The sequence below is a fragment of the Populus euphratica genome, unplaced genomic scaffold (assembly GCF_000495115.2).
Source record: "Populus euphratica unplaced genomic scaffold, PopEup_1.0 scaffold163.1, whole genome shotgun sequence".
NCBI classification, from domain to species: domain Eukaryota; kingdom Viridiplantae; phylum Streptophyta; class Magnoliopsida; order Malpighiales; family Salicaceae; genus Populus; species Populus euphratica.
Window position 1 is genome coordinate 430,255 of NW_011499948.1, and position 72,089 is coordinate 502,343.

The window sequence follows — 72,089 nt, forward strand, 5'->3', positions numbered from 1 at the left end:
ATCAATGGAAGGAAATGTATGTTTTAAGCACTTCTTTATAGCATTGACTTGTTTTTCTGGGATTTTTTTATATATAAGTTTGTTCCTTCGTGTTCTAAGGACCACACAAGACTAGTTAGACAATCACTTAGTGGAGGCAACAAAATGAATGTGGACTTGTGATCAGAAGGTTTTTTTTTTGTTTTTTTGTTTTTTTTTTTTAAGACAGTGATGCATGTAGATGGAAAGGGACGTGTTTGTAGGGAGTGTTTTTGGAACTGAAAATAGCATCTTCCAAAATAGATAGCTAGGTCAAGTAGGGCATGAACGAAGAAGATGAAGGGAATTGAGACTGTAGCTGTAGCCTTTAGTGGAGGAGAATAGAGACGCAAGGCAAGAGTTGAGGCTGTTTTGACCAATTGCGATGCTCTTGAGAAGTGGCGTGAAGGTCATCGCAAGTTAAATTCATCAGAACTCCACCATTTAAAAATAAAAAAAAAAGTATTTTCTAAATTCATTGTAAACATTCCTTTCACACATGGATCAATATATTTATTAAAAAAAATAATGAAGTCAAGGGAAATTAAAAGAATTAAAAAAGGAATTAATTAGCATTGTGAATTTTTTTAAATTAATTATTGCATACAGTTTTCCTTAATCAAAAGTGTGACGCCAGACCATAACCTACTAATTAGGTGTAAGCATATATTTATAAATTTATTTATAAGACAAGCACATGTACTAACTTTTATAAAATAATATAAATTATATTTATAAATTTATTTAATAATTTAAGTTTTTAGCTTATTTTTTAATATGGTATTAAAGCATTGATAAATAAGTAGTCACGAGTTCGAACCTCACCATCTTTATTTATTGGATAAAAATTAAGTATAAAATAAAGTGGATTTATGCAAGTTTGAAGTTCAAAAAACTTTTATTTATAAAAATATATTAAAAAATAATATAAATTATATCTTAAAATTTCACATAATAATTTAAATTTTTGAATTGACATAGTATATTAATATGAATAATTTTCTAATATCCGAAATAATAATATATGATTAACTCAAGCTTTTTCGATAAATTGCAATTTGCATGATTGGCTATCACATTTCTTATGAACATGACGTGGGGAAATTATTGGTATGTGGAAGCAATCAGAGCAGAGGTTCGGTTTTAGGTACTGAAGGAAGGAATAAATCCTTATTCTACTCTATCAAGGACAAATCAGATAGAATATTTAAGTGATTTTTTTAATAAACAAAATTAAAGAGATAATGCATGTTTATTCTCAGAAGAAAAGAACAAAAAGAAAAGGGCCAATATTCAATATTACTTTTTCATCACGCTATATTTTACAATAAGCTTTTTATACTCTACTGGTTACGTTATTCAACACGTATATGTAAAGCATTGCAAGACAGGGAGGATACATTATTGGTCCCCATAGGTTCTATATATGTAATGCCAATAATGCAAGGGACCTAACTTGATATTATTATTTATTTCTTTTTTTTTTTTTAAATTGATTTTCATACATCATACCAATTCATTTTCTAATCAACTTTTAGATGAACTATCTGTCGCTAAAATAAATAAATAAAAATGTATATTTCTCGCAGTCTTTTCCTTAATTTAGACTATGATAATAATGTGAAAAGCAAATTTACTTAGTCTAAATCAAACATAAAAAAATCATGTGTGTATATGGATTCAAGTTAATGAATCGATCCATCAATATCTTTTATATATATGAATAATACATCTTAATAATATCTCCAAATAAATTTCTTAAAAGATTTTAACAATTAGATTTGTTTATATTTGATACAGTGAAAAAACAAAGGTTTTGTAGTGAATATTTATAATGATTTATATTGATATTAAAAGTGAGTTGTTATTATAAGTCAACTTAAAATGTGACCTTTTGATTTGGATTAAAAACCATGCTGAATTATTTTTAATTTAAAATAGAATCGAACCAAATAAATTAATCGAATCAATTAATTGGTTTGGTTTTACATTTTAAAAAACTAAGTAGATTTAATTTAATTCATAGGTATTTTTATTTTATTTTTTTTAAATAAAAGCAAAACAAATATTCAGCCAAACCTTTTAGTTGAATTATTTCTTATTCGCTGTGATTTAATGAGCTTTTAATATAAGTGAATTTTTTTGGCTTTATTCTATTAGGTTTTGTTTGATTTTTTTATTTTAAAAAGATTTTTTTTATTTTGATTTATAAAACCAAAACTGTAAGTGCTTACTTCCTCACAATGCACAATTACAATAGTATTGAAAAATAGCAAATTATTTTATTTTAATAGAATTTAAATTAGTAGTTTTTAAGATTGTTTAGAAATATAGTTGCGGTTATTTTTCAAAGTATTTTTCATGTTAAAATATATTAAAATAATATTTTTTTTTATTTTTTAAAATCAGTATCAAAACAGTACAAAACATAAAAAAAAATTAAATTTGTTTGGAACATAATTTATACCATATTCTCTCGTAATTATGTAAAAATAAGTTGTTTAACTCCTCACATAACAAGATTAGATATTTAGATATCTTATATATCAGATTCCTTATTTAATCTTTAATTAACATTAACTTTTTATATTTATTTATACAATTTATTTGATTAAACTTCCGCATTAACTTTTATATTTAACAATTAAAATTTTTTTCTTATAGCGGCTACATGTTTGTTTTTTAAGGTAAAGAAATAACTTCTGATATTATAGCGGGCTTGATAGTATAGCGGGGTAAATGACTAACAGCTATTATATGATGCCATCTCAGGGGTGCAAAGGCAGGGCCTAAAACACAAAATACATGTGGTAATGTCAATAGAGTCATCTCCAATTAATAGTGTTTCAAGTTTAAAAAAATTCTTTTAAAAAAATTTAAATTTTATTTTATTTTTTATTTTAAATTAATTTTTTTTAAAAAAAATTATTTTAATGTGTTAATATTAAAAATATTTTTTAAAAATAATATTATTTTAATATATTTTTAAATGAAAAATAATCATTATACCCCCATGATACTACTCTACTTATCTAAACTATCCAAGCATGCTTTAGTGGTTATCCAAGTGGAAGTCTATCTATTTGTTTTACATTTTAAAAACACCTTTCAAATAATTTAAAAAATTTTCCCAATTATTTTTTTATTTTAATATATTAATGTCAAAAATAAATTTTTAAAAATAAAAAATTATTATTTCAGTATATTTCCAAATAAAAAATACTTTAAAACAAAAGCCCAAAAAAGTGGGCAGCATCGCTTTTCCTCTCCCTCATGTAGCTACGATTCCATTCAGAAACAAGACAATCACTCCCAAACTCTAAAACACATTACATTGAAATGATGATCTAACCACGGTGTTGTAGTGACTGGCACTGTAAAATGGTGGAGGTAGCGACACGCTTTAACAAGAGCCATTCGCAAGAATTATCTAAGCCAAAGATCTATAGAGAATTCACTGACCAAGAATTTCCTTCCCCCATCTCCTCCTTGTAGCATTACTTAAAATCCAAAGCAGCCTCCTGTGATAAGATCCAAACAAAACTGGAGGTCTTCGTGGTTTGCTAAAATACTTCCCTACCCTAATCTTATTCTATTCTGACAGTTTAAGAACCAATGCTTAAGATGACACACATTGTCGTGTACTTTATTTGCAATCGCTGTCATTTTCATCAGTAGCACTGCTCTCGCTCTAAATAGTTAATTCATGCGTATTGATACGCTACAATTAGCTACTGAGTTCAGAATAGTTGCATATACAAATAAGTAAAGGGAACTCCACAATGCCTGCAAATTACCTTTCATTTCATTAACTCCCACTAGATTCCCTTTTCCTAAATAGACATGGTGATTCATAAGTACCAAGGTAAAAGGGTAAATAGTTATCAACAAAATGACCAAAAAGAGAGGTGCCATCTCACTAGTTTATGCATTACAAGCACATATACTGACAGTGATTATTAGGCATGCTACTTAGAAACTATATCTTCCTCAAGTCGCTGATAAATATGTGCTCTCTGAACTTCATAGCCTACCTGCACAGAAAATCTGGTGTCCCTATCCTCCACCAGACAGCAGAATCCAGTCTCAGTCCTAAAAAAAATGGCCAGTTTCCATCTCTCATATTCATATAATGTCTGAGAAGCCAATGCCTATGAGTCTAACTTACACCTTGAGTGAAGTAATTGCCAAAAGTTTATTAAGCTTAACACCCTCGACATATCTATCCAACTTTATGCACATTGGGACTTGAAGTACTCAGCAGCAGATTCTACCTCCACGCTACTCGTGCTTAAAAGAAGATGCATGACTCGTTGCCACTTTTTAATTCTCATTACCAGGAAATAATGTCATTCCCTTAATAGTTTATGTCAATGATAGTATCGGAGGGGGGGAGCAAGTCAGGTGGGGTGAGGGTCTTAACTGCTCTGAAGCAGAAAGTAATTTCAAGAATCCTCAAAATTGAATTGCCCCAACACTAGTAAATTACCATTAATTACAGATGCTGTTTTAGCGGACATTCTAAGAATATAGACATTCATACTGTTATTTTCTTTCCAAATAAAATATTCTTCTTAATAATTCCAAGCAAATCAAAAGGGGTATTACTGGCAGTCAACTTGAAGAGCAAGTCATCTTTCAGGAACCATTCAAACCAACCAGCAACACTCTACCTAATACCTTTAAGACTAGACTGGCCATCAATGATGAATAATCTAACCCTCGTCAGACTTTTTAACTGACCTCATGAATGCCTTTTGCTTCTATGGCTCCATATTAACCCACCAAGTTGACTCCATATCCGGCATGTCTACAAAAAGACTTGCTACCCCATAATGTTAATCCATGGTCTGGAAAAAAGTACTGAGATTCCAGCTAGATACTTTGGATCTTGCAATCTGTTAGTAGCAATTTAATAGGTTATTTACTTTTTGAAATTGGTAACATGTACAATTTCGAAGGTCTTTGGGGAATGCATCTTCTAGGTTATAATCCTGGCTCAAATTTAAAAGGAAAAGGGAGCACTTACGGTTAAGATTACAACATCCTGCAAGCATTTCATATAGAAAACCCATTGCATGTATCCAATTACACAAAGTAACATGCATGCCTAGGTCATGCATAGATATCAGAAAGCCTTGTTAGCACATCCAAGTACATAAAAACCAAGGATGTAACTGAAACCATCAAATTGCTGTTCAACAGCCAATTCTGCTGGTGCTTGAACCATATTAACTATTTTCAGTAATGAAATCTAATCCACTGTGTTGCAGGCAATACAAAGACTATTGAAAGCTTTTGCAAACAGGCAGTGTGGTGATTTCAGTAATCAGCAAACCAAACACTAATTAACTAAAGGCGAGCTTTCAATAGCAAAAGAAACCCATGTTTACCTCACCTAATCCCTAACTCCCTTTCCAGCTGACTTCCATAGCCTAGACCTTCCTAAAAGCATATCCAATATCATCCATGCACCACATAATAAATCTATCATTTTCGTTACTCAACTCTAGCAATGTCATGGCTAGTGACCATCAGCTTATCTAAATTCCAAAACCTTCAGCTCTAATTGACACCCTGGGACAGTCAATACATATACAGATTTATGTGCATAATTATCAATCTCTCCAAAATTGCATAAACCAGTACTTAAAATGCATAAAATTTAACTAAATGAACAAAAAATCACGGATCCAATCAAGGAATCAAAAAATGACCTTCAACACTCCAAATCTAAACGAGAAAAAACTCAAATTAAATAAAAACTCAAATCAACAGATATTATTAAACAAAACATAATAATTCATAAAAAAAATATCAAATTAACTTCAAATCATTAAGCATGAGTAATTAACACAAAAGGACTGACTTGATTAAACATAACAAACTTCTCATTATTTCTTATTATTCCCTTTACCTCCGCCCGAGGATTCCCCTCCCGCTGCCTGTGCTGCCTTCTTGGCCGTCTTTTCTTGCAGCGCTTTCGCGTCTCTGCAAAATCAAATCCAAAAGGAAAACTTCCAAATTTAACAAAAAAAAATCAAAATTAAATTCGAAAAAAACTGAAGAAGAAAAAAGAGCCGACACCTTTCACGACGCTGTTCAGGAGTCAAACCATCGTCTTTAACTTTGCCTTTGTTACCGTTACGAGCTTGAGCTCTCTCACGATCTTTCTCTCTTTGATTTCCGCGTGAAAAATGAATTAAAGGAAACAAAAAAAAAATTGCAGAAATTAAAAGGTTAAATAAAAATTGGGAGATCTAGAATTAGCAAAGAAAAAATAGAAAAGTATATGAGCCATTGTTGTAGCTGCTGCTGAGCACAGGCAGAGAGACTCTGTTTTGCGATTTGTTGGAGAGGGAGAGAGAGGGGGAGGCTTGTAAATGGAGAGGGAGAGAGAGGGGGAGGCTTGTAACTCAAAGCTAATAGAGTGGTTTTTGCCTTTTCTTTTTCCTGAGGCCTGAGAGCTGTACATCAAGAAAAAGTCAAAACTTTTTCTTTTTTATTTTGAAGTCTTTTTTTAATGGAGTGGTTTAGGACTTGAGTGTAACGGCTGGCACGACCGAAATCGTTGAACGATATATTTTGGTTTTTTCAATGTAAAATAAATTTTAAAGTGAGGTAGATATTTTTATAAAGACAAAATATTTAAGATTTTTATTATTATTAATAAACTCAAGTAATTTAATAAAATGAAAAAATAAATATAAAAACAATAAATAACAAAAAAATTGAAAAATATAGTCCATTCAAGTTAACACATTAAATGAATAACTTGATTATGATATCACAGTAACCGCAGTGAAAGAAAAAACACTAAATTTAATATTAAAATAATTTTACTGATAAAAAGATTATTATGAGATGTTTTAAAATTTTTATGACAGAAAAAAGTAGATTAGGGATTTGTTTTTTCAAAATGTTTTTTTAATTGATTTAGGAGTGTTTTGAATTTATAAAATAATATATTAAGGTTTTAAAAATATTTATTACATGTTTTAAATAAAATTATTTTTCTAAGCAAAACAATATCGGCTTGATATTTCAGCCGCTTCTTTGATGGCTTCAATCAAGACAGGTAAATGATTTATCTATAATAAGTTCTTTATTATTATTTTTAAAACCGACAACAAGCCATCTATCCTTTTAAAAAAAAAAATATTAAAAACCAGATATGCATGCCTGACTTTGCAGCCCCACTCATGCTCGCCTTTCTTTTTGTTGGCCCCATCCCTTCGGCCTAGATATGCTACTTCATATGTTTTATTCCATTTAAAAAAAAAAGATTCATTGAAATTCACACACACACACACACACTATATATATATATATATATATATAGAATATATATATATATATATAAAAGACTTAACATGATATTTAAATAATTTTTTAATTTGTTTCATGATTCTGAAATGATATTATAGGTTATTATAGGATTGTTAACATTTTTATCAATTACTATATGCGTAATATGCAAATATAAGAAATAAAAGATTGTTCACGGTTATTCAATGGAGAAAAAATTTCTTTTCCTTAAGTTGTTTAATGGATTTTTTACATTATTTTATTGTATGTTTTTTTCAATCACATGCAAGATATTGAGATACTGTAATAATAGTTTTTTAAAAAAGATAACTTTCAAGATTATAAAAGATTTTTATTTAAAAAGCAATGCTTATAATAAAAAAAAAATCAAACAATCAAGAGATACGTTAATAAAGAAATGGAGTTTAGGTTGAAGAAATATTTTTTTTTTATAATTGTATTCACTGTATTTTGAATAAATATATATTTTTATAATTATTTAATTAAATAAAAAATAAATTTTTAAAAATAAAATTATTAAATTTAATGAAGACTATGACCTAAATCAAAAATTAAACAAGTTAATTAAATTATAGATGCACTTATTAAATCAATTAGACCACCTAGATCAATTATCATTAGATTTACTCGGTTAGTCTAAAAGCCATGCTAATGAATTATCATGTTGATCCAGAGTACTTGGCTAGATTTAATAATATTGCTAAAAAAAAAAAATTTGCGAGCCACTAGCTAGTATATTTTATTATTTGGTTGTATTTATTTTTTAAATTATTTTAAAATATATTAAAAAAATATTTTAAAAAATATTTTTAAAATTGTCACATCAAAATAATTCAAGACACACAAAAAAAAAATTTAAAAAAAAATTTAAAACCGCATTCCAAACTAATTCTTAGTTTACAAAACCATCCCTTGAATTATTAATTAGTTATAAATTGGACTCTAGATAAATAATTTAAAATCTAACCTCTCAGAACTATATTTTTTAAAATCGATTAGTTACATTATATTCGAAAAGTTCTTAGTTCTTTCCATGAATTCTAAAAATTTGCATGTGAGAGGAAGGGAGAGGAATAGAACTCGAGGAAATTGAGTGAAAAACGCAAGAATTATTTTTGTGTGCTTATATTCATGGATGACAAGCATATCCGATTTGATGGAGGTTGACCTCTGTTTATAAATACATTCTACATTATTCAGCTGTGTTATGACAAGGGTTAAATTATTTTTTTAATATAAAAAATATGCAAACATTGTTAATATTTTTTAGTAAAAAAAAATAAAATCATTTTGAGGTTCATTTAATATATCCGATTTATTTGTTTGGTTAAAAAACAATTAATATAAATAATTAAAAGTAATTTAACTTAAAAATAAAATTTAAAATAATATCCCTGTTTAAAAAATATTAAAACAACAATATATTAAATTAACTTAAGTTTATTTGGGTTAATTTGTTAAATTAACAACTTGGATAATAAAACAATAATAACCCGAGATATATAATAAAACATATCATAACAAATTATAAAATATAATTTTTTATCAATTTAATATTAAAAAATAAATAATCTAAATTAATCTAGTTAACTTGTTAAATTTATAAACTAAATTATAAAACTACAATAATTTTTTTAAAATATAAATTAAAACAAATTATTCAACAAATTAAAAAGTAATGGACCAAACTCCTTAATCTATGTTCTTATTTCAGACAACTTCTCCTAGCCAGTAGCCCCCCTACTCTAATCGCAGTTGCATACCTTCCATGGAGGTTCGTACACTATAAAAACAGAGATAGAGAGTTGAAAATCTTCTTATAAAGATATAAAGCTTCCATAGATAGAAGCGGCCAATACATGCAAAATTATATTAATTTATGCATGGAAATTATATTTTAAAAAAATGAAGAACCTTAATAGAGTTTTTCAAAGTTTTCTGTGTTAATTGAGTTCCTAGATTTCTTAAACATTTTGAATTGGGTTTTTTTTGTCAAAATTATTCAAAATGATTTTTTTTAAATTTATAAACATACACATGTGAATGAAATCCAATTTATAAACATACATGTGAATTATTATAAATAAAATCATATTATATTATTTACGTACGCAGCCTATATGATAGTACTCAAGTGTATTGAATTTGTTGGTTTAGTTTATGGATAATATAATAATATAGATTTTGAATATAATTTTATCATTTTTATGAATTTTTTAACTTTTTATCATAAAAAATATAGATATATCATTTTAATATTTTTTTGTTAACTTACTTTAACAATCATAGTTTTTTAAAAATTAAAAAAATTATTCCAGTAAAAAAAATTGTGGTGGCTAAAATAAAAAAAGAGATATATTAATATGAAAATTTATCTTATAAAAAAATTAAAATAATATTATTTTTAAGTTTAATAACAATATCAAAAAAAATTTATAGAGATCTCAATATTTGTTTTTATATTTAAAAAAACTTAGATCCCCGAGCACGAACATACAAAATATCATTAATTTTTTTAAGTAATGATTTATGAAAACAAAAGGCAATATAAGAAGAGAATGATTTAAGTTAGCCGGGGCTCTTATATAAATTGAATTAAGTTGGCCCCATGAGTTTGGAAAAATATTCAGCATACCGCGTGAGCGAGGGATGTGGATCATAAAAGAATCAAATCGGCTATATGAATGGAGGCTATTGAGATGGTGTTTGTTTATGTGATTACTTATGTTTGAAGCAAATTATAAAAAATATATTTTTGGTAAAATATAAAATGTTATTTATTGTCTGTGGGCTCTGGGTGAATTTTACTATATATTGTTTCCTTGCACCCTTCAAGTGAATAGTATAAAGTAAATTAATTAACTTGTATAGTTTATTGTTTATAGTTAGATAGAATTTGGTCCGAATTTAAATATATTGAACCCGATTTAATTAAGTAAAAAAATCTATTTTTTTATTTTTAAATATGTTTTATTAAAAAAATTAGTATTTAATATTATTCAATGATACTATATAAATTAGAAGGAGATTGCATGAATGTGTAATATTTGCAGAATTTGATCATAATCTCAAGTTTATTTTTAGTGATATTTTATCTAATTTTGTTGCACTCTAAGAAACTATAAAATTATAATCCTTGTCGGATTAATTTCATATGTGATAGAATTGTAGATAGTTTAATAGAATAATAAAAAAATATTTTATATAAAGTATTATTTATTTCAAAATAGAATAACAATAGTTAAATTTATAATATTTAAATTAAAATTTATCAATATTAATATATATCTTTTTTAGTTATTTCACAATCTTAATTTGAAAAGCATGATTAATCAAATATATTAAACTATTTTTTATTTACTTTTAATTTTAATTATAATTTTAACTAAATATATATAAATACTAAACTAATCTTAATAAAAATATATTTTATACAATAATTTTTTCTAACTCATAACAACAAAGTAAAGTTTATTATAGTAACAAACACACGAATTAAAAAGCATGAATTTCGTTGTATAAGCGAGGGCTATAGGCTTGAAAGGCCAAGTGCATCGTATGGGCAAAGTGAATAACTGTAAAGATTCCAATTCTATCGAAATCTCATTTAGCACTACAGCTCATAATTTCTTTTTTGAATTCTTCGTATTTAAGAAAATGGAAATTTATGTTAGATCGTCCTAAAGTTCATTTGTTTTCTATATTTAAAAAAAATCTTACTTTTCAAAAAGCATATTATGTATCTCTCTAAATAAGTAAATAAAATATTATTTCAGACTCTTATAAAAGATATATATTCTAACTCGAACTTAAAACTTAGATTTAAAATTCTTTATCATTATACTATATTTTTTAGAGACCTATTAATATAATTAATAACACCTTATATATTAAGTTACTAACATGCAAACTTAAATTAAAAAAAATATTAAATATTATAAGTTCTTCATTAAAATTAATTTAAATGTAATTATAAAATATAATCTAGATTTCAGCACGATTAAACCTAAACAATTTCTTAACTCATATTTAATGAATATAAATAATTAATAAAAAAATTAAAAATATAAAAATATAATAAAAACAACAACCAAATAAATTCATCATGTTGAAGTATTTTTAAAATATATACAATATCCATCCATCATAATAAATGACAATCACCTTAGTTGTTCATGTGGAAGTTTCCACATCTTGATATCATGATAAACTTAAAAAACAAAACATTCTTAAAGCATATATATTGTAAATATAAATATTAATAGAAATTTTTGTTAATAAAACTATTAAATCAAGTTTTTAAAGATATTAATAGAATTCAAAAGGTGAATTCTAAAGATCTCGTACTAAGAAATTACATGCAAGGGAAAAAAAGTACTTGTTTTACTGCTGCTGAGAGCTCTTCAATCAAATATATCCAAGTGAACAACCTCACCATTTGTGATATTGAACATCGAAGGTGACATAGGAAGACAATGAAGTGTGTGTAGTGAAGGATCTTGATGATGAACTAGGTTTGATTATGCGCAAGTTTCTTGATGGAGAATGGCATTGGAGTCTTGAGGATTTGTTTTTTATTAGCTTTCTCATGCGAGATACGTGTAAAATCAATTTATGATCTTGTTAATTTTACTGAATTGGATTATCAGAAGGATATAATTGCAATTCTATTAAACATCAAGGACGCAATTGGCTAAAAATTTGCTTCCGTGAGTTAATTGACAGAGCAAGTAAAACCGAGTGGAATATTTTATTTTAACCCTATTCTTCATTGACCGCTATAATTTAATCAAAAATAAAATGTAGAATTTTCCGCATTTCAAAAGAGTTACTTATAATTTAATCCTTGTTGTTTAATGAAAGTAATTGTTACTAAATTCATTTCTAGCTCAATTCTTTCATTATTTTTTCGTGTTGTTTTGGAATTTATTTTTTTTCTTGAAAAGGAAAAGAGAAGAAGGTAAGATGAGGATATTTGATTTTGAAAGGAAACATTTAAGAAATTGAAAAAAAATATGAAGCGATTATTTAATTATTTTTAATACTATGAGTATTAAAATTTAATTAATTTTGATTAGCTACATGACTAAAGCATGATTAATTTGCTATTTTTTTTTTGCAATCTAACCAAGTATTTTTAAAAGATCTTGAAATTTTTTGTAAAATATTATAAATAATTAAATAAAAAGTATTATAAGTGATATTGAAGTGAAAAACTATAAATTTAACTACTCATTTTTGTAAATTATTTTACTGAACTTTCTTAAATAAAAAGTATTTTGCTAGTAACTTTTCTATAAAATGATTTACAACAAATCAGCACAAGTTGTAAAGCATTTTAGTGTAAAATGAAAAATAAATATTTAATTGTTTATTTAGAAATATAGTTGGTGTTACTTTTCAAAAAAAATTCATGCTAAAATGTATTAAAATAATTATTTTATTTTTAAAAAATATTTTTAAAATCAATATATTAAAATAATTTAAAATATATAAAATAAATTAATTTTTTTAGGAAACCGAGTTCCCAATCGTTCATTACTAGATTGATTTCTACCGAGAGTTAACATTCCGAGGCGAGGCAGCGAGTGACAAGCTAAAATCCAACAGCAGACCCTTTGGCTATCGATCGCTACCGAGCAATTTTCTCGAGATCTCGAATTAATTTACGTATAGAGCAGGACGATGCGCGTCTATAAACATTTAGGCAAAATCTGCCGAAGCTTAAACTCTCCCGCTTTCCTTATAAACTATACAATTTAGAAATTTAATAACAACCATCAAAACCTCTCATGTATAGTTTCAAAATTTGTGGATGAATGTATCCTTAGAGTGTTAGTTTTTTTTTTTAGGTATTTACATATTATATGTTTTTCACTTTTTTCTTTTTTATAGGATATAAAAGATATAGCATTCTATATATATAAAAATCTAAAAGAAAAAACTTATAAATAACAAAATAACAATTTATCCTTTAAATAATATCATTATATTATTTTATGATATTTTCATAAATTTATTCAATCAAATTCCTATTTGATTTTTGTAGGTCTAGATTTGTAATTTCTTGTATTAATTATATTATAGTCCTTAATTTCTACAAATTATTTACAATCAAGCTACATTTAATTAATCATCTCATTTTAATTTTTGATCATGGTTCTTATATATATGACTCATTAGATTCATTAATAAGTTAGCTCAAATATAAATTGTAATCCTAAATAAAATAAAATAAAAATTTAATTTATTATCAATTTAATAATTAATTGATTTATATTTGAAGATTAAGTACAATGTCTAATAACCTATCATAATTTTTTAAATATTAGAAAGTTATAAGTAGTTTGACTTAACCTTTTTATGACTAATTTTTTGGTTTAATTATTATCTCTTTATCATAAATATTTAAGTTTATAAATATAGCATGTAATATGTCTGCATTGTTAAATCGTTTTAGTTTTCTACATTATAGTCATTTATTAATTAAAGATTTTTAAGCTCTTTTTAAGACATATTTCACATTGAGCAAGGATTTCATAACTGATACTATTTAATAACAGACAGAGCATTTTTTATAATTCATATAGGGTGATTAATTCTTTATTGATCACTTTAATATCTTTATATTATTTATGTTATATATAATATTTGTCTTTTTACTATCATTAATTGAAAAAATATGTGGTCATTATCAAAATATAATATTCTATCTACAATATAACTTAATGATTTTAAGTCTAAGAATCATTTACACAACTATCATAAGAATCTTAAGAAATAAACATTTGATAAACACCTGTGTATGAGTTTCAAGTATTACATACCTTAGTTTATGAGAACATCTGTTTTCTTTCATTAAAAAAATAAATATAATATATATCGATCTCAATAATTTTGGTTAATATTCAATATTAATAGAACATTGATTAGGAATATTTAATAACAATATTTTGATACAATAAAAAATTTGTAATTATAACAACTTTATAATTTTTTTATAAATTATTTTTGTTTCAAAACTTTATTCTTATTCTAGATTTATTAATTAAATATTAAATTCATTAATTAAATACAAATAATTATTAAAAATAAAATATATGTTTTTTACATAGATAAAATCAATATTACATCTAACCAACTGATTTGATGACTACATAATATATACTCTAAAGTATATACTTTATATGTATGAAGAGATCAACATATAAAGAGCCTCGTAATACTTTATAAGTGCTCAAAAGTAAAGTTATATCACGTAATGCTTCATAAGTGCCCAATCTCAAAAGCTAAGTTATATAACGATAATGGAAGTCAAATTATTCATTATAAGAGTTTGGGTCCGGACGGCGCATTTAATCTTTTATGGGTGACGACCATCTGTCACTTATAATCTTATTTGTAAACATATCTTAAATTTAGTGGAAGTCATTTAATTATTTACTGGTTTACAGTGCCTCTTCTGTTGGGTCGGTGCAATTGTTTTTACCATAACAAAAAATATTTATGTCACATAAAGTTATTTCATATTGTTAATAAATATCATCTAATACAATGACTAAATTATTTATCCAACTCAAATTTCAAATTTAAAATTAATACATGTGATAAGTTGTCTGATATGACTTAATTAACTTGATTAATCAAAAAACTTTCTAATTGAATGATAATAAAAAAAGAGAAAGAAATTGAAGGGAAAAAATATAAAATTAACATGAAAAAAAACTCCTCAATCCAATTTTTTATCTAGCCTAAATTTAAAATTAAATTATGTGAAAGCTGTCTCAATACAGCTAATCAACTTAGTTAGTTTAAAGTCAAATTGACCAATTTCTAAAAAAAAATATAAAGATAAAATTAAAAGGAAAAAATATGAAATTGATAGGAAAAATCTATTATCTTGATTCTTTGTTTAACTTGAGTTTAAAATTAAATTATAAAATTAAATTATATGAAAGTTGTTTTAATATGATTTAGTCAACTTGATTGGTCCAAAGATAACAAATGATTGTTAAAAAAAATATATGTAAATAAAATTAAAAAAATAACAATAAAATTAAAAAAAATAACAATAAAATTAAAAAAATACTAAATTTAAAAAAAATTCATAATTCATATAAACAATAAAGCTTTGTAAACTTTCTCAAATCTACCTAATAATTTTTTTTTATACAATAATCAATATCAATAATATGATGAATACCAATTGAGTGATTTCTTTTTTAATAATTATTACTTAATAGAGAAAATATAAATATAATAGAAGTTAACATAAATATTCATTACGATTAAAGAATTAAGGAGTGTTTGAAAATGTAATAATTATTATTTTTTAAAATATTTTTAATTTAAAATATATTTAAAATATATATTTTTTATTTTTAAAAATTAATTTTGATATTAACATATCAAACAAATTTAAAAATATTAAAAAAAAAATTAATTTTTTTTTAAAATATAAAAATAAACAGATTCTAAAACTATTAAATTAATTATTAAAAAAAGCTATAGTATAATAGAAATATCTTAAACGTGTATTTAATGGGGTAATGTTGAGAGTTTAAATTATCCTTCCATGTAAAAACAGAAAAGAAATATGCATTTAGTTGAACTATTCTATTTTATCCGGATTTGAAAGGTAAAAAAAATCCAGTGTCTCTCAATTCCCCCCCAAAATATATATCTCTGTTTTTCACTTTCATCCCTCAACTCCTCCTCTCTCTCTCTGAAGCGCCAAGCAGCAGTGAGAGTTTTCCTACCATTTCTAAAGGGTGCTCCAAGCACCAACCCCTTTCTTTTTCTCGTGCTCTGTCTCTCTTCTTTACTATTGAATCCCTATCAATTTTCCTAAAAAACCCCTCTTTTATATAATTTATTATTTGAATCTCTGGCCCTCTTCTCCCTCTACCGGATTTTGAGGTAAATCTCCACTTCTCTATCTGTCTTTCTTTTCCTTTCCGTGTTTTAGCTTTTAAGCTGTATTTGAATATGCTTGATATTATTAGCTGTTGCTTGAAGTGTAGGATTTTACTTGAAAAGATTATTGCTTTGCGCTGTATGATCCAACTCCTCATCTGGGTTCTCTTCGAAATTAGAATTTTATTAGTGGATGGTTTTTGGATGGATGGCTCTCTGTGCTTGTTTTCTTTTCTTTAATGTTCGTAATTGTTATTCAAGTTGTCTGAGGGTACTGATGGATTGGTTTTCTAGAGATGTTTGGTTCAATTTGGGTTGTTGTTGTTGAATGCTGTGGTATTTTTCTTGGTTTGTTTTGGTACTGTTCAATGTTTTTTATTTAATGGGTTACTTTTAGGACCAATGGGGAAAAAGGCTAATAAGAAAAAGGCTCGCCCACCGCAGAAGGAGAAGCGGGTCGCTGGCCATTCTCCCAATATTGTGCCTGAACAAGCAAATCTCAATGTTGAAATTGTTGATGGAGTTACAGCAGTGAAAGAGAGAAAATTGTGTTCTCACTTTGACAAGGGTTTTGATGCGAACAACTTGTCGGACAAAATTAGGTCTTTGGATTCTCTTAGGTGTGAGGATTGTCGAGAAGGTGTTGGTGATAGGAAGGGGGCTAAGGGAAGGGGTAAACAAGCTAAGAAGAAAGGAAGTGGTTCGGTTGATTCAAAATCCCAGTCGAAAGCCGTTTGGGTCTGTTTAGAATGTGGGCATTTAGCCTGTGGAGGGGTTGGTTTGCCAACGACTGCTCAGAGCCATGCAATTCGTCATTCTAAGCAGAATCGTCATCCTTTGGTCTTCCAATGGGAAAACCCTCAACTTCAATGGTGCTTCCCATGTAATACACTAATTCCAGTTGAGAAAACAGAGGGAAATGGTGAGAAAAAAGATTCAGTATTTGAGGTTGTAAAGGCGATCAAGGCGCAATCATTTGAACAGTCATCAGTGGATGCCGTGGATGTTTGGATTGGAAGGGGCAGTATTCTTAGTGAACTTAATGCAGAAGGCACTGAGGCAACTAGTTTAGAGGGAAGAAGCGGTCATGTGGTGAGAGGCTTGGTTAATCTTGGGAACACTTGCTTCTTTAATTCAGTCATGCAGAATCTTCTATCTATGAACAAGTTGCGTGACTACCTAAATGAAGAGGCATCTCTAGGGCCTTTATCAATTGCTTTAAAGAAGCTATTTACTGATCTGCAAGCTGAGGCCAGTTTAAGAAATGTAATCAACCCGAAATCTTTTTTTGGGTCGGTCTGTTCCAAGGCTCCCCAATTTAGGGGTTATCAGCAGCAAGATAGTCATGAATTGCTGTGCTGCTTACTTGACGGGCTTTCTACTGAAGAGTTGATTGTTAGAAAGCGAAGAAATGCTTCCAACGAAGATGGCATTCCTCCAAAACATGGTCCTACGTTTGTGGATTCTGCTTTTGGGGGTCGAATTTCTAGCACTGTTTGTTGTGTAGAATGTGGGCACTCCTCAACCATGCATGAGCCATTTCAAGATCTCTCACTTCCAGTTCCAATGAAGAAACCTCCAATTAAAAAAGTCCAACCTGTCTCTCGAGCAAAGAAAACAAAGCTGCCACCAAAGAGAGTGGGGAAGGTTCAACCAAAGGTTAACAAAAATATGGATTCAGTGCCAGCTCAAAATATATCAAACCCATCAGTCCATGGTGATTCTTCATGCCACACACAGTCTTCTTCAGATAACACTCTAGCACCAGATTCAACTGTTCCATCGACTGTGGTCAATGAAACTAGCATAGCTTCACAGAATTCGATGGCTGGTATTGAATCTGATAGTAAGCAAGCTGTTGAGACAACAATGGAGCAAACAGCAAGTTCATTTGAAGACTTCTGGATGGATTATGTCGGACCAGAAACTGCATCAGATGAGCACGGTCTTACTTCAGAAAATAATGATCTTGCAGCAGGTCAGAAATGCGGGGATAAATTTGACATTCCTAATGATGGCTTAATGGAGACTTGCCAGGCATCTTCAATTGATGGGGAGCCAAATCAAAAACCAGAATCTTCTTCTGTTAATCCTTGGGAAGAGGAGGTTCCATTTCAAGTTCAAAGCTCTGAAGTTCTTCTGCTTCCGTACAGAGAAGAGGGCTTTACTGATGGGGAGATAATGGAGGGAGAAGCTGAGGCTTCCTCATCGTTTGTGGGCTGTGAACAAGATGAAGCGGAATTTGATGGCATTGGTGACTTATTCAATGAGCCTGAGGTTTCAGCAGCTCCTGTTGCAGGGCCCTCTTTACCTAATGAAGTTGCTGGACCAGTTTTTATTGCAGGAATTGGCAGTGAGTCTGATCCTGATGAAGTTGACGATACTGATTCTCCAGTGTCTATAGAGAGTTGTTTGTCTCATTTTGTAAAGCCAGAACTTCTCTCCAATGATAATGCTTGGGAATGTGAGAACTGTTCAAAAATCCTGCAACAGCAAAGGTTGGATGCAAAGAAGAAGCAAGCTAAAATATCTCCAAAAACTTTATTAAATGGAGGTGAGACTCAAATACAAAGTGATTCAGTGAGTTTATACAAGGACATCTCATATGCCTCTGAGGTCAGAAACTTTCAGAATGGAGATGGTATTCCTAATAGCCTTCTCAACTCCACACCTGAAGTCTTTGATTCAGGTAATGATTCCTCAAATAAAAATTTCATACAAGCTGAAATTGTTCAGACAGAGATGGAACCGTTCATTTCTCAAAGTGAAGAAAGGAAATATGAGATGAATGTATCACATAGCTCCGGTTACTATGAATCTTGTAATGGAGAAACTTTGAGTGGTCCACCTGTTGATTCTTGTAGTGGTGATGAGACAAGTGGTACTGGATATACCATGGTTAAAGATGAGCAGACTGGCTCCAACTTCTCTGGAAACTGTGAGTCAGATGTGAATGAGGATGAGGATAAAACTTCAAAAAAACTGAATGTAAAGAGGGATGCAACTAGGAGGTTCCTTATTGAAAAACCCCCGCCTATTCTAACCATTCATTTGAAGAGGTTCAGTCAAGATGCTCGTGGTCGTCTATGTAAATTGAGCGGCCATGTTACCTTCAGAGATGTACTTGATCTTGAACCTTATATGGATCCCAGGTACCTATCATTCAGCACTATCTTTGATTCCACTATAAATGATGTGGCGTCATAGTCCCATTGATTTTTCACCTTGTTGGCTTGGTGCCTTTGCTGTGAAGGCTCTGAAACCCTTTTACCTTAATGGCTATATTTAATAGTTAAGGCAGTTCATGATTCTGCAGGGTTATGGGTCCCTCTCATCACAAGTGATAGTAATGCATGAGAATAGCAAGTCATTTTGCTGCATTTGAGCTATTTATTTATGGAGCGTAACTGCCTCAATGATTTCTGGCCTGATGCTTGCAGTCATATGCATTTTCTCTATCATTTATGAGTTATGGTCTGTCAGAACAACACGTTTGAAGAGATATTTATTACCAAATTGAGCCTTTTACACGGAAAATAAAAAGTAGATAGGTTTTTCAGAGGCTGTGAACTTATAGGACAACTTCCAGGAAAGGAAATTTTAAACCGTCTCGTTAAGAGGAATACAAAATGGACAAATGTTTTATTAGATACAAATAATCAAACAAGAAACTTGTGATGGAATTGTATAGTTTCCCTTGACTGTTGTTCATAAGATGTAACTTGTGAAGCATTTGTGATGTTAATGTAAGCTATAGATAGAGCTATTTTTCTCTTGGGTTCTAACATATGCACTAGCTTTGATGTAATAGCTGCCCTAGATCGTGCTTTCAATGGCTTTAAGTGAATTTCACTATGGATTCTATATGTAAAAACACACGAAAAGATTGAGAAAAATCGGTCATTCACAGAGTTTTTATGCCTGATTTGATTCCTGACTTTAATTTCCTCTACATAAACTTTGTTTTGCAAGGAAAACTGTCATGTAATTAACTGCAGCTGTTACATTGTTGAGCATTTACAGGTCCGTTGACACAGAGAGATATGTATATCGCCTGCTTGGGGTGGTAGAGCATTTAGGAACAATGAGGGGAGGCCACTATATTGCATATGTCAGAGGAGATGAGAGGAACAAAGGCAAGGCTGACAAAGAACAGGGGGGTTCTGTGTGGTATTATGCCAGTGACGCCCATGTGCGTGAGGTTTCCCTGGAAGAAGTTCTGCGTTGCGATGCTTATTTATTATTTTATGAGAAAGTATCAAATTGATTTGTTTTTCATGTGATTCTTTAACTCGGGGTATACATGAAATCCCAAAGGGGAGGGAGAGAAACACGACTTGACAAGAAGAGAGAGTGTACAACAACCAACACCATATATATTTGATACTCCATTTTTTGACATCGAAGGAGCTCTAAGACCCTACATTGTGAAACTACATCACATCATGAGAATATTATTTTCTCTTTTCTTTTGTCCCGTTGTCCTGGGATTCTTAGCTACTTGAACTGGAATGTTTTTCCGGGACATGGGGCGTGCTTCTTGATTCTTTTGATTGGTTGCTGTAATATTTTCAGCTGAGATGTCCTTTCGAGGAGACAATCATGTTACAAGTCTCTCATCTCTAGGAATTCTTTTATGGTTTGGATGCTGTCAAAGTTCTGTAACATTCTTGTGTAGAATGTTGCATGAGCTTTATCGTTCGTCTTTGCAGCGTACCAATGAGGGGGTAACACTATGCTTACGAATTGATATCAATACTATTTATATGATAGTTTGAACAACAAAGTCGCTTTGGCCGAGTGGTTAAGGCGTGTGCCTGCTAAGTACATGGGGTTTCCCCGCGAGAGTTCGAATCTCTCAGGCGACGAAATATTTTTTTGATTTTTAATATTATATAATCATTATAATATTTCTTTAGACAATTATTCGTCACACAGCCTTCCTTTTCTTTTATTTATTAACATTAATAATAATCTCCTATCACCTTTCTTGCACCAAATCGATCTCTAATTCCATTCAAATCAAGTGTTAAATTAACTATTCATATCTCTACTAATATATTCATTAAAAATACTTTTTTCATGTGATTTTTAAAAAAACTATTCTGACCCTGAATGACAAGTTAATAAGCAAAATTTAATTTGTCACTTTTTTGACTTTTTCCATTGATTATTTATTTTAATTTGTTATTAATTCAAAAAACAAAGTAGGCATCACTCTTGACCTTATCCTCTCCCATCATTTTATTTGATAATTAAATTTTATGATTTATTTTATGGTTTTTTTTCTAAAATTTCTTAGTTGACAAAATTTATGTCATTGAGTTGATTCTTAATTTTACAAAGAATATTTTGACTTATAGGCATGCAAGAAATTAAGAATTATGAGAACAAAATTGACTTTGAGGTAGAAAGGCAGATATTTATTAAAAAAAAAAGAGTCTTTTTCAGTCTTTTTTTTTTAAGTTTGATTACTAAATTTTTTTGTTTTTGATTTCATTTTTTTATATTATATTAATTGATGTTCGGCTAGATTCAATATTGTTTTCTCTTGGGTTATCGCAGTATAAAAACACATTATCACATTGTGATGGCTCTTAATTTTGAAAAACAAAAATTTTAGTTTTATTGTTTGCAAGAAATTTAAAATAATAAGATGAAAATTAAAAACTTGGTAAAACAAAAGCCTTCTTTTTTAAAATAAATGGTCTCGAAAACTCTTAGCCTTTATTTTTTTTAGTTTTTATATTTGGTCCCTTGAGTTTGAAAATTATACAATTTATTATAAAATTTTATTCTATTCATATTTTAGCCCTGGAGTTTGAGAGAGGGGAGAAAGTTGCTAAGAAAAACAAAAATGTGAGAGCAAAAGATTCTTTATTTCAGTTTCATCATAAAAATACCTAAATATAGTGTCAAAGTATCTTTCTTAACAAGATAAGTGTCATTCATGTGTTTTTCTAGCATTCATATTGCTTTGAAAAACATATTAGGATTGAAAAAAAAAATGGTTGGATTTTGTGTTTTTAAGCCAATGAGAAGATATTTTTGGTTAGAAAAATTAGTTATATATATATATAATTTCATTTAAATTCATAAATTAATTAATAATATTTTTTTTAGATATTATTGTATTAAATTCCATTTAACTTCTACTTTGTACTCCAATAATTGTTCTTTTTGTATAACTCATTATAATCAATATTTTTTTATTAGATTAATTTATTATAGTCATTTATTTTTGTTATTATATAATTAATAAAAAAATTTAAAAACAATTATTAAATATAACTGATTTAATGAATTAACTTGGAATGAATTGATATATCATCATTTTAATATTAATAAAAAATATCATATTATTTTTTTTAAATCAAGCTATATTTTTAATAATATTTTAGATTGCCTTTACACTTATCAAGTCAAGTCAACTAGTATATATTATGTTAATTTTTATATGATTTAATTTGAAACATGTATTAGGCAATGATTTGTGCCAGAAGATTTCAAGGATGGCTAACAAAGTTGATTTTAATGATATTTTCGCAACAACGCACAAGCATTCTATTATTATTTTTTGATGCACCTACATCAAAATTATTAAAATATTATTTTTTTAAAATTAAAATTTACTTTGCAAACACAAGAGAATTTTATCTAAGAAACAAATATTGTTCTAGTGAAAATTTTCAAACAAACAAGAATAAATTCCCATTAATCAGACAGAGATTTTAGGTAATTTACCAAAGAGATTTTGGTAAATTAAAGATATTAAGGTGAAGAAAAAGAATTTTACCAATAAGTTCAATTGAATTTAAATTGTTGCTATTCTTATATAAAAAAGCTACTGTCATATAATTATGCTATAAAATAAAATAAAATAAAGGACTTCTGATCAAATATATTTATTTGTATTTATTTTTTAACTTCATGATTTAATCTTTAGTTAGTGTCAAAATATCTTTTTAATTTAATGTTATTGACACATATAATACTCAATTTATTTTTTTTAAAATGTGTATAAGATTTTGAGTTAATAATTAATATTTTTCTTGTTATATTAAAACACATTAGTAATTAAATTAAATATGCTATTAACAAAATCATATTCCATCAAAAAAAGAAAAAGGTATTGCCAAAACACGAGGTATTATTACAAAATCATGCATCGTATTGAATCTAGCATTAAATTAAATAAAAAAAAAACTAAAAGACAAGGTGATTCTATTTTTATTGTTTGAATCCATAGTGCCTAGTTTTTCTTTATTTTTATTTTTTTTGTAGTTGTGTCTCTATCTGACCAATTTAATTAGATATATAGCTTGAATTTACGGTAAAAAAATAAAAATAAAAATAAAATTCAAACATAGAGTGAGAGTGAAAAATACAGGGAAACCAAATAAAGTTTTTATTGTTTAAATTCAAAAAGCCTAATTATATACTCTCCCTGTACAGTCAAAGTTGCTTTTCCTGTATTCAGAAGAATCACAAAGCTAGCTTCAAGCAAAAGCGGGTTTATTTTTGTATTTTGAAAATATTTTAAAAAAAATTAATTTTTATTTTTTTGTTTAAAATTACTTTAATGTGTTATTATTGAAATTATTTTTTTAATATTATTTTAATATATTTTTAATAAAAAATACTTCAAAGAAAAAAGAAAAAAGCCTGTATAAACAAGGATAACACTGTGAATTCCTTCACTTTTTTCAACAACATTCAAAACAAAGTGTTCTTGTATAAATAAACTATAAAAAGAAAAAGGAAACAAAATCCTAAAAGAAATAAAGAATTCAGCTCCCCTTCTCCTCTTTCTCTATCTCTCTCTTGCTTTACTCTCTAAACCCCATCACACTCTCTAAACCCCACCACCCTATAACACTCTCCAGTCTCTTCCATGGAAAATCTGCTCCCTAACAAACTATTCTTCGTCTTCTTAGCCATCCACGTTCTTGGGGGTGCACTGTTTTTGGCAGTGGTGGTGGAAGGGAACTGGTGTGTGGCAAGAAGTGATGCAAGCAACCAAGCCTTGCAAACTGCACTCGACTATGCATGCGGTTCTGGTGCCGACTGCACCCCATTACAGCCTAATGGACTATGCTTCTTGCCTAACTCAATCCAGGCTCATGCTTCTTATGCATTCAATAGCTACTTTCAAAGGAAAGGAATGGCTCCTGGCTCTTGTGACTTTTCTGGCACTGCTACTGTTGCAAAAACTGATCCCAGTTAATCTTTTTCCTCTTGATTCTCCCTCTCTAGCTTAGCGTTATTCTTTTGTTGTGTGAGTTGTGTTTTGCACCAAAGGGTGGCTGCTTAAACCGTGCTTTGATTCTTTTGGCTTTATGCTGTAGGTTACGGATCTTGTGTGTATCCATCCTCTCTAAGGTACGCGTGATCTGAATCATATGATCAATCTATCCTTGACCCTTTTTACTGAAAAAAGAGAGGATTTCCTTTAGTTTTATGAAGTTTTTTAGGTGTTTAAGATGGTTCTTAAGCTATTTAAAATAGGGTAAATTGTTTGTATTTTAAGTTCATGAGGCCTGGGTGCTTCTTTAAGGATTCCATAGTGGGGGAGTGACCAGGCAAAGACTAATACACTGCTTAAGCCCACTGAAAACATGGTTAAGAAATGAATTAACATGATAATTAAGCATAGCTTCGTCTTCACGTTAGGGTTTCTTTCTGTTTATTTATTTATTTAGTTAGAACATAAAGATTATGCCCAAAATAGTTTATTGTAGTCTTGTATGCTTTTTTTTTTTGCTCGCTTTCTTGAAGTACTTCCATGTCCTCTTGCAGTATGGTCTCTTGTTTGTAAAGACCATAGTTTTTAAACCCGGTCCGGTGGCTGGCCCGGTCCAAGGCCTGAGTTTCGGGTTTTGACTGGGTCACCGGGTTTTGACTGGGTCGAACGGGTCGGCCGGGTCAATTTTTATTTTTAAAAAAATTCAAAACGACGTCGTTTTAATAAAAAATAAATAAAAGTCAACGGGTTACCACCGGGTTTTTGACCGGGTTTTTCCGGGTCGTCCGGGTCACACAAGGGTCATGGCTTACCTTATTTTTTTATCAACCCGGACCGGTTCCAGCCCCGGGTCGGCCGGGTCCCGGGTCAACCCGCCGGGCCAGGCCGGGTTTAAAAACTATGGTAAAGACTGATGAATGATTTACATGTGTCATTTTGCATGTGGTCAAGATTTGATAAACAATTTAAAGATCCAACGGCTCAAAAACTTGTGCAGTTTTTTCATCGGTTTGTCTTGTCACATTGGGTGTTTATATATGTAAAGGCTGTGTTTGTTTTGTAACTGTTTTTATGTTTGTGGTATAATAAATTCAATAAAATATTTGATAACAAATCAAATTATATTTTGTAATATAGTTCCACAAAAATATTAAATTTAAAATATAGTTACGGGAAACAATTTTTACATGTTTTGTTTATTGAATTTTGTAAAATCCTATTTGTTTTTATGTTTTAAAAGTGTTTTTGAAAATATTTAATTTTATTTTTTACTTCAAATTAATTTTTTTTATTTTCAAATTATTTTAATGCACTAATATTCAAAATAATTTTTTAAAATAAAAAAATATTTTGATGTATTTCCAAGTAAAAAGAATTTTGAAAAAAAACTGCAACTACATTTCTAAACACAACTATTAAATATTTTATATATACTTTTTTATTATACATAAATATCAACCATGATTTTTATCAAAGACATATCTAAATCCAACTAACTACACCTAACTATTTTTTTTTTAATTTGATTTTAAACAACAACCATATAATCTACCTAAAGAACAAACACAATTATAAAAATTGGAAACGCCGTTTTGAGTTTCTTGGGTCACTCATTTTGGAATTTCTTTTTAAAATTTTCACCTTTTTTTAAAAGAAAAAAATAAAATTGGCATAGTTTGAAAAAGAATATGTGAAACAATATAATTTGTGAGCACTGTGAATGATAAATATGATATTTAACTTTCTTGCAAATTTTTTTTAATAAATAGTAAATTGAGCTGCACAAATTATGATGAGTAGAGATTAAAGAGAAAATAAAAAAATAAAATAAAATTTATTTTGAATACACACTAAAACTTTGATTATAATATTATTGATATTATAAATTTTTTTTGGTGAAATGTATTTAATAACATTAAGAAAATTCATCAATATCAATCAAAGTAGGTTATACTTATCACTAACAAATGACTCACTTTTTAACGGTAATTATAGCGTGTTTATTGTGCTTATTATTAATGATGTGTTTATTATTGATAATATTTTTGAAGTTATTGTATTTATTTAATTGATATTTTTATGATATCATGCTCTTATAATTGGGGCTTTGATGTCTAAGTGGTTTTTTTTTTTTTTTTGGTCTCTTCTCATCGTAATTTCATTATAATTTTTGCACCTAAATTCATTATAAATAGTAGTGACAAGCTTAAATGTTGTGTTTATAAAACAGTTATTTCGTTAATTTTTTTTTTGAAATACTAACAAGCAAAAATAACCCTCATTTTGCTTCTACTCCTGCGAGGATACCGCCCCCAGGCTCTGTATTTTTTTTTTTTTTTAACAAGACAACACACCCTTCACTAGTTGTGAAGCGCCGGATCAGATCTTTATACCAACTGTATATAATGGACAGAACCCTAGAGATATGAGCGAGTGAGTCAGACAAATAGGAACACAGTGATTTAGCTGTTAGCTGTCATCGTGCAAAAAGTTTTATCCTCGTGAATCTGCCCCTAGATGCATGATTATATCCAATGGTGGCTTTCTAAGATTAATTCGAAACATGGGCAAAAAGTAAACGTACTTGCTGTTCAAAGTAGCTGTAGTGTTTGAAAAGCAGCCAGATCGTCTATAGCACAAAGCTTTCTTCCTATAATGTCATGCAAAAACCTGAAACCTACATTGCTTGTAAGCTTTGTGAAGAGACATGATGCTAGCACTAATGGGAAAAAGGTGAGCTGTGTGGGTGCGGTGCTAGCCCAGCAAGTCTAGGTTGTGGGAGAATAGGGAGCCTGGTCCTGGGAAATTAATTGCACTGCAAGTGTTCCTCCTCCACAACCCTCCCCTTTCCATGCAAAAAGATGAAGCGTGTAAGAAGTATGGCTACTGCGGCTAGCCAGAATAGAAAGCAGTAGCTGCAGTGAGGAGGCAGGGGTATGCATCTTAGGTTGATATAATTAGAAACAAAATCTTACCATATCTACTGAATGTTCACACTTGGTTAGGGTTTTCTTAGAATGAGAGAGAGAGAGAGAGAGAGTATACTACCATTCTTTGATGACTTGGACCGAGGAAGGAAAGGAGGGTGATTATGGAGAAAATATTCAAAGATGCTTGCAGGCTGTTTATGAGTACTCCAAAGAATCTACTTTTGGAGCCATGTTTTATGGCTTTGTGTTTTGTGCCCTGCGGGACAGCTCTATGCTGACTGATTTCTCTGAATTGTGCTTTGTGCATTATGAATATATACAATTCTGACAACTCAGGTTGATCTTTTTCAAGTGAACAAACTCGACGCTTGGCAGACATTGTTCTCTTGTTTTTAGATCCTCTGACAGATTATCATATGCTTAATCTAGATTTGGCTAATAAAATTAAACCAATTCAGAGAAATACGTATTATAATCATCTTAGTGACTTGATTAGGCATTAGCTTTGATGTGTTTCTTTTTTATTTCAAGAAAGTCGTTCGTGCAATGTTAAGTGGCTAACTGAATAAAATCATTTGAATTTCCAGCACTGCCGGAGGGGCTGGCACCACTTCAAGTACCACACCAAATACTAACCCCAACATACAATCACCGACTTTTGGCGATGGTTCAACCGGGCTGAACCCTGGACTAAACCCCGGAACGCCTCCACTGCTGGACAATTCTGAATCTTCTCTAGGGTTTGTGGCCACAAGAACCTTACAGCCTCTGTGCCTCTTGCTTGTTCTCTCATTTACGTTTCGGCCCATGTAGTCTTTTAAGCCAGAGCTGCAATATCGCTCTGGTGTGAAAGAAATTGCGTGCACAGTTTTGTTAGATGCTTGAGCGCTCATCCTTGCCACCAAGTAGCTTTAGCACTAATCATCTATTCATGCTGTTTTTAGTGTGGAGGGGTTGTTAGTAACCTTTTAATTGGCTTGTAAACATGTATGTACTCATTGCAAGGAGATCTGGGTTGCTAGCTACAAAAACCCTCGTGGCTATTGAAGTCCAACCTTTGCAGGACTGCAAAATCGATTCAATTGTTCAATCTGGATTTGTAAGTTTATAATGTTGTTGGTGGACAAGGATTTGCGGGGGCAGTTCATTATATCTTTCTGAAAATCTGCACTCTCAAGACTCTTCATTGCATCAAATGCAATGAAATTTAAAGATGAAATTCAAGAACTTTGCTACAGTCAGGAAAACATGTGTATTATTCTTCCACAATGAATCATGAATGCTATTCAAATGCCTGCCTCCCTTTCTCCTGCAGTTGTGGCCTTGTAGGGAGGCGTATAAATGTGTGGGCGAAGGCAGGAATGCAGGGTAACAAGCACTACTACAGTTATTGCTCAAAAAGAGTTCTAGTGTTGAAGGGGTGATGGGCTGCTTCCGATGCTCAAATGCCAAGTTTTTGAAAGAACCAAAATTTATAAAAATGGCTAAGGAATAACTAGTTGCACTTAGTTTCTGGCTTCATAAAAAATCCAGAAGGAAGTTTTGTAAGTAATCTGATATTAGCTTTCCAATTTCTATCCATATCAAAACCAAAGCACCCAGCGAACAGCCAAACGCTGAAGTTAACTCAGACACCTAGCTAAGGTGCAATTTCATACAATAGACTGCAGTCTTTGATTTCTGAAGATGATCATTTTACAGTATCTTATTACTTGCATCACTAGAGGAAGGATGCCTTAGCTCCGTTCTATTTTGTTTAGTTATATCACCATACCTCCAGATCCCATACCGCTTGGTGATAAACGCTACAATATATTCAAGCATTGCTTGGCAGCATAAGGTTATATATAAAAAAGCAAGCTCTGTTGCTTAGCCTGGATTTCAAAAGCTGATCGATCGAGTTAGCCGTATGAAGTTACAATTCCAGACATTCTAAAATTTAGAGGTTATAGTGGTTGATGTCAAATGTACTGCCTACACAAGGGAACATTTGCTGTGTATGAAGGTTACACAAGGGAACATGAGCTGTGTATGAAGGGGCAATAGTTGGTTTTGTCAATTACATTCAAGAACCTGAAGACCCAGAAATGTTAAAGAACATGCTTAATTACCTTGGTTAGCCAGGCACCTATAAGGTTCTCTAACTATGTAAAGGATATCCCCAGCAGTTTCATAGTAGTCTCGATTGCGATGCCAACTCCACAAAGCATGAGTCTCATTTTTCACCTGAAAGCCACACACTGCCCGTTAGTTTGTGCTCTAAATTAAACAATTTTAGCAGAACAACATCATACAATATACAGTAAATGAAGCTCCATGAATATAGAAATACAGATTTAAGATATTCAGTGGATTCTTGGGAATCTCTGGCTAAAGCCTACAAACTTGTGAGTTAAAGGCTACTTTTATACAGAGAAACCAAAGAAATGGAGATGGAAACAAAAAAATTGATTGGCCTCGCAAACTACTTAAAACATTGTTAGAATATTGACATATTTACAATTTTTGGTGGATTGAAGGAATTAGGTTGAGAACAACTAATTAGAACTGTCCTGATTTGAAGAGATTTCCAGCTTTCTTTCCCTTTTTTCCTAAATAATATTCTAACCAGTTGATCTCAGTTTGAAAGAACCTATACGTATCATAGGCAGTTGAAAAGGAAGGTCTAATGTTCAGTTCATTATTTCAGGCAGTAACTATAGAAAATAATTATCTATAGAGGTGCTAGGAGAGGGAGGGATATAAGACCTCTAATATCCCATGACCAAAGCTGCTTTCTCTGTAGGCACTATACTCAGGCTGCCTGTTCCAGCAAAAGCTACCTGCAGCAGGGCCTGATGTGAAATTGAATCCACAGAAGCCACCACCTATATCTAAGTCAGCTGTGGTGGATGGCTCTGGACACTCATCAGGGTCGTCAGCATGGGTAACTGCTATGTCTTCTCGACTTCCACCATCACCAATTGTGATATAAACTGGACCACATGGATCCAAAGAGTAGTTATAAACTCGGTTTGACCTCTCGTATGCATGAACCTGCATGTTTTTATGAGATCAAACAATAGACATCACTTCAATTAACTGATTGTAAGAATGGTCATGGGCCACATATGTCAACCATCAATGTTCATAATACAGTAAATTAGATCTCTTCTTGCCTGAAATGGAACTTGTATTCTACAGAAGAAACAATTTCCCTGCTCCAATATTTGATTTTCCTAACACAGATTGTGAAATATTTATAACAGAAGTTCATTGCAGTTACAATATTTTATAGCAACTTGCTGAAAGATGGAATATGCCGAATGCTATCTATCCTTGTGCATCCAACTACTAACTTGCAACTTCATATTACCAAGAAGGAAATGTGTAAAGATGAACAAGGCATTTTGTTTCCAAATCATGGCCTTTGTTATGGGTGAAGTCAATATTTTATGTTCAACTAGAGTTGATTAGGTCTTGCACACAGTGACAAAGAGAAAGAAACACTTGCAAAAGTGCAATCACCAAGTATCAAAAATAATAAGCTAATCATTTAAATGCTGCACAACTGCTATGATATAGAATACTTACATGTCCATTGAATACTATGTCCACACCATGCTCATAGAGCAAGTCCTCCATTTCTACTCTCATACATTCTGCTTCTCTGTATTGTGCCTTGAATGTGCTGTACCAAGGAGGATACCAAACAGCCACCAACCATGGAGTCACATTCCTGTTAACATTATACAGATCTCCTTCCAACCACTTGTATTGATCCGCTGTGAAAGAAAATCTAGAGAATTGTACTATGTGGCAGATAAAAATAATAATAAAAAGGAAAAAAATTCCCATACATGTTAACAAGGAAATGTATTAGGTACACAGAAGTGATCAAATGAACTCATAACAGGAATATCATGTCATTTGTGTTTGTGATGACTTTCATGAGATTGCTTGATTTTTTTATTGAATAGAGCAAATGCTAATGCAAAACCCAGGGGAATAAGAATCAAAAGCAAAAAGAAAATTAGTAAATTGCTGGCTTTACATGATTTATCATAGTAAGTGTAGGGATTTAGTATCACAGAGTGTATCCCTCCTGCATTGAAAGAATAGTACACCGAGGATGATGATCCGCTTTCTTCAGATGGGAATGCAAATCGAGAGCTGTAAGAAACGAAAATCTGATCTTCAGTTTGTGGTTCTATCTCATGCTTCCCTCCAACCAACATGGTTGGAACATTAGCTACTAGAGGTTGCGTAAACCTGCTTTCAGAAATGCATAGTTCAATGAGCAAACCTTTACATGGAAAAGTAGTTAACACAGCATACAGGGGAAAGATGATACCACTGCAAGGTAGTTTGGTTACCTAGTTTCCAATCAGTGAAGCATTTAAGTTTCTCATTTTTACTTTTGTCAAATCAACTGAATCCAAAATAGCGGGGAGGTAAAAAAATGGAAAGTAAACATTAAATTAAGTATGCTCTCAAAAGTTATGTTTGAGTATTAGATAGGCTTGCAAACTGGTAGACAAGTTCGAGCATATAAAAGATTTGAGTTTTGACCTTCCCCAATAATCCCATCGAGGCTGGTATGTTTCATGGATGGGAGATTCATCAAATGAGCAAGGGTAACAATCGGATCCAGTTCCATTAGTGAGATACATGTCAGCATAACTTATACCTCCAACCAAAACAAGAAGATCTGGATGGTTGCTGAGTAAATGACTGAATGTTGTGCTTGTATTGTATGTAAGACCTAGGTCTCCTACCACTGCTACTCGATGAGGGTAATTTGTAGGACTGGAAGGGGGCATGGTCCTAAAATAAAAGACATCACTCATTGCTGATATATAGGGATCTCCACATTGATATTGATATAATGTGCTTGGTTCCAACCCTGTGAAAGACACGGTAGAAAATGCACCTCGATTAAAAGTTGTAGAAAATGCACCTCAATTAAAAGTTTTCATGATTCACCGACCCTAAGCAGACACATACACACCTCTTCCCTACGTTGAACATAAAAGGGACAGATATGGCTTCTAAGTTCATTTTTTAATCTTGCATCAGACTATGCATGGTTAGGCTTCCAAATGCATAGAAAACTTGAACATGACAAGTGTAGTTTTTGCGCAGATGGCAATAATACCTGTCAGACGAACGTGGTGTATGATGCCAGAAGTGTAGTTTTGAAGCCCTTCAAAAGGATAAAGTTGATTGTAAACAAATGAATATCCAACTTCCTCATAACTCATCTGGGACCCTTGAATTCCATATTGTACAACGCTATAAACTGATTCAGGATCCAAAGGTGTTATGTCATCACCAATTTGGGAATCCCCTGCAGCTCAAATTATACAATATCATTAAAAACTTTACAAAAGAGTAGAATAATACTAAAGCTGGAAGTGCATATGTCATTACATTGTCAGCTCCATTAAAGTTTCTTCCTCTTAGTAGAATTCAACTAGAAGAATCATTTTTTTTTCTGTTTTGAATCTGCACTAATACATTCCCCTTTCAGATTTAGTATCATAATACCTTTCTGCTATGATATTCAAGACCTTGGTTTCCAGCTAGAATTAAACTGAAATCATTCTATAAACATCCAATCTTCCCACTTGCTAAAAACAGAGGTTATTCTTCTAATAGCACAAAAAATCCAGCAATTTGAGAAGCAAGACTCTTTATTTTGCTCTTACAAATTACCCCTTAATTTGTTACAATGCCAAAACTCAAGGTCAAACTAGCTTTCCTATATAGTTAGGCCAAAACTATAACTGTGTGTACCTCTTTGCAACATTATCTTATTGCTCTCAAATCACTAGGAAACAAAAAAGCAAAATGAATGGCAAAGAAAAAGAGACCTGTAATCCAAGAGATCCAAACAGAGTCATAGTCAGAAGACAGAGAGACAGAGACTTGTTCAGGTTCAAATCCCTGAACAGTCCTTTGAACTTGAGGGTCAGTATCTGGCAAGTCAATGGCATTGCCATGGTAAGTCTTGTTATCAAAAGGAACCGTTACTGGCTTGAATGGTCCCTCAAGGGTCGTTGGAAAATTACCATTAACAATTATTAATCTCCACAAAAGAAAGAGAAATAGTGGAAATGAGAGTAAACCCATCTGTTGGTTTAGCTTTGTTTGCAATTTTGCAAAGAACTGAAAGGGTTAAAGTTAAGTCACTTTGCTTGAGAGGGCTTGAGAGGACTTGAGAGACTGAGAGATGGAGAGAGATGGACACCGATGGGAAGGGAGGTAAGAAGTGACAAAGACAGACCGCTCTCATAAAGCAGCTCAGCTCATGCGCTGAAAGTGAGTTCACGGGTTCTTAGGTTGCCCAAGTAGTGTTCGGTGAATATAGTTTGCTAAAAATATAATTTTTTTTAATTATTTAATATATATATATATATATATATGCTGCCATTAAAAATAAATTTTAAAAAATAAAAAATATTATTTTGATATATATATATAAAAATTTAAAAATAATTATTATTATAATATTAAACTTACACCGTACGTATAAAAAAAACAATGTCAAGTTGTTGCAAGAGTTTTTTTTTTTTTTTTTAAAAAAGCATAAGTACATAAAAAAAATAAAAATGGGAACTTGTGTTATATCATAATTTTTTTAATTAGAATCAAACTTGAAAAAATGTTGAATTAAAGTTTATCTATAACAAAATTAAAAATATAAAATAAAAATTAAAAAAATAAAAATTAAATTTAAAAAAATGAAAAAATAAATAATTTTAAATTAAAAAACTAAATTAAAAAAAAAAACATGAGCACGGGTGATTGGTTCAACTAGTTTTATTAAATTAGTATTGTTTTGTTTTTTTAATATTTTAGTATTAATATGATTAGATGATATCAAGTTTGACTGGTTAAATAAAATTGTTATTAAGTAGATTTTTCTATATTAATATCTTATATAATTTAAATAAAAATACAACTCTATAAAAGTATTTAATTTTGAGTTTTTTTTTAATCGACCCGCCTTACCAAGTGAAGCAACCTCGAAAAACAACATGTGTTTTGTTGGATGAGAGTTTGTTTTTCCTTCATTTAAGAACAAGGAACTGAGGTCCGTGACCTTAGCTGGTGGTCTGGGAAAAGGATTCATTTTCCACATTATTGAGGAGAGGACTTGAAGACTGACGTCTTGAAGACTTACGTCTCACACGACTTCTTATCCACACCCTCCAATCACTTTTGCCACCCCTGCACGTCATGACCATTAAACATTATGGAGGAGAAAGGAATAAACTTTCACATGACAAGCCTTTTATATGAAAAGTTTTGAATAACGGTAGTTGTTGTTGTTTTTTTAAATATTTTTATTTAAAAATATATTAAAATAATATATATATTTTTAAATTTTTTTTATATTAATATATTAAAATAATATAAAAAAATAAAAAAATATTAATTTAAAATAAATTAAATAATTTAAATTTTTTAAAAAATATTTTTAAAACTGAGGTTAGCAAGCAATATTTTTAAAATGTAAAAATAAATAGAGTTTGGCAAACTAGTGTTTCATTGGTTTTTTTAAATGTAAGAAATAATATTAAGAGAGAAGAATTTTTCAAATGTCTTATTAAACCTAGCTAAATAGTTCAATTTTAAAACCTTGCAATTTAGTTTTTTTTTTTTTTTCTAAATTGAGTTTTTAATTAAATCATAGGGAAGCTAGCATAAATTAAATCGATTAATTTTATGGGTTTAAATGTATTCTTAATGGTTGGTAAAAATATGACCTGATTTTTAAAAAAAAATTAAATTGATAATTTTTTCTGAAACAATATTGAAAGAATGACATATTGGATCAATATCAATCCCCCAATGATTTGTTTCATGAATTCCATTAAGTTTAATAATTTTTTTATAATTTTTTTTAATTACATGATAAAAAATTGAGCATTAACCTAAAAAGAAACATTTATTTAAGATAATGATAACTCTAAAAAAACTAAAAAGAATAAATTATATAGTTTATTTTCAAATTAATCAAATATTGTAGGATAAAATTAAGAAAAATATAAAAAGAATTAAAGGGGAAAAAAACATATCCGACCAGTAAGTAAACTCAACAAAACTATGAATTGGGTAACTCGGGCTAACACACCACACCTATGAACTGAGTTATAGATTCCAATGAGATTATAATTTGTTTTTTTTTAACACCACACCTATGAACTGAGTTATAGATTTCAATGAGATTATAATTTATTTAAAAAAAAAAAAATTTATTTAACTATATAATAATAAAAATAGATAACTATACAAGTGAATACCATCTAAATACTAAGATATTAAAAACTTAATTAGAAAAAAAAAGTTAAACTCGTCAAATTTGAGAATAAGGTCAACTAGCCAAACCAGTGAACATATTTATGGATTTATAAAGTTTAATAACATGACTTTTATATATATATATATATATATATATATATATATATGAAAAAGCAATAAACAAAAAAAAAAGAGTCATGTTCAATAAAAATAAAAAGATATCATACCAAATAATATTTTTTTAAATAAAGATAAAATTAAAAAAGCAAGAAAATAAATTTATATCATGATATTTAATATTGCAATTTAAATTATTTATCTAATTGTATTTAATAAATTTATCTAGTAAAATTCTTTTAAAAATAGAAATCAATACACACATAAAATTTATTGAATAATAATAAAAAAAAGACAGCTATATAAGGTTATACATATTAAAAATATTATAAAAAATAAATATTTTTTATTTCTATAAATAAATTTAATATATAAAAAATAAAAAATGAATCATATTAATCTATTAAAAAATTAAACATATCTAAAATAATTAAAAAATAATTGCTATTCCAAAAAGGATAAAAAAATCATAGATAAGTAAATTACAAACTTAAAAATTATTTTGAAAAATATAAAAAAATTCTAAATTAAAAAAATCAAAACTATACATATAAAAAATAAGGTGAAGCCAAACTCCTGCTTCATGAACAAAAAGCTTGGACGCTGGCCAATAAGGTTAGGCTCAATCATGCATCCCTTAGTTTTTTTTTTTTTTTTATGGTAAATTAATGGATGGATGACATATGGTCTACCTAATACAATTTTTTAAAAAAAAATAGACAGTGTATTGTTTATAATCCAATCCTCAATTAGTGGCTAGAAAATCTCGATAGGTGATTATTCCTTTTAAAAATCTATTTTAATCCATATTTAATTTAAAATATTTAGAAAAACATTCTAATAATTTTGTTAAATCAATTTACAACCTCTAAAAACTCAAAAAATCAATTTAAAATCTAAAATCAACCGAAAATTTAAAATCTTTCTGATCTCAAATCTATTTTATTAGATATTCTCAAGATAAAAAAAAAATTAATTTGAACCCTCCTCATCTTATTTTATGGAATCATTTAGAATAAAATCTATCATTTTTGTAGTTGGAATTATAGTAATGAAAACCTTTTTTACAATTTCCTTTCTTTCTTTTCACTTAAAACACTAAAAAATAATAAAAATAAAGTTTAATATTAAAATTAATTTTTCTAAAATTATAGAGCCTAGTCACCTAATAAATAAAAAAATAAGAAATTAAAATGTACTTTTTAAACAAAATTGAAGGGCATCTGTTTTTAATTTTAGTTTTCTATTTTTTAATTCAATTATTTTTAAAAAAACATGCAATTGGATGTTAATAACAACTTAATTGTGCAAAACAAATTTAAAGATCAAATTTTTTTTTTTTAAATTGCTATTCTAACCTTCAATGATACATGAGACGGTAAATTCGTGGTGATTGGTAAAACTGGTAGAAACAATGGGCAAATAAAGGTGAGGTGTGGTGGCTTGTGTAAACCATAATTGTTTGACCTGACCTGGCTTATGTTATTAAAGATGAACACCTGAATTATTGGAAAAAAAAAGAAGAAGAAGAAAAACCCTCTTAATATTGTTCTTTGATCAGGTTAACTAGATAATTAAAAACATAATCAAGTTAATTTAATTTAATTAAAAACCGGATCAAGCTCCGAACCTCAGGTCAACCTCCCACACGATACCATGACAGGTTTAACAAACTATGGTGTTTACTGCTGCCCATGTTCGACCTCACTAAACCGTCAACTACTTGTGTGTTGTTTTTATAGTATGATGGTGATAGTAAAATTAACACGAGAGATGTGAATTATTGATTTTTTTTTTCCGGCTTATTAAATTTCTTTAGGCAATGTGCCTGGAAAATGTGATAACTTTTCACATCTTTGATTAGAATTCTTCACATAAACACATAAAGATTTTCTGGGTTACAGGCAATGAACAATGATAAAGGTGACTTTCCTGTGTTCTTGTAACATAAATTATAAAATAAATTATTGAATGATAAGGAATATACATGTTTTTGTTACTGTGATACATGTATGTTTTAACTCTGCAGACTCTGGAAATCCATTTAGAAATCAGATCGATCAGTGCACTGATGCTCCTCATTTCGTCTGTCTGCGCCACTGGCTTCTTGATCTCAGCACTTATGGGAAACCTTCTAGTTAAGACGAGAAAAGTAAGTAGACAATCTTCCATGATTCTGGGCATGGAGAATTCTTAGACAAGGCAGATTAAAAGTGCTGTTCCAAAATATATAACAGTGAGTGTTGCAAAGCAACGAGAAAAAAACTAATCTGTTGAAATGTCACAAACACCTGGCTTATTACTGCCCCGATAACTAAGAAATATGAAACTCTTTCCTTTTTTGTTTTTCATATAAAAGTGGAGTCTTGCTAACAATAAAACTTCTATCAGCTGTATGTTGTTAGTCATCGAATGTAATGAAGCTATTCTTAGCCTTTCACATGCTATTACCCTTTCCCCTTCTGGGAAAAAAAATAATAATGCCATAATGCATGAAAGATCAAGTTGCAGTGGATAATACAAGATAACATGTTCTTGTGTATTTCCATAAAAAAGAAATACACAAGCAATAGATGGTGTCTGCTTGCATTTACATATAAAATAGCAGTCTAGATTTTGCCAAGTATTCAGTTATGAGCTTCGTTTTCCAGATTCTCCAAAGCTTAGTTACCTGTGGTTCAGTTGGGCACCTCTCAGGCTGCCTTACTATATAAATCTGATCTCCAGGAGAATTGTACATGTCCTGATTTCGGTGCCATGTCCATAGAGCATGAGTCTCATTTTTGACCTGAAAGTGAATATCACAACCATTTTGGCATTCTTGAGCAACTTTAATCAGAGCAGTCATCTTCCATGATACATACCTCCATACATACATATATTCAGACTAGATTTCTGCTCCTCTCATAGCCCCCAGCACTAATTCTTCTACTTACTGATGCAACTAAATTATTTTATATGTAATGCATGTGGAATATATTCAGACAAGTTTCTAGAGAAGGTGTCAGCTTGTGTTTGTGTATGCTTGTTCTCCATCAACACTACCTGATTCGAAGGATGGCTGTCGAATCCATAGTCGATAGAAGTTCTAAGTGTTCTCAATCCCCTTTTAGATCAGGCAACGAATAAAATAAAACAAAACAAAGCAATTAGTCACGCCTGTGGGCACAGCATGGTCAAAGGAGCCTAGAGAGATACCTCAAAAATCCCATGACCAAAGCTACTTTCTCTGTATGCGCTATAATCTGGCTGCCGGTCCCAGCAGAATTTTCCAGCTGCTGGTCCTGATGTAAAATTGAATGCACAGAAACCGCCCATGTACTCATCTGGTGTAGTGGATGGATCAGGACAGTTACCGGGTTCATCAGCATGTGCAATGGCCATCTTCTCTCGGTTTCCACCATCACCGACGGTGATATGAACAGGACCACAAGGATCCAAAGTGTAGTTGTATACCCGGTTAGACCTCTCGTAGGCATGTACCTGTTTGCAATTGGAATATGAAATTCCTTGGCGCATGAAATTTGTTTTGAAGAAAATGATAAATGCACAAGTCTCCTACTGTTGCTCAAAATTAAGATTCTGCTTAGCAAAAAAGAAGTGCTGTAAGGAAAAATAGATCGCTTAGAGCCAGGACTTTTCACTTACATGGCCATTAAAGATTATGTCAACACCATACTGATAAAGCAAATCTTCCATTGCTGTCCTCATACATTCTGCTTCTCTATAATGCGCTTTGTAGGTGCTGTACCAAGGAGGGTGCCAGGTAGCCACCAACCATGGGGTCACTTTTCTGTCAACCTTGGCAAGATCTTTCTCCAACCACTTGTATTGATGCGCTGGAGAGACTCGGAGAATTAAGTAAATCACATTTCACTGTGCATTTACATGGAAAAAGAAATGCATATTTTCTTTTCCTTGAACATGGAGCAAGCATTAACGATATTTCCTTTTCCTCCATTCCCATGCTTAGAAATAATATCCAATCCTCAATGGCGGTGAGCTAGAGGCTCTATAAGCCAATGTGTTGAGATGATTTAAGGAAATTGAACGACTGGTAAATCAGTGGATATAATTTGACCTGATATGTTTACCTGATTTGTTGTAGGCAATGTAGCCACCCAGCATTATGAAATGTATCCCACCAGCGTTGAAAGAGTAATAGAACGCGGAGGATGATCCACTTTCCTTGGATGGGAACGCAAATCGAGAACTATAAGCAACAAATGTCTGATTTTCAACTTGTTTTTCTATCTCATGGTTTCCTTCTACCACCATTATTGGAATTTTAGATGTCACAGGCTGCATATATCTGATAACAAGCATCCAATGGTCATCACACATCATCCAAATTGCTGATAATATTCACCAGAAAGAAACATTAAACGTGAGAAACACCCATGATGGCACATTTTAAGACCAATTTCCTTTGTCTAGTTCGGCCAAAAACCGAAACTTAGTTTGATTAGTGTATTTTTTTTTTTTATTCTTTTATACAAACTAACTGAATTGAATTGGAACATAAAGCCGCAAACAGTTCATGATGCAGCTTCGCACGAATCAGAGTCATATATCACCCAAGGTCATCATTAATATATCAGCAAATCATGATTCTGAATAGATTAAGTAAGGAATCCCTGGAAAATGATGTTTTTCCAGCAGTCTGAACCAGATAAATGTAGAATTAAGTGTATACACTTTGTTTTTTCAGTACAGACTCTTCGATACTCCAAGCTCCATTCTTGGTTTAGCTAATTTGTTATTCATCCAGTAAACAAGAGCTATCCTGCTAGACAACAAGTATGCTTCCTAATTCATGTTTCTACAAAATGATTGCTTGGTCCTTTTCCACTTTGCAGCACAGAATACTGAAGGGAAAGACTGAACACACAAATCTCAGTACAAAAAGAAAAGTCTTACCTTCCCCAGTAATCCCAGCGAGGCTGATAGGTTTCATGAATGGGAGTTCGAGAAAAAGAGCAGGAGTAGCAATCAGCCCCAGTTCCATTGGTAAGGTACAAGTTAGCATAACAAACATCTCCAACCACTAAAATAAGATCAGGATTGTTTCCAATCATGTGATCAACTGTTGAGGTTGTATTGTACGTAAGACCTAGGTCCCCCACTATTGCTATTCTGCTGGGGTAACTATTGGGGCCAGAAGCCGGCATAGTCTTAAAGTAATATGTACTGCTCATTGCTGGTATTGAAGGATCTCCACATTGATAATGATAAAGTGTGTTGGGTTTTAACCCTGCAGAAAGACATGTAAAGGTAAAATTAAGCCTAAGCTGGATGGCACATTGGGGTAAGGTGGAAAATCACTTTTCGCCCCCATATTCTAAATATCAGAATCTGAGCTTTCCTATTTCCATCAGAATTCATGAAAAGCCCAGATCCTTAATGAACATGACTCTCTTCACTATGCCACCACACATTACAAAGGTGAGTGAATGCTACTTTGCACATTTCTTCCTTACCTCCAACATGAACAGTAACAGAATCTTAACAGGTTCGGATGAAACATTACTTTGGGATGTCTTAATATCTCATGAGTACTAAATGATCATCTCTTTAAGCATTGAGATCATGGACTAATCCTGTCATCATAATTAGCATAGTACATGGCAGCATGATACCTTGTAAAATGACGACAGATAAAGCTGAATGACTCGGTGCTTCAAGCTTAGTTGATTACAAACGGAAAATAAGCACTTAATGAAAAAAGCAAGGAAAACATGAAGCTCTCCTTATCCATTTGTATCTATACAACGCAAATAATGAAGAGAGAACAGTAGTGCTGCAATGAAGTTTGAGGCAGTAGTACCTGTAAGACGGACATGGTGTATGATCCCAGAAGTGTAGTTCTGGAGGCCTACGAAAGGATACAACTGGTTGTAAACAAGGGAATAACCAGTAGCTTTGTGAATAAGTGGAAATCTTAACCTTCCGTATCGAACAACACTAGCAACAGTTTTAGGATTCAATGGTTTTATGCTATCCCCAATTTGAAAATCCCCTGCAAATCAATCCAAAAAACATCAATCAACAAGCTTTAAGATAGCCGAAGAGAAGACCATTTTAAAGTCTAAATATAGATTAACTTCAAATCATTCCATTATATTTTAATGCCTTCCATGTTTACAGAACAAAAAGCTAAAGTTAAAAGGAAGAAAAAATCCCAGTTGCTTATTAGTCATATGAGATCATTTGAATTGGATTTCAAACTGTACACTTGATTTGATTGAAATCATATGGAGACATCGACTAAACTCCTTGAAGCATCAACACCCTACCAATTGACTTCTTCACTAAATAATTCCTAACAAAGACAAAAATACATTACTATGCATGACATCCAAACACATAACGTCAAGCCAAATTAATTACTATTACGACATATGTATCTTCAAAACCTTACCTTCTATTCAAACTAAACCAAAAAGGAAAAAAAAGAAGAAAAAGTCAGAAGCTTAAAGAGAGAGAAAACAAGAACCAAAACAATGAAATGATGGGGAAAAAAAGTACCTGTAATCCAAGAAATCCAAACAGAGTCATGAGTAGTAGAGAGGGACACAGAAATCTGTTCGGGCTCAAAACCTTGAACAACCCTTTGCACTCGAGGGTCTGTATCAGGCAAGTCCACAGCATGTCCTCTAAAAGTTTTATCAAGAGGGACAGTCACTGGCTTAAAGGGTCCATCAAGAGTTGTTGGTATCCCAACAACAATATTATCAGTGCCGACCAAGCTTATTGACAGAACACAAAACGAGATCAGTAGCACTGAAACCAAACCCATGAATTAATTCCAGGGTTCAATAGAAACTTATGTTTTTACCATATGAATGCAAAATTGTGAATAAATGTTACAGAAGAGGCCGGACAAAGGTGGCAAAAGGATTCTAAGCTGAACAGAAGAACATGGAAGCGCCGCCCTTAACCTTGCACATGAATGGTCTCTTTATTTATATATTCGGAGGGGGAGAGAGATTGTTAAGAAGGAAGAGACAGGGTAAGAAGGATCATAAGATGGATTGGAGGGAGAGTAGGCGGGGCGTCATTTGCTTATATATATTTATTATAGGCCTCTGCGCTTTGTAGATATGTAAAAGGTGGCATGCATGTGGACAAGAAGAGAAGCATGGGAAGGGCTTTGTAGCCGTTTGGCACGAGAAGTTACCTTATTTGTTTACTTGGATTCCTGCAAAATCCTCGTTTTGAGCTCCACTAGGTAAGGTAGTTTGTGTCTTTTCAGTTTCTTCCTCTTCTATCTTCCGTGAGAGAACATTATTGGTAGGTTTATTATTTTTAACATTAATATATTAAAACAATTTAAAAATACCAAAACAAAATTAACTTAAAATTAATAAAAAAATTTAAATTTTGAAACATGAAAATAAATAGATTATTTCTATCCTAAAATGATAGTAATTGTACACTTTGGCCTCGATTTTTCATAAGTGATCAATTCATCATCAACTATAAAAGGCAAAAATCCCAATAAAAAACCTAAGCCAGCAGGGAGTTGGGAAAGGGAGATGCCGAAGCACAATGAAGCCATACAAAGTCTACAGAGCTAGCAGAAGCACAACAGGCAAGAAACTTTAATAATAAAGTCACTGCAATTATTGGCATGGATTTAACTTACATAATATATGCTCTTAATCTACTTAGACAGCACCCTTCTTCTAATCCACTCATCTTACGTTTTGTTTTTCATAGTCACATCGATCAAAATACATGGAGTGCATGGTCTCATAGATTAGGGTCCCTCGGAGAAGATAAGTTGGCACTTGTGTAGTTTTTTTATGCTGAAAAGTATTTTCTTTTTAAAAATATATTTTTAATACTAATATATCAAAATAAGTTATAAAATAAAAAAAAATAATTTAAAAAAAAACTCAAGACCAGTAAAAAAACATGGTTGAACCAAAGAAACAAACCGCAAAAACCACTAGAAGCAAAAAAACATAACTATAAATCCTAAGAAATATATTAACTAGTGAGATTTTGAGTTTGTTTTTCATTTATTATAAATTCGAGGTCATTAAAAACTTATATAATTATTAATTTTAAGTTAATAAAATTAGTTAAGATAATAAATATTTATATTAAAAAAATAAAAAAAACAAAACTATTGAAACAGATATGCTAATGCCATATATGAAAGTTGACACTTCTTTGGAGGCTAGAGACAAGTAGCTGAAAACAAAAGAAAGAATGCGAACAGGGTGAAAAAGCCTCTATTTTGGACACAAGAAGAGTATTGGCCGCTCCGCTTGCTAGGCGCCATGGTACCTGACGCAGCACAGCATCACAGATGGACCAGATTATAGGCTTATGTGCACAATTTTCATGGGAGACCAAACAAACAAAAGTATCAGAGTTCATGCCTTTGATCGCATTCTCTACTTCCACACACCCGACTCAAGTTTTGTACGTTTTGATGAGGTTCTGGGTATGATATCAGCACGTTTTTAAGTTTTGTACAAGCTAGATTTATCTTTTTTTTTATTAAAATAATTATTTAAATTAATTTTAGCATATCTTAACTAATTTCATAGGTTTTGAAATTAATAATCATGTAAATTTTTAATGGCTCTAAGATTTGTGAAACTCAAACTAATAACTTTTAAAAAATAAATTTAAAATCAAACTAGTTGATTTATACCCTTCAAAATTATATATCACTATCTTATATCTTATATTAATAAGATTAAAATAATTAATGATTTAAAATTCTATAAAGCCAAATTAAATAAACACAAAGAAAAAATTATCAAGATTGTATTATGCTAGGTGTACATACATATACATAAATTTTGAGTTCATTTATAAATTTACTTAAAAGAGCGAGCATTATTGCAGATTATACAAATGCTATTGCAGATTATACAAATGCTAGCACACTATAACAAAACAATATAGTTGAAAAGAGTCACACTTTTATGAATATTACAAGAAATATAATTAATAATTATAATTTACTATTATCTTTATAAAGTGAAGCTTTAAAGACTACAATGTTAGTTTTAAACAAGATTTCATCTGAGGTTATCTCAAAGACAACCTTTGAGTTATAGAATTGATGAAAACATCCAATTTAAGTTATACACATGTATGAGATAATCTTGTTGAGGTAATAATTTATAATTTTTAATGAAAAAAATTAAACCCAAGAATACTTAGTAGATATTTTATAGATTATGCACTAAAATCTAGGATATAATATTTATTATCCTTCTTATAATACATGAATGGTAGAGGCAATAAATATAAAATTTCTTAAGGATATTAGCAAGAGTGATTTTCCTCTCTCTCTTAGTAATTGCTAAGTAATTGTCTAAGTACTTAATCTTAGTAAATTCAATTGTGATTCAATTGTGATTATACACATTGACATGTCTAAGTATCTTACATGATAGAGTAGCAAGAGAGCTTGATGGTCTCAGCCTCACATTTGGATCATCAAAAAGGCTTCAATTACTAGGAGAGTTGTGTTTAATTAAGCCAAACTTACATTTAAGAGGGTAATTTGTTGGTTGCATATTGGAGTGAAATAATATCAGTTTAAAATGAGAAGAATGAATAATAAATATTGATTGAATAATATCTTATTAGTCATGTCCATGCAAATTAATTATATTTCTTGGATTTTTATTTTTACTTTTAAAAAATAATATCTTATTTATTCTTGAAATTTATGATCTCATATCAACAACATATTTATTTTTTGGAATGGAGTAAATTTATAAAAAAGAAGAGAAAGATATTGATCCCCAAGTCAATTTCTTATTTAGACAACAAATATTAGTTCGAGGATTTAACTTTGTTTTTGTAAAATAATAAGTGTGTCTTGTGTAGAAAAATTTATCATAAATTATTGAACATAAAAAATGTACAATTCATCTCTGCATTTCCTTCTTCTTTTATCATTGTTCCATTATTTAGTACTATTTAGCATTAGTTAAATGCATGATCATCCAATAAATTATTTTTGGATATATTCATTATATGCATTGAACAATCTCCTTTTATCCCTTTTCCTTTAAATTACATTTATATAATAATTGATTTTTTTTTTTGGCATGATTCATAGGAAACCTTAGGTTAAATGCATGTTTTGAAAATAGAAGATTTTTGTAATCCTAAACAATGCGAGAAATTTTTTTTAAAATTTTTCAAAAAGAATGATTCAATTACTCTCCCCCATGCTTAATATTTATTTGACAATGTGAATATATTTATAATATAAAGTAATAATTTTGATTTAAAATTATAGATTATATTAACGCTTGTATTGTTATACAAGCACATATATTATGGTGATAACATGTTGGCCGATGTTTCATTATCATTGTTAAAGGTGTATTTGGGATAGTGATGTAAATTATTTTTTAAAGTGTTTAATATTTAAAAATATATTAAAATATTTTTTATTTTTTAAAATTTATTTTTGATATTAATATATTAAAATAATTTAAAAACATCAAAAAAAATTAATAAAAAAAAATCAAGATTTTTCAAAAGTATAGTTGAATCACACTATCAAATACCCCTTAAAAAGAAACAATAAATAATAAAAATAATTAAGAAATATATATTAAAAATGATTACCAATCCTTACGCCTTCGGCTACCATGAAGGTATATCCGGCGGCAAGGGAACCCACACGGACAATCATGAATGGCTGACTTGAAGATACAGGCTTCTCAAGTTAAGAAGAAGCAATGTCATTTGGTGAAAAAGAAATTAGCGGCGGGCGGCAGTGTACAAATGAGGAAATAAACCATTTAAAATATATTTAAAAATATAATTATAATTATTTTTTTAATTTTTATTTAAATATTTTTATATATTTTTTAAAAAAATGAGATTGTTCATGTTTAGAGTTCATGACCGCTCCTTTTAATAAATACATTTCTTGAGAATCGAATTTTTATAGGAATATAGCAGTGCTTTAACAACTAGACTAATATTTTATTAATAGTTGTAATTATTTTTTAAAATAATTTTTACATAAAATATATTAAAATAATATTTTTTTATTTTTTAAAAAATTATTTTTGATATTAATATATTAAAATGATCTAGAAACATAAAAATTATTAATTTAAAATAAAAAAATCAGATGTCTGGAATTAAAATAAAAATTACTTTTTAAAATATATTTTTTATTTAAAAATATATTAAAATTATTTTTTAATTTTAAAAATTATTATATCAAACTATAGAAAACACTAATTTAATAATTTTCCAAGCACGAATTACTTTTAAAAAATACATAAACTAGAAATCTTAGCCAAGGCTTATCCAAAACCGTTGTGTCCGAGTCCAGACCATCGGGCTGCCTGGCTTATGAACAACTCTACTGTGTTCTATCCTATCCAAACAGCAACTACTGGCATTGTTCATGAGTTGAAAGCTGAATTAAAAAAAAGAAAAAGATAATGGTTTGACTGTTCTCACATCATGTAACGATAATCTTTTCTATGCATCATATGTTGTTATAAATAAAATACTAGTAAATATTGTTAAACATTTAAGTTTGCTAATTCTTATATTTGTCAATTATTCAAAAAAATCACATTAATTCCAAGCTATATCTAACATTATAAATAAAATAATTAATTCTAGTAATAAAATAATATATATTATAATTACATTACTATTACAATTACAAAATATACTAAAACTCGATAATAATCTAAATTTTTTATGACCAAATTAATGATCAATTCATTATAATTTGTTAAGAAAAAAGAAAATCCAACAAAAGAAGCCACAATATAAACACAAGGAGATATCATGCAACTATATTTATATATAAAACAAAACTTGACATGCTTTAATTTGTGAGTAATGAAACAAGATTTTTTTATTATAGATTTTTATAAATAAAAATATCCTAAAAACAAAATAGGTTTAACAAATATATAAGATCCAAAAGACTTGAGTTTCACAATAATAACGTAAATTTAGAAAAATAAAGTACTTAAATTCAACAGTCAGTTAAACCTAAAGTAACATGAGTTTGATAAAAATATCAGATTTAAAAAATTTAAGTTTAACAGTCAGTCAAGTCCAAGAATATGTAGACTTAATAAAGATGTTAGACATAAAATATTTGAGTTTGATAATCAACAAAACTCAAGATTATGTAGATTTGCAAAACATGCTAGGCTAAGAGCATTTGGATTCAATAATTATCAAGTTCTATGATTATATGTGAAATCCTACACGATCTTCTAACTTAAAAGTATTATAAATATAATAAACCGCCATGTTTCCCCTTCTACAATAATTATAAGAGTTATTCATATTCGATATAATAGTTTTTCTATATTTATAGATGCATAAAAGATCTCTTAAAAGGTCCATCATATTTATTATCTAATTAATGATACGTAAATGATGTTTATTCCCTATAAATATTATCAAAAGCAAATGAATTTTCAGTCATTCCATTCTCTACAAAAAGATAGAACTCATAGGATATAAATATACCATGAATTCTTCAAGATAAAAGGTTCACAATTTTTATTCTATAGAATCTATACTACATCTATATTTTTATAGTATATTTTTTCATAATATTATTAAACTCTCTTTTTTTTAAAAAAAATATATTTATTTAAGCATAAAAAAATCCTTATCTCAACCAAAAATGATCTTTTGTAGGTATTAGTCACAAGTTACATTGCCTTATTGAGCATCAAATACAAGCTATTAACCATAGTTATGCAGATTGGATGAAATTATTAAGATCAATCAATTAATTAATTAATTATCCAATCTAAAAATCTTATTTCTAGACCACTTGGTTTTTAGAACATCATCAACAAGGAAGATTTATTATCATAATTACTGTTAAAGAACTATCTCAATAAAAAAATTTAAATTTTTAGAATGAAGATAGTGAAATTCGAATTCGTAATTATTTGAATCATTAAAATTTTAATATCATGTTAAAAAAATTAATCCAATTTAAAAGTTTAAACTATTAAGTGAGGCTTTAAAATATAATTTATATTATTTTCTAACAACTACAAATAAAAAAATGATATTAATCTTATCATAACTTTCCTAATAATTTAGATTGTATATTTGTTGACATAATACTTACCAACATATTTTCTATTTTAAACAATTTTGTGATTTTTGGATGTAAAAAGCAAACTCATGTAAAGAAAATTGCAACTTACATGCAAAAATCTTGTGAACTTCAAACTAATAATACAAAACTATTTCAGAAATTTCATAACAACTCTTGCTTTTTTCCAATATAAAAAACAATTGCAATTTAAATTATTTATCTAATTGTATTTAATAAATTTATCTAGTAAAATTATTTTGAAAATAGAAATCAACACACACATAAAATTTATTGAATAATAACTTTTAAAAATAGAAATCAATACACACATAAAATTTATTGAATAATAATAAAAAAAAGACAGCTATATAAGGTTATACATATTAAAAATATTATAAAAAATAAATATTTTTTATTTCTATAAATAAATTTAATATATAAAAAATAAAAAATGAATCATATTTATCTATTAAAAAATTAAACATATTTAAAATAATTTAAAAATAATTGCTATTTTAAAAAGGATAAAAAAATTATAGATAAGTAAATTACAAACTTAAAAATTATTTTGAAAAATATAAAAAAATTCTAAATTAAAAAAATCAAAACTATACATATAAAAAATAAGGTGAAGCCAAACTCCTGCTTCATGAACAAAAAGCTTGGACGCTGGCCAATAAGGTTAGGCTCAATCATGCATCCCTTAGTTTTTTTTTTTTTTTTATGGTAAATTAATGGATGGACTTTTTTTTTTTCTTTTTTTTTTATGGTAAATTAATGGATGGATGACATATGGTCTACCTAATACAATTTTTTTTTAAAAATAGACAGTGTATTGTTTATAATTCAATCCTCAATTAGTGGCTAGAAAATCTCGATAGGTGATTATTCCTTTTAAAAATCTATTTTAATCCATATTTAATTTAAAATATTTAGAAAAACATTCTAATAATTTTGTTAAATCAATTCACAACCTCTAAAAACTCAAAAAATCAATTTAAAATCTAAAATCAACCGAAAATTTAAAATCTTTCTGATCTCAAATCTATTTTATTAGATATTCTCAAGATAAAAAAAAAATTAATTTGAACCCTCCTCATCTTATTTTATGGAATCATTTAGAATAAAATCTATCATTTTTGTAGTTGGAATTATAGTAATGAAAACCTTTTTTCTCTAAGTCAATATTCGACAATTTCCTTTCTTTCTTTTCACTTAAAACACTAAAAAATAATAAAAATAAAATTTAATATTAAAATTAATTTTTCTAAAATTATAGAGCCTAGTCACCTAATAAATAAAAAAATAAGAAATTAAAATGTACTTTTTAAACAAAATTGAAGGGCATCTGTTTTTAATTTTAGTTTTCTATTTTTTAATTCAATTATTTTTAAAAAAACATGCAATTGGATGTTAATAACAACTTAATTGTGCAAAACAAATTTAAAGATCATTTTTTTTTTTTAAATTGCTATTCTAACCTTCAATGATACATGAGACGGTAAATTCGTGGTGATTGGTAAAACTGGTAGAAACAATGGGCAAATAAAGGTGAGGTGTGGTGGCTTGTGTAAACCATAATTGTATGACCTGACCTGGCTTATGTTATTAAAGATGAACACCTGAATTATTGGAAAAAAAAAGAAGAAGAAGAAAAACCCTCTTAATATTGTTCTTTGACCCTGAATTATTGGAAAAAAAAAGAAAAGAAAAACCCTCTTAATATTGTTCTTTGATCAGGTTAACTAGATAATTAAAAACATAATCAAGTTAATTTAATTTAATTAAAAACCGGATCAAGCTCCGAACCTCAGGTCAACCTCCCACACGATACCATGACAGGTTTAACAAACTATGGTGTTTACTGCTGCCCATGTTCGACCTCACTAAACCGTCAACTACTTGTGTGTTGTTTTTATAGTATGATGGTGATAGTAAAATTAACACGAGAGATGTGAATTATTGATTTTTTTTTTCCGGCTTATTAAATTTCTTTAGGCAATGTGCCTGGAAAATGTGATAACTTTTCACATCTTTGATTAGAATTCTTCACATAAACACATAAAGATTTTCTGGGTTACAGGCAATGAACAATGATAAAGGTGACTTTCCTGTGTTCTTGTAATATAAATTATAAAATAAATTATTGAATGATAAGGAATATACATGTTTTTGTTACTGTGATACATGTATGTTTTAACTCTGCAGACTCTGGAAATCCATTTAGAAATCAGATCGATCAGTGCACTGATGCTCCTCATTTCGTCTGTCTGCGCCACTGGCTTCTTGATCTCAGCACTTATGGGAAACCTTCTAGTTAAGACGAGAAAAGTAAGTAGACAATCTTCCATGATTCTGGGCATGGAGAATTCTTAGACAAGGCAGATTAAAAGTGCTGTTCCAAAATATATAACAGTGAGTGTTGCAAAGCAACGAGAAAAAAACTAATCTGTTGAAATGTCACAAACACCTGGCTTATTACTGCCCCGATAACTAAGAAATATGAAACTCTTTCCTTTTTTGTTTTTCATATAAAAGTGGAGTCTTGCTAACAATAAAACTTCTATCAGCTGTATGTTGTTAGTCATCGAATGTAATGAAGCTATTCTTAGCCTTTCACATGCTATTACCCTTTCCCCTTCTGGGAAAAAAAATAATAATGCCATAATGCATGAAAGATCAAGTTGCAGTGGATAATACAAGATAACATGTTCTTGTGTATTTCCATAAAAAAGAAATACACAAGCAATAGATGGTGTCTGCTTGCATTTACATATAAAATAGCAGTCTAGATTTTGCCAAGTATTCAGTTATGAGCTTCGTTTTCCAGATTCTCCAAAGCTTAGTTACCTGTGGTTCAGTTGGGCACCTCTCAGGCTGCCTTACTATATAAATCTGATCTCCAGGAGAATTGTACATGTCCTGATTTCGGTGCCATGTCCATAGAGCATGAGTCTCATTTTTGACCTGAAAGTGAATATCACAACCATTTTGGCATTCTTGAGCAACTTTAATCAGAGCAGTCATCTTCCATGATACATACCTCCATACATACATATATTCAGACTAGATTTCTGCTCCTCTCATAGCCCCCAGCACTAATTCTTCTACTTACTGATGCAACTAAATTATTTTATATGTAATGCATGTGGAATATATTCAGACAAGTTTCTAGAGAAGGTGTCAGCTTGTGTTTGTGTATGCTTGTTCTCCATCAACACTACCTGATTCGAAGGATGGCTGTCGAATCCATAGTCGATAGAAGTTCTAAGTGTTCTCAATCCCCTTTTAGATCAGGCAACGAATAAAATAAAACAAAACAAAGCAATTAGTCACGCCTGTGGGCACAGCATGGTCAAAGGAGCCTAGAGAGATACCTCAAAAATCCCATGACCAAAGCTACTTTCTCTGTATGCGCTATAATCTGGCTGCCGGTCCCAGCAGAATTTTCCAGCTGCTGGTCCTGATGTAAAATTGAATGCACAGAAACCGCCCATGTACTCATCTGGTGTAGTGGATGGATCAGGACAGTTACCGGGTTCATCAGCATGTGCAATGGCCATCTTCTCTCGGTTTCCACCATCACCGACGGTGATATGAACAGGACCACAAGGATCCAAAGTGTAGTTGTATACCCGGTTAGACCTCTCGTAGGCATGTACCTGTTTGCAATTGGAATATGAAATTCCTTGGCGCATGAAATTTGTTTTGAAGAAAATGATAAATGCACAAGTCTCCTACTGTTGCTCAAAATTAAGATTCTGCTTAGCAAAAAAGAAGTGCTGTAAGGAAAAATAGATCGCTTAGAGCCAGGACTTTTCACTTACATGGCCATTAAAGATTATGTCAACACCATACTGATAAAGCAAATCTTCCATTGCTGTCCTCATACATTCTGCTTCTCTATAATGCGCTTTGTAGGTGCTGTACCAAGGAGGGTGCCAGGTAGCCACCAACCATGGGGTCACTTTTCTGTCAACCTTGGCAAGATCTTTCTCCAACCACTTGTATTGATGCGCTGGAGAGACTCGGAGAATTAAGTAAATCACATTTCACTGTGCATTTACATGGAAAAAGAAATGCATATTTTCTTTTCCTTGAACATGGAGCAAGCATTAACGATATTTCCTTTTCCTCCATTCCCATGCTTAGAAATAATATCCAATCCTCAATGGCGGTGAGCTAGAGGCTCTATAAGCCAATGTGTTGAGATGATTTAAGGAAATTGAACGACTGGTAAATCAGTGGATATAATTTGACCTGATATGTTTACCTGATTTGTTGTAGGCAATGTAGCCACCCAGCATTATGAAATGTATCCCACCAGCGTTGAAAGAGTAATAGAACGCGGAGGATGATCCACTTTCCTTGGATGGGAACGCAAATCGAGAACTATAAGCAACAAATGTCTGATTTTCAACTTGTTTTTCTATCTCATGGTTTCCTTCTACCACCATTATTGGAATTTTAGATGTCACAGGCTGCATATATCTGATAACAAGCATCCAATGGTCATCACACATCATCCAAATTGCTGATAATATTCACCAGAAAGAAACATTAAACGTGAGAAACACCCATGATGGCACATTTTAAGACCAATTTCCTTTGTCTAGTTCGGCCAAAAACCGAAACTTAGTTTGATTAGTGTATTTTTTTTTTTTATTCTTTTATACAAACTAACTGAATTGAATTGGAACATAAAGCCGCAAACAGTTCATGATGCAGCTTCGCACGAATCAGAGTCATATATCACCCAAGGTCATCATTAATATATCAGCAAATCATGATTCTGAATAGATTAAGTAAGGAATCCCTGGAAAATGATGTTTTTCCAGCAGTCTGAACCAGATAAATGTAGAATTAAGTGTATACACTTTGTTTTTTCAGTACAGACTCTTCGATACTCCAAGCTCCATTCTTGGTTTAGCTAATTTGTTATTCATCCAGTAAACAAGAGCTATCCTGCTAGACAACAAGTATGCTTCCTAATTCATGTTTCTACAAAATGATTGCTTGGTCCTTTTCCACTTTGCAGCACAGAATACTGAAGGGAAAGACTGAACACACAAATCTCAGTACAAAAAGAAAAGTCTTACCTTCCCCAGTAATCCCAGCGAGGCTGATAGGTTTCATGAATGGGAGTTCGAGAAAAAGAGCAGGAGTAGCAATCAGCCCCAGTTCCATTGGTAAGGTACAAGTTAGCATAACAAACATCTCCAACCACTAAAATAAGATCAGGATTGTTTCCAATCATGTGATCAACTGTTGAGGTTGTATTGTACGTAAGACCTAGGTCCCCCACTATTGCTATTCTGCTGGGGTAACTATTGGGGCCAGAAGCCGGCATAGTCTTAAAGTAATATGTACTGCTCATTGCTGGTATTGAAGGATCTCCACATTGATAATGATAAAGTGTGTTGGGTTTTAACCCTGCAGAAAGACATGTAAAGGTAAAATTAAGCCTAAGCTGGATGGCACATTGGGGTAAGGTGGAAAATCACTTTTCGCCCCCATATTCTAAATATCAGAATCTGAGCTTTCCTATTTCCATCAGAATTCATGAAAAGCCCAGATCCTTAATGAACATGACTCTCTTCACTATGCCACCACACATTACAAAGGTGAGTGAATGCTACTTTGCACATTTCTTCCTTACCTCCAACATGAACAGTAACAGAATCTTAACAGGTTCGGATGAAACATTACTTTGGGATGTCTTAATATCTCATGAGTACTAAATGATCATCTCTTTAAGCATTGAGATCATGGACTAATCCTGTCATCATAATTAGCATAGTACATGGCAGCATGATACCTTGTAAAATGACGACAGATAAAGCTGAATGACTCGGTGCTTCAAGCTTAGTTGATTACAAACGGAAAATAAGCACTTAATGAAAAAAGCAAGGAAAACATGAAGCTCTCCTTATCCATTTGTATCTATACAACGCAAATAATGAAGAGAGAACAGTAGTGCTGCAATGAAGTTTGAGGCAGTAGTACCTGTAAGACGGACATGGTGTATGATCCCAGAAGTGTAGTTCTGGAGGCCTACGAAAGGATACAACTGGTTGTAAACAAGGGAATAACCAGTAGCTTTGTGAATAAGTGGAAATCTTAACCTTCCGTATCGAACAACACTAGCAACAGTTTTAGGATTCAATGGTTTTATGCTATCCCCAATTTGAAAATCCCCTGCAAATCAATCCAAAAAACATCAATCAACAAGCTTTAAGATAGCCGAAGAGAAGACCATTTTAAAGTCTAAATATAGATTAACTTCAAATCATTCCATTATATTTTAATGCCTTCCATGTTTACAGAACAAAAGGCTAAAGTTAAAAGGAAGAAAAAATCCCAGTTGCTTATTAGTCATATGAGATCATTTGAATTGGATTTCAAACTGTACACTTGATTTGATTGAAATCATATGGAGACATCGACTAAACTCCTTGAAGCATCAACACCCTACCAATTGACTTCTTCACTAAATAATTCCTAACAAAGACAAAAATACATTACTATGCATGACATCCAAACACATAACGTCAAGCCAAATTAATTACTATTACGACATATGTATCTTCAAAACCTTACCTTCTATTCAAACTAAACCAAAAAGGAAAAAAAAGAAGAAAAAGTCAGAAGCTTAAAGAGAGAGAAAACAAGAACCAAAACAATGAAATGATGGGGAAAAAAAGTACCTGTAATCCAAGAAATCCAAACAGAGTCATGAGTAGTAGAGAGGGACACAGAAATCTGTTCGGGCTCAAAACCTTGAACAACCCTTTGCACTCGAGGGTCTGTATCAGGCAAGTCCACAGCATGTCCTCTAAAAGTTTTATCAAGAGGGACAGTCACTGGCTTAAAGGGTCCATCAAGAGTTGTTGGTATCCCAACAACAATATTATCAGTGCCGACCAAGCTTATTGACAGAACACAAAACGAGATCAGTAGCACTGAAACCAAACCCATGAATTAATTCCAGGGTTCAATAGAAACTTATGTTTTTACCATATGAATGCAAAATTGTGAATAAATGTTACAGAAGGATCATACGATGGATTGGAGGGAGAGTAGGCGGGGTGTCATTGCTTATATATATTTATTATAGGCCTATGCGCTTTGTAGATATGTAAAAGGTGGCATAGGCCGGACAAAGGTGGCAAAAGGATTCTAAGCTGAACAGAAGAACATGGAAGCGCCGCCCTTAACCTTGCACATGAATGGTCTCTTTATTTATATATTCGGAGGGGGAGAGAGATTGTTAAGAAGGAAGAGACAGGGTAAGAAGGATCATAAGATGGATTGGAGGGAGAGTAGGCGGGGCGTCATTTGCTTATATATATTTATTATAGGCCTCTGCGCTTTGTAGATATGTAAAAGGTGGCATGCATGTGGACAAGAAGAGAAGCATGGGAAGGGCTTTGTAGCCGTTTGGCACGAGAAGTTACCTTATTTGTTTACTTGGATTCCTGCAAAATCCTCGTTTTGAGCTCCACTAGGTAAGGTAGTTTGTGTCTTTTCAGTTTCTTCCTCTTCTATCTTCCGTGAGAGAACATTATTGGTAGGTTTATTATTTTTAACATTAATATATTAAAACAATTTAAAAATACCAAAACAAAATTAACTTAAAATTAATAAAAAAATTTAAATTTTGAAACATGAAAATAAATAGATTATTTCTATCCTAAAATGATAGTAATTGTACACTTTGGCCTCGATTTTTCATAAGTGATCAATTCATCATCAACTATAAAAGGCAAAAATCCCAATAAAAAACCTAAGCCAGCAGGGAGTTGGGAAAGGGAGATGCCGAAGCACAATGAAGCCATACAAAGTCTACAGAGCTAGCAGAAGCACAACAGGCAAGAAACTTTAATAATAAGGTCACTGCAATTATTGGCATGGATTTAACTTACATAATATATGCTCTTAATCTACTTAGACAGCACCCTTCTTCTAATCCACTCATCTTACGTTTTGTTTTTCATAGTCACATCGATCAAAATACATGGAGTGCATGATCTCATAGATTAGGGTCCCTCAGAGAAGATAAGTTGGCACTTGTGTAGTTTTTTTATGCTGAAAAGTATTATTTTTATTTAAAACAATATAAAAATAAAATTTATTTTTACTATTAATATATCAAAATAATTTTAAAACATTAAAAAAATTAATTTAAAATATAAAAACCTACAAATTTATTAAAAAAACATGGTTGAATCAAAAAGACAAACTGCTAAAGCCACAAAAAGCAAAATACATAACAATAAATTCTGAGGGAAGCTTAACTAATTAAGTTTTGAATTTGCTTTTTAATTATTAAAAATTTGAGTTTTTTTGAGATTATTAAAAATTTATATAATTATTAATTTTAAATTTGTAAAAATTAGTTAAGATACAAAGCTAATTTGAATATTTATATTAAAAAAAACAAAACTATTGAAACGGATATGCTAATGCCATATATGAAAGTTGACATTTCTTTGGAGGCTAGAGACAAGTAGCTGAAAACAAAAGAAAGAATGCGAACAGGGTGAAAAAGCCTCTATTTTGGACACAAGAAGAGTATTGGCCGCTCCGCTTGCTAGGCGCCATGGTACCTGACGCAGCACAGCATCGCAGATGGACCAGATTATAGGCTTATGTGCACAATTTTCATGGGAGACCAAACAAACAAAAGTATCAGAGTTCATGCCTTTGATCGCATTCTCTACTTCCACACACCCGACTCAAGTTTTGTACGTTTTGATGAGGTTCTGGGTATGATATCAGCACGTTTTTAAGTTTTGTACAAGCTAGATTTATCTTTTTTTTTATTAAAATAATTATTTAAGTTAATTGAAATATATCTTAACTAATCTTATGGGTTTTGAAATTAATAATCATGTAAGTTTTTAATGGCTCTAAAATTTATGAAACTCAAATTGATAATCTTTAAAAAATAAATTTAAAACCAAACTAGTTGATTTATACTCTTCAAAATTATATATCACTATCTTATATCTTATATTAATAAAATTAAAATAATTAATGATTTAAAGTTCTTTAAAGCTAAATTAAATAAACACAAGGAAAAAATCATCAAGATTGTATTATGCTAGGTGTACATACATATATATATATATATATATATAAATTTTGAGTTTATAGCGAGCATTATTGCAGATTATACAAATGCTAGCACACTATAACAAAACAATATAGTTGAAAAGAGTCACACTTTTATGAATATTACAAGAAATATAATTAGTAATTATAATTTACTATTATCTTTATAAAGTGAAGCTTTAAAGACTACAATGTTAGTTTTAAACAAGATTTCATCTGAGGTTATCTCAAAGACAACCTTTGAGTTATAGAATTGATGAAAACATCCAATTTAAGTTATACACATGTATGAGATAATCTTGTTGAGGTAATAATTTATAATTTTTAATGAAAAAAATTAAACCCAAGAATACTTAGTAGATATTTTATAGATTATGCACTAAAATCTAGGATATAAGATTTATTATCCTTCTTATAATACATGAATGGTAGAGGCAATAAATATAAAATTTCTTAAGGATATTAGCAAGAGTGATTTTCCTCTCTCTCTTAGTAATTGCTAAGTAATTGTCTAAGTACTTAATCTTAGTAAATTCAATTGTGATTCAATTGTGATTATACACATTGACATGTCTAAGTATCTTACATGATAGAGTAGCAAGAGAGCTTGATGGTCTCAGCCTCACATTTGGATCATCAAAAAGGCTTCAATTACTAGGAGAGTTGTGTTTAATTAAGCCAAACTTACATTTAAGAGGGTAATTTGTTGGTTGCATATTGGAGTGAAATAATATCAGTTTAAAATGAGAAGAATGAATAATAAATATTGATTGAATAATATCTTATTAGTCATGTCCATGCAAATTAATTATATTTCTTGGATTTTTATTTTTACTTTTAAAAAATAATATCTTATTTATTCTTGAAATTTATGATCTCATATCAACAACATATTTATTTTTTGGAATGGAGTAAATTTATAAAAAAGAAGAGAAAGATATTGATCCCAAAGTCAATTTCTTATTTAGACAACAAATATTAGTTCTAGGATTTAACTTTGTTTTTGTAAAATAATAAGTGTGTCTTGTGTAGCAAAATTTATCATAAATTATTGAACATAAAAAATGTACAATTCATCTCTGCACTTCCTTCTTCTTTTATCATTTTTCCATTATTTAGTATTATTTAGCATTAGTTAAATGCATCATCATCCAATAAATTATTTTTGGATATATTCATTATATGCATTGAACAATCTCCTTTTATCCCTTTTCCTTTAAATTACATTTATATAATAATTGATTTTTTTTTTTGGCATGATTCATAGGAAACCTTAGGTTAAATGCATGTTTTGAAAATAGAAGACAAAAGAAGCCACAGTATAAACACAAGGAGATATCATGCAACTATATTTATATATAAAACAAAACTTGACATGCTTTAATTTGTGAGTGATGAAACAAGATTTTTTTATTATAGATTTTTATAAATAAAAAATATTCTAAAAACAAAATAGGTTTAACAAATATATAAAATCCAAAAAACTTGAGTTTTACAATAATAACATGAATTTAGCAAAATAAAGCACTTGAATTAGCTGTCAGTCAAATCCAAAGTAATATAAGTCTAATAAAAATATTAAATTTAAAAAATTTAGGTTTAATAGTCAGCCAAGTTCAAGAATATATAAACTTAATAAAGATGTTAGACATAAAATATTTGAATTTGATAATTAACAAAACTCAATATTATATAGATTTGTAAAACATGTCAGGCTAAGAGCATTTGGATTCAATAATTATCAAGTTCTATGGTTGTATGTGAAATCCTACACGATCTCTTAATTTAAAAGTATTATAAATATAATAAACCGCCATGTTTCCCCTTCTACAATAATTATACGAGTTATTCATATCCGATATAATAGTTTTTCTATACTTATAGGTGCACAAAAGATCTATTAAAAGATCCATCATACTTATTATCTAATTAATAATATATAAATGATATTTATTCCCTGTAAATATTATCAAAAGCAAATGAATTTTTAGTCATTCTATTCTTTACAAAAAGATAAAACTCATAAGATATAAATATACCATGAATTCTTCAAGATAAAAGGTTCACAATCTTTATTCTATAGAATCTATACTACATCTATATTTTCATAGCATATTTTTTTATAATATTATTAAACTCTTTTTTTTTTATATAAAAAAATATATTTATTTAAATATCAAAGAATCCTTATTTCAATAAAAAATGATCTTTTGTAGGTATTAGTCACAATTTACATTGCCTTATTGAGCGTCAAATACAAGCTATCAACCCATAGTTGTGCAGATTGGATGAAATTATTAAGATCAATCAATAAATTAATTATCTAATCTAAAAGTCTTATTTCTAGATTACATGGTTTTTAGAACATCATCAACAAAAAAGATTTATTATCATAACTACTGTTAAAAAACTATCTCAATTTAAAAATTTAAACTTTTAGAATGAAAGTAATGAAATTTGAATTTGTAATTGTTTGAATAATTAAGGTTTTAATATTATATTAAAAAAATTAATCCAACATAAAAGTTTAAAGTATTAAATAAAACTTTAAAATATGATTTATATTATTTTTTAACAACTATAAATAAATAAAAAATAGTATTAATCTTATCAAAACTTTCCTAATAATTTAGATTGTATATTTGTTTACATAACACTTATCAACATATTTTCTCTTTTAAACAATTTTGTGATTTTTGGATGTAAAAAGCAAACTCATGTAAAGAAAATTGCAACTTACATGCAAAAATCTTGTGAACTTCAAACTAATAATACAAAACTATTTCAGAAATTTCATACCAACTCTTGCTTTTTTCCAATCTAAAAAACTTGGAGGCCCTATGTATTTGTTCTTGTTCCTACCTTTTGTATTTACCTTAAAAAATAACTTCAAATACTTGGGATTATACTGCTCATATTCTTCTGGTGCCTAAGAATTGGCATTTCCATTTTCAATTTCTTCACATAAAAAACAAACGTGACTTGCCCTTGGATCGACATGTCGTCTAACCCGGAATCCAAAATCTAAGTGGGCAAAAGCCCATCCATGTTGGGCCCTTTAAATTATATTACCATCATTTATCACTGTCCTTAAATGGAGGAGCTGACAAAAAAGTAAATTAAACAAAAACAAATTAAAAAAAGAGAGAGGCCAAGAGTATTCGTTTTCTCCTTGAGCCAATCTGAGAGATCTGCCAAAAAAGGAGTTGCTGCGGATCTTCAAGACAAAGCCTTTTCCGATTGATCTAATCAGGACCTGAAAAAGAAAAAAAAAACACTAAATTACACACACATTTATACGTCGAGAGGGAAAAAATTACACACACACATTTATACGTCGAGAGGGAAAAGATGAATATATTCAGATTAGCAGGGGACATGACCCATTTGGCTAGTGTCCTTGTTTTGCTCCTTAAGATCCATACTATCAAATCCTGTGCTGGTAAGTAGTAGAAGTTTCGGGTTTTCAGCTTTTTTCGCCATGTTTAGGTTAACGGGTTTGGTTTGGATTTTGTATTCTCTTTGAAAGTTTTTATCTTTGTTGTAAATGATAACTGGGTTTCTGCTTCTTTTCATACTGGGTTTGTGTTTTGGTGAAATGGGTTGTTGTAGGTGGAAGCAATAATAGGGTTTTGTTTGATTTTATGGACTCAAAATGGGTTCCTTTTCTGGTTAATAGAGAGATGGGGAGAGGAGTGTTGTGCTTGATTTGAATGCATTTTACAATTCTTTTGGCTATGACTTCCGTTGGTTAGATGATATGATTAGCTGTGTTCATGTTGGTGTTTGACGAGGATAGGAGGATACATTAGAGAGAGAATGTGTTGGCATGATTTATAGTAGCTTAAAGACTTGATGGATAATTAAATGAGCCCTCTATATATCAGTGAACTTTGTCTCCTGATGTTTGCATGGTCTTTAGGGGAGATGTTTTTGTGATAGCAATCAGGGTTGCAATGCAAGTAAAACTGTAACTACAAACAACTGAGAAATGGTTATAATGGCCTGGAACTATGTAGTCCCTGAGTGTAATGTTGGACTGAATCTTATCATGGGAAGCTGTAATAGTAGCAGGGGTTGTTGAAAAAGATATGGCCTGCAAAACAAAATTCGAAAAAGAGTGAGATGTCCACATCAATTTGAAAGAGGAAGAAGTTAATAAGATTAGAATAGCTCGAAATTATAGAAAGATTGTTGAAATGTATTGCCTTGGATGAATTACAAATTGATTCAGATCATTGCAGTGTAGTTGGAAATCAATAAGGGTGAATTTGATTGAAGGTTGGAAGGTGTTTTGCATATTAGTGATGATGCTTATTCTAATTTGCTAAAAAGGGCAACAAAGCTTCTGCTGATTGAATTTTGTTTTAATCCACATTTCTAAATCAATTGTATTTCTGATTTACCTGGATTTCTGATTATAATTTTGCTGTGTCATTAGAAATAAAATAGCTGATTACCGGTGGTATTTTGGTCTGGTATGATCTCCAGTTTCGTTGTTTTTTTACAGCAGCTTGCAAAAGATAAAATATTTCTTCCTCTGGAGAGATAAAACCAATCTGGAAGAATATGAGAGGGTTGGGCTACTCATTTATGCTTTATTTGTAGGTTATTATGGAATAAATTGCTGGTTGAGGAGTTGTAGGTTGTTATTATGGAATAAATTGCTGGTTGAGGACCATCCAATAGAACTAGCAATATGAAAGGGAAATAGTTTTTCTTGCTGTCTGGTTTTCACAAGGAGTGGATGTGTTGGGTTTCTTAGTCATCTACTCCTGGCAGCCATTTCCTAGCTCAATTGCAATTGCGCTTGTGTGGTTAGATTGAGGAATTCTTCCATAGAACTTGCTATAATGTGTTTGCGATGTTCTTCAAACAGGATTCTTAAAACAGGATTATGCAAGCAGGAGAGATTTGTCCCATGTCAACTTGTCATGCACACCTAGACTCATATCTAAATTATTGTGTGTGCATAATAAAAAGCCAAACTAACAGGTCTTGAGCCTTTTTATTCAACTACATGCATCTGCTTTGCACCTTTTAAGTAGGAGCTCTCTCTTTCATAGTTATTTGTCCAAATTTTCTTTCTCACTATGTTCTATCTAGTCATGCACATGACAAACTGTTTTGGCTTGCAGATTTTCAGTCTTAGACTGTTGACTTCCCTGTGTATTTGCAGGTATTTCTCTAAAGACCCAGGAACTCTATGCTCTTGTTTTTGCCTCTCGCTACTTGGATATGTTCACCAGTTATGTCTCATTCTATAATACGGTGATGAAATTGATTTTCCTGGGAAGCTCATTCTCAATTGTTTGGTACATGCGACACCACAAGTTGGTTCGAAGATCTTATGATAAGGATCATGACACCTTTCGGCATTTTTTTATTGTGCTACCCTGCCTTATTTTGGCCTTGCTTATAAATGAGAAGTTTACCTTTATAGAGGTAATATTTCTGTTCCGCCTAATTACTTTGGAATGCTTAGGTTCACATGTTGTTTGCCCAGGATGTTAACAGCAATGTGATAAGTGCATGTATACATACAAACATATATAACTACATGCATCTGTGTGTGCACTTTTAAGATTGATTGGGCCTATGCTATTCTTGTCCGCCATATATTTTGACTTTGATGTATCATGAAATATGGTTTTCCAGGTAATGTGGGCATTCTCCTTGTATCTGGAAGCAGTTGCCATACTTCCTCAACTAGTCTTGTTGCAGAGGACAAGAAATATTGACAATCTGACGGGACAATATGTTTTTCTCCTTGGGTATGTCTTATTGCATAATCCTTGTTTTAATCTTGGATCAACATGTTATTTTTGTGTGTTACAGTTTGAGTACATCCTATCTTGGTTCCATATATTAATGTCATTTCTCTATCTATTTTTCCTATGTTTTTTATCTGAAAAGCTGATTTTGTTTGTAACTTAATATTCTGCATACTCACTCCACTTTATCCAACGATTAACAATTGGATTTCTGTTAACCACTTTAGTCTTATATGCTGCAGGGCATACAGAGCATTGTACATATTAAACTGGGTTTATCGCTTCTTCACAGAGCCACACTATGTCCATTGGATAAGTACGTCACCCTTTGTACGTGCATTTAGAGGCACATCCCTGTAAAAATTTCATACTAATATTTGGCTATCTAAATGCCATTGCAGCTTGGATATCAGGACTTGTTCAGACATTGTTGTATGCTGATTTCTTTTACTATTATTTCCAGAGGTAAGTCCTTCAATCTCTTGGGAAAGCATCCAGTCTTGTGCTGATGATTAGAGAAAATGAGATTTTATTTTTGTGTTGCAGCTGGAAGAACAACGTGAAGCTTGAGTTGCCGGCCTGAGCAAGCTGTGGGAAGATGCACTTGTCAGACTACAAGTGCTTTGCATTTTCATCACAACCTTTTTTACCCTTTGAATTTTTGTAGTTGACTGTCTTTGAAAATGCCACAGTAGATTTTCATTTCCTGTTTTAGAAACACTAGCATAAAAGTAGCAAAGTTATTCAATGATATTGTTTCTATGACTTCTGAGTCGAACAATCAACAGTTGAACAGAAAAAACGGAAGATTATATCAATGTTGAAATTGTTTCAATTCCTGCTTAACAGGAAGTACTAGAGGATTTTTATGGACTCTTTTGGAGCTTCAACTTAGAGTGTACGGTCAAATCAAGATTATATTTATTGTCTGAAATGTGTTGCCACAATTAGCAATTAATTATCTATAGGCAGAAGTGTTTAGTAAAATTCTAAAAGCTAAATATGTTGTCGCAATTTAGCTGTTAATTGTTAGTTTGTGCATGACAAAACTATCCCTGAACTTTTTAAAATAATTACAATTTTATTATATATGGCTAGTCCATTTGTTTAACCAAATAACTGTTCAAATATAGCTCTTTTTTTATTCGTTTGTCAAATTACATGTATTTCTTTATGCTTTGCTTAATTATAATGTTTCTATTTTTCATATCCATCTCAATAGATAAAAAAAATAAAATATATTCCTTGTTTGTCATATTGTTTTTCAACCTCACTTCTAATAAAAGGATACCCAAATATTTGTTGCTTAAAAATATTTGATGAGAGCATGAAGTGGATTTAGCACTATGAGATATATAATATGATGGGAATGAGTGTGAATAATAAAAAGGGTCTATTAGATAACAAAATTTTGATTAAGAATAACACAACTAAGGAAGACATTCAAATTATTCTTTTATGTCTTTATTTTCTAAAAGGCTATGACATCACTTTACATATATAAAAAATTAGACAATCATAATAATATTAAGTAAGAAAAAATAAACTCAAAAAAACTATAAAAACATCTTAATACAAATTAAAAAATATTCACCTAAAAAAGCTTTTATATCAATTTTTTTGAGTTAAACAGAACTTGTTCTCAAGTTTAATTTTTAATTAAAAAATATCCTCATTGAGAAATTTTTTTTGTGGTCCATTCTATCATTTGTCTCTAATATTTTTGTGTGAGCTATCCATCATGGTCCTTAACACAACAACTTTGTGTAGATTACTCAGCCTGAATCTCTAACACAATATCTTTATGTAAACCATCTCATCATGAGTCACACCATTAAAATTTCAAATGACAACAATTGACATGGAAAAAACAACACACTAGTTCATGGTTGTCTTTTCTCTGATGAAAACCCTCTCATACTGAAATACATTATGTTCTACAACTTCTTTCAACCATGGTTATTCTGTAGTGCATAGTGAATAAAAAAATCTACTAAAGATTGTTAATCTCTAATATCAATTGAGAAAATAAAAACAAAAAATAAAAGAGTTTCTCACATGTTGAAACCCTAAAAAAATCATGAACACCATAATTATAGTTACATGTTTCGAGGGTGAACATAGATTGACTTTGGTGTTTTTCATATGTTCCTTTGTAAAGTTGATTTTTTTTTAATTGTATCTTTCAACATTTGATTTATTGAAACTTAGTTTTTATATTTTTTTTATATACTTTTCTTATTATGAGGTTATCCCAATCATGTATCCATGGTCATAGAGTTAACAGATTGACTTGAATATTTTTTTTCGTTATTTTTTTTTAAAATTAATTTTATTTTTAGTCTCACAATTCAAAATTGAGTTATTTGATAATTGAGTTTCATAATTTTTTTTAATTTTTTTATGAGGTTACCATGGCATCATGATCAAGTTGTAGATTTTGCATGTTGATCTATGTGGGCTTGGGTTGGGTTTTTTTGATTTTTTAATTATAGTATATTTTAAATTTTATCTTTCAACATTTTATTTGCAAGAAATTGAACTATGGTTTTTTTTTTTTCATTTTATTTTCTATGGGGTTATCATATTTTTATTTAATTTTTTTGCTTATTTATCAAATAAGATTCTTCAACTTTTGATTTTTAATTTCATGCTTTAACATTTAAATTAAAGGAAACTGATTGTTATGTTTTTTTCTTTGCTTTCTATGGGGTTATCCTAATTTTTTGTGGGTTCTTTTTGTTGCTTTTTTTTTTTCAATTTCACCCTTTAATATTGGATTATTTGATAATTAAGCTTTATAATTTTATTTAGTTTGTTTTTGATGGGATTGCCCTACTATCAACCATTATAGGATAAGTGCGTAAATCATAGTAAATTATCAATCATTGTATAAGTGTTTACTATCAAATTAGATTATAAGTTAAGTGAGAATGATTATGACACCATCATCAAATAAGGAAAAAAAAAGCATTTTACTTGAAAAAAATAGATAAAAAGAGAACTTTTATACTTCAAAATCAATGATAAAACCCTTGACTTAAGATACAAAAAAATTAATATGTATCCAAAATTTTTCATGTTGTACTATAATAAAGATGCAAATTTAATCGAGTGCAAATGTAATATCTCACATCGGCGGGTGAGGGAGTGGTAGTTGGCCTTATTAAGAATGTTGATTGCCAACTTGTCATACGTGTTTTGGGGTATCAAGCTAAGAAGTTAGCTTGCATCACCAGGAACAAAACCGTGAAGGTAGTAAGGTCTAAAGTGAACAATATATGACAGGTTAGGTCGAGCCGTTACATTTGGTATTAGAGCCGACCTCACTGGCTATCCAGTTGTGCCGATGAGGTCTTTGGGCTCTTTGAGAAGGGTAGATTGTAATGCCCCACATCAATGGGTGAAGGAGTAGTAGCTGACCTTATTAAGAGTGCTGGTTGTCAACTTGTCATACGTATTTTGGGGCGTCAGGCTCATAAGTGAGCTCACGTCACCAGGAACAAAACCGCAAGACGGTAAAGCCTAAAACGGACAATATATGACAGGTTGGACCGGGTTGTTATAAAAATACTTGTGGGTATACGTGTATAAACCCAATACTAGTATAGGAAGGACATTTATCTCATACAAAAAACTAAGACACTCTCGAATCACTCTTTAGCTATAAATGTTATTGATTTCTCTAAAGATAGCCATGCACATGACATGACATCATTTATATGATGCTTTGGATGGATTACGTGCCTTCATATAGTGAAATAACTTAATTGGGTGTGCGATTTTAACGTGTGAAGTATATACATTTTTTTTTGAAATTATAATCCTTTTTTTCATTATATTACTTTTTTTTTAATGAATTTTTGAATTAAGCTGCATGATTTTTGGTATGACGCACACACCTATGCTAAGAGAAGAGCTAAGTCAAATGATTTTGAGGCATGAAAGAATTTGACCTTGCTACATCACTAAGAATAATTTGGAGAGATATCTAAAGTTCTTAACATTAGAGGGTTTTAGAGGCGATCATAGATTAGGTCCTCGAACATAAATAAAGAGACTAACGATTTTATTAGTAAGCATACTAGCAAATCTTTTTTTTTTTTATCAATTATGCAAAATACTTGGTAAGAGCTTGATTTATTTTTAAGTATTTTTCTTTAAATGTTAGTGATTATTTATGTCAAATTTTAATTAATGATTTATTTTGTAGGCTATACAAATTAAACATGAGCCAACTTCAATAAAGTTATGTATGGAAATACGTACGAGGAAGAAGGATAGATAAAAAATGGTGCAAGGATTCGTGGATAGCCAAGAATAGGTGTTTGTTATAGTTAAACTTTGAAACATTTTGAATATTTTTTTGAAAAAATGATTTTTTATATCTTTAATTTTTATATAGAAAATATATAATTCCAGCATGCATGCAAAACATATAGAGGACCTTTTAACCCATTTAGAATATAATTTAGAGTTTTAATTAGGGGTTGAAGTAATCGGTTGACCTAATAGGAATTGAGTTATTTCTATCATAGTTATCAAACCCAATCTAGGGGATGATCGGACCAAGGGGATAGCTTCCGAGTTTAATAGGTCAACTTGGAAAAATTAAAAAAATATTTAAAATTTTAATATTTCAAATGAAAAATTAAAAACATGTGAATATAGGCAATATATGTTACAAATAATGAAGTTTAAAAGAATATTTTAAATTTTTTTTATCCTACATAAAAAAAACATAACTTTTTTCTTGTGAACATAAAGTATATATTATAGGGTTTCAAATCCCACATTGAAAAAATGACTTCTATATTGTGAACATAGAGTATATATATTAAAGGGCTTGAAATTCCTTATTAAAAAGATATTATGTTATCTTTTTAAGTTGAAGTATTTAAACCAAAATTTGTTTATCTCACATTGAATTTTTTTTCTTCTTCTTAGGAACATAAAGTATATATACTAAAGGGTTTCAAATTTCACATTAAAAGAGTAAAATAGTTTTTTAGTATTTATATAGTGAACTTTAAAAGGTATTAATAATCGACAAAAAAAAAATGAAAAAAGAGGGATATAGGAGAAAAATCACATTTGATAAAAAAAAAAAACATTGGGACTCATCTGGGTCATGAATCGATCGGGTTTTGCCGGGTTGTTGCACTAACTAGTCTTTTGTCTTATCTGGACCGGTCCAGCTACTGGATTGACCCGTCGGACTGGTCCAGGTTTAATAACAGTGATTTCTATGACTATGGTCGAGATATAAGGTAGGCTATAGTTTCTTGACCATAGACACCCCACAATCCAACTCGAGTTAACAACTAGTAGCTGTTTAGGAGTTGATTCAAGAATAAATTATTGTTATGATGGTCGATACGAGGGTTGAACTTAAGGTACAATATGAAGAACAAAGTAGGAGTAAATGGGAGCAAATGACATAGATGTTGAATCATTGTCCTCCTCTTTATGTGATACGATCATGATTACACGAAAAAATCCGTTGTATGTTTTAATTAGATCAATGGCAAAATAACTCAAAAATGTATTCAATAAGTTTGTTTAGAGTATTTGGGAAAATGTGAATTTCAAGAAGACTAGATCTTCGAGAATTAATGATAAGATCTTAATCAATTTAATCTATGTACAAGAGAGGTATGGTCCATCTACTTCATTGGTTAATTAATTTTGGCAATTATAAGTTTATTTTTTAAAGTACATATATTTGTTTCTAGCTAGCATAATATTCTATTCGACTGTTGGCTTGGGCTGAAACTTAACCAAAAGTTTCTAAAGATTTTGTTCTATATTAGATTAAAATTTTAAGGTAATTGAACATAAAAAAGGTCTTGTGATAAGGCCTAAAAGTTACCATGCAAAAATTATATTAGTTTTCGAGTTGATTTGAGATTTTTTTTATTTTTTTTATTTAAGATGATTTTATCTATTATAAAGAAGGTTATTTAGCTTTTTTTTTTAATGGTTTTTTTTGACAAACTTTGATTTCAACAATTATTATTGTGTGTGAGTTTTTGCTCATACTTTTTAGTTTTTCATTGAATTACTGTGACTTATCAAAAAATTAACTAGGCTTTATGATGTCTTCTATACTTCTTGTTCAGGTCCTTTTGTGTTGGGTGAGGGTTCAATTACTTATAACCTTGGTGTCTCGACATAGGTTATCATTATGTCAAGCTCCACATCAAACTTATTTTATTTTTTTTGGAAAAAGTCAATTTAACTATGGATTTTTAAATCTTTATATCCATGAAGCTCACATAATTACAAGCTTCCAAAAGATTTTCCTCTTCCTCCACCTCCAACTTCTTTCTAATATATAAAGACTTTTGTAATTGATTTTATAGTTAAATTAATAATATAAAACATGTTCTTCAATTTAAATTTGTTGTTTAATAATGTTTGATGTCAAATTATTTGATCTAACTAAGCATGTATTAAAAAGATATTACTAAAATATCGACGAACATAAAGATTATGTTGGTGATTCCGTCAATAATATAGACTTATTTTCTTCGAAAAATTATAGAGAGTTGTGAACTATTTGGATATAAATAAATGGTTTCACCAATTTAATTTTAATGTTAGCGATTTTATTAGGGAAATCATCGATGATAGATAATACATTACCAATATTATTCCATCATTGACCCATTAGTAATATTTATTGATGGATTTACCAACAGAAAAATTGATCGCCAAATATTTTATTGGCACATATATTTTATTGGTGTTTTCGTTAGTAAGTAACTTCACTGATAAAATTATCGACGAACTTGATATCGTCGACAAGAAACTCATCGATTATAGCTTTCCATTGGTGAATCTGTAAATGATTTATATATCAATGGAAATACAACTTAACCAACAGAATACTCCAGTGGTGAAAATAAAATATTATATTGATAAATCATCAATAATTAACTAAATATTTATAATTTTTAAGTAAACAGTTGCTCCATCACCAATTCCATCAGGCTATCTTGCAGGATCTCTCATGTGAAGAATATTCACTCGAAGCAGCTAGTCTAAGAACATCGACTGCGCACAGCTGTTAGAAGAGGTTCCGGTACATCCTTTTGAGTGCAATATATCACTATCAATTTATTTATCAATTTATCTATTTATTCATTTATTTTAACATCATTCTATTTATTAGTAATTTATTTATTTTAACATCATTCTATTTATTAGTAGGCTACCTTTGTGTTTCCTTTTGTTCTAGTCTCTCCCACATTAAGCAATTGCACAAATAACTTAGAACTGCCATTCCTTCTAAATCCTAAGCATGCTAGTGCACACCAACGACAGAGTAACTTATGGAAATACATATTTCACCAAGAATAGGGATGTTCAAATCATATTCTCACTTTTGTTCGAGGCACAAAGAAAATAAAACAACCTGTAATTAATTAATAAACACCCTCTACCTTAAAAATAACGTTGTTAGTTAATTAATGTAGCTCATGTTCCAAATAATTTTGCCACCATCCATAGAAATTACAAATATCATACAAAAGAGTTCTTCGTGTTCTCTGCTGAATGATTAATTCTCTGTGGAACCTGTCAAGAGTGTTTTGAGTGCTGCCATCAAATCCTGATGACCATGAAAAAGAGTGGCCATGTCGCAGTAGAAGTCATGCTTGCTCTTATGCCCTTCTTTGTACAAGTCGAACTCACTGTGGAAATCTGCGTACACATATTCATGGTTCTCAAAGCGTTCTGTGATCAGATGCCTCATTGTTGAAGTTTCTGCTTCCATACTGTTAGACTCGAGGAAAGATATTACCCTATCTTTAATCGCTTCAGAGTGCTTATTTGTTAATGTTTTCACGGATTTTATGTCCTCTCTTATGCATTGCTCATATCATGTTTTGAATCGGATTTGGATTTACCATGCATAATCACAATCCTTATCGAATACGGATTCTGAGAAAATATGACGTCTTCCAAATAAAGTCATTAATTATAGGGACAGGAATCCGAATTGAAAAGGAGAAAAGTTGCTTAATAAACAAGCAAAAACTTTGGTTATAAGGTTTGCTTGTGACAGTATTTATCTCATTCTCCATGTCCTAGGTACTGCAGATTTTAAGACCTTCCATCTCCTTTGTTGAAAATTTTCTATGGAGCCTGTGCACTTCAATTTCACATTGAATCTCCATGATCTTGATGCACCCAAAACCACCTACAAGATACCACTCTTTCATTCTACTGTCCTTCCAGCCTGTACAACCACC

The 72,089-nt window shown here is 30.3% G+C and overlaps 5 protein-coding genes, 1 non-coding gene and 1 pseudogene across 18 annotated transcripts; 4 read left to right on the forward strand and 3 right to left on the reverse strand.

The window, feature by feature from the left end:
• Positions 1-16,037: 16,037 nt before the first annotated feature.
• Positions 16,038-20,790, forward strand: LOC105137748 (ubiquitin carboxyl-terminal hydrolase 2-like). Of its 4 annotated transcripts, none has more exons than XM_011043596.1 (3): positions 16,038-16,266; positions 16,661-19,415; positions 20,262-20,379. In XM_011043596.1, exons 2-3 carry the CDS (start codon positions 16,666-16,668, stop codon positions 20,293-20,295), a joined length of 2,784 nt encoding a protein of 927 aa, XP_011041898.1. In that variant the 5' UTR covers positions 16,038-16,266; positions 16,661-16,665; the 3' UTR covers positions 20,296-20,379. The 4 variants fall into 4 exon arrangements, with proteins under 4 accessions (XP_011041898.1, XP_011041896.1, XP_011041895.1 ...); XM_011043594.1 differs by having other exon boundaries at positions 16,039-16,266; positions 16,371-19,415; positions 20,278-20,790; XM_011043593.1 differs by having other exon boundaries at positions 16,039-16,266; positions 20,278-20,790.
• A 259-nt stretch (positions 20,791-21,049) lies between these two features.
• On the forward strand, positions 21,050-21,131 carry TRNAS-GCU (transfer RNA serine (anticodon GCU)). Its single transcript has one exon. It is a non-coding gene; the product is annotated as a tRNA-Ser (tRNA).
• A 2,901-nt stretch (positions 21,132-24,032) lies between these two features.
• On the forward strand, positions 24,033-28,608 carry LOC105137749 (PLASMODESMATA CALLOSE-BINDING PROTEIN 3-like). Its single transcript, XM_011043597.1, has 3 exons — positions 24,033-24,485; positions 24,612-24,645; positions 28,026-28,608. The coding sequence occupies exons 1-3, from the start codon at positions 24,158-24,160 to the stop codon at positions 28,249-28,251; spliced, it is 588 nt and encodes a 195-aa protein (XP_011041899.1). The 5' UTR covers positions 24,033-24,157; the 3' UTR covers positions 28,252-28,608.
• Positions 28,609-29,058: 450 nt separating this feature from the next.
• Positions 29,059-33,740, reverse strand: LOC105137751 (purple acid phosphatase 15-like; annotated as a pseudogene).
• A 3,940-nt stretch (positions 33,741-37,680) lies between these two features.
• On the reverse strand, positions 37,681-43,089 carry LOC105137752 (purple acid phosphatase 15-like). 5 transcript variants are annotated; one of them, XM_011043600.1, is made up of 8 exons: positions 42,373-43,089; positions 41,672-41,863; positions 40,765-41,098; positions 39,939-40,156; positions 39,493-39,683; positions 39,043-39,327; positions 38,516-38,632; positions 37,681-37,975 (listed from the first exon to the last, which is right to left on the reverse strand). In XM_011043600.1, the coding sequence occupies exons 1-8, from the start codon at positions 42,641-42,643 to the stop codon at positions 37,958-37,960; spliced, it is 1,626 nt and encodes a 541-aa protein (XP_011041902.1). In that variant the 5' UTR covers positions 42,644-43,089; the 3' UTR covers positions 37,681-37,957. The 5 variants fall into 5 exon arrangements, with proteins under 5 accessions (XP_011041902.1, XP_011041901.1, XP_011041903.1 ...); XM_011043599.1 differs by having other exon boundaries at positions 37,681-37,978; XM_011043601.1 differs by having other exon boundaries at positions 37,681-38,060.
• Positions 43,090-50,954: 7,865 nt separating this feature from the next.
• On the reverse strand, positions 50,955-56,012 carry LOC105137753 (purple acid phosphatase 15-like). 5 transcript variants are annotated; one of them, XM_011043605.1, is made up of 8 exons: positions 55,648-56,012; positions 54,947-55,138; positions 54,040-54,373; positions 53,214-53,431; positions 52,768-52,958; positions 52,318-52,602; positions 51,791-51,907; positions 50,955-51,250 (listed from the first exon to the last, which is right to left on the reverse strand). In XM_011043605.1, exons 1-8 carry the CDS (start codon positions 55,916-55,918, stop codon positions 51,233-51,235), a joined length of 1,626 nt encoding a protein of 541 aa, XP_011041907.1. In that variant the 5' UTR covers positions 55,919-56,012; the 3' UTR covers positions 50,955-51,232. The 5 variants fall into 5 exon arrangements, with proteins under 5 accessions (XP_011041907.1, XP_011041906.1, XP_011041908.1 ...); XM_011043604.1 differs by having other exon boundaries at positions 50,955-51,253; XM_011043606.1 differs by having other exon boundaries at positions 50,955-51,335.
• A 5,120-nt stretch (positions 56,013-61,132) lies between these two features.
• On the forward strand, positions 61,133-64,765 carry LOC105137754 (ER lumen protein-retaining receptor). 2 transcript variants are annotated; one of them, XM_011043609.1, is made up of 7 exons: positions 61,133-61,349; positions 61,380-61,499; positions 63,237-63,502; positions 63,716-63,831; positions 64,074-64,147; positions 64,233-64,296; positions 64,378-64,765. In XM_011043609.1, exons 2-7 carry the CDS (start codon positions 61,409-61,411, stop codon positions 64,412-64,414), a joined length of 648 nt encoding a protein of 215 aa, XP_011041911.1. In that variant the 5' UTR covers positions 61,133-61,349; positions 61,380-61,408; the 3' UTR covers positions 64,415-64,765. The 2 variants fall into 2 exon arrangements, with proteins under 2 accessions (XP_011041911.1, XP_011041910.1); XM_011043608.1 differs by having other exon boundaries at positions 61,384-61,499.
• The last annotated feature ends 7,324 nt before the right edge of the window (positions 64,766-72,089 follow it).

Bases quoted from the DNA above. Each gene is read 5' to 3' on its own strand.
- LOC105137748 (XM_011043594.1), top strand. From the start codon at position 16,666: ATGGGGAAAAAGGCTAATAAGAAAAAGGCTCGCCCACCGCAGAAGGAG. The intron at 19,416-20,277 runs GTACCTATCATT...TACATTGTTGAG, and splicing joins GAACCTTATATGGATCCCAG to CATTTACAGGTCCGTTGACA.
- LOC105137749 (XM_011043597.1), top strand. From the start codon at position 24,158: ATGGAAAATCTGCTCCCTAACAAACTATTCTTCGTCTTCTTAGCCATC. The intron at 24,486-24,611 runs GTTAATCTTTTT...TTTATGCTGTAG, and splicing joins TGTTGCAAAAACTGATCCCA to GTTACGGATCTTGTGTGTAT. The intron at 24,646-28,025 runs GTACGCGTGATC...TTGAATTTCCAG, and splicing joins GTGTATCCATCCTCTCTAAG to CACTGCCGGAGGGGCTGGCA.
- LOC105137752 (XM_011043598.1), bottom strand. From the start codon at position 42,643: ATGGGTTTGGTTTCAGTGCTACTGATCTCGTTTTGTGTTCTGTCAATA. The intron at 39,684-39,938 runs GTAAACATATCA...GAGTCTCTCCAG, and splicing joins CATTGCCTACAACAAATCAG to CGCATCAATACAAGTGGTTG. The intron at 38,633-39,042 runs GTATCTCTCTAG...ATTCACTTTCAG, and splicing joins TTGGTCATGGGATTTTTGAG to GTCAAAAATGAGACTCATGC.
- LOC105137753 (XM_011043603.1), bottom strand. From the start codon at position 55,918: ATGGGTTTGGTTTCAGTGCTACTGATCTCGTTTTGTGTTCTGTCAATA. The intron at 53,432-54,039 runs GTAAGACTTTTC...GCTTGTTATCAG, and splicing joins CGCTGGGATTACTGGGGAAG to ATATATGCAGCCTGTGACAT. The intron at 51,908-52,317 runs GTATCTCTCTAG...ATTCACTTTCAG, and splicing joins TTGGTCATGGGATTTTTGAG to GTCAAAAATGAGACTCATGC.
- LOC105137754 (XM_011043609.1), top strand. From the start codon at position 61,409: ATGAATATATTCAGATTAGCAGGGGACATGACCCATTTGGCTAGTGTC. The intron at 64,148-64,232 runs GTACGTCACCCT...ATGCCATTGCAG, and splicing joins ACACTATGTCCATTGGATAA to CTTGGATATCAGGACTTGTT. The intron at 64,297-64,377 runs GTAAGTCCTTCA...TTTGTGTTGCAG, and splicing joins TTTTACTATTATTTCCAGAG to CTGGAAGAACAACGTGAAGC.